The 72089-nt window shown below is 37.5% G+C and overlaps 3 protein-coding genes across 4 annotated transcripts; 1 reads left to right on the top strand and 2 right to left on the bottom strand.

Annotated features, from left to right (window-relative positions):
* Positions 1-13507: 13507 nt before the first annotated feature.
* Positions 13508-19495, top strand: LOC121988522 (ATP-dependent RNA helicase DEAH13-like). Of its 2 annotated transcripts, none has more exons than XM_042541981.1 (11): positions 13508-13822; positions 13918-13984; positions 14095-14160; positions 14238-14287; positions 14389-14449; positions 14532-14888; positions 15095-15340; positions 15769-15999; positions 16373-16486; positions 16567-17733; positions 17831-19495. In XM_042541981.1, the coding sequence occupies exons 1-11, from the start codon at positions 13737-13739 to the stop codon at positions 19271-19273; spliced, it is 3888 nt and encodes a 1295-aa protein (XP_042397915.1). In that variant the 5' UTR covers positions 13508-13736; the 3' UTR covers positions 19274-19495. The 2 variants fall into 2 exon arrangements, with proteins under 2 accessions (XP_042397915.1, XP_042397916.1); XM_042541982.1 differs by having other exon boundaries at positions 14098-14160.
* A 1854-nt stretch (positions 19496-21349) lies between these two features.
* Positions 21350-25603, bottom strand: LOC121988523 (mitochondrial fission 1 protein A-like). The gene is made up of 5 exons (XM_042541983.1): positions 25433-25603; positions 25143-25272; positions 24873-24994; positions 21689-21752; positions 21350-21616 (listed from the first exon to the last, which is right to left on the bottom strand). Exons 1-5 carry the CDS (start codon positions 25523-25525, stop codon positions 21534-21536), a joined length of 492 nt encoding a protein of 163 aa, XP_042397917.1. The 5' UTR covers positions 25526-25603; the 3' UTR covers positions 21350-21533.
* Positions 25604-26853: 1250 nt separating this feature from the next.
* Positions 26854-39178, bottom strand: LOC121988524 (PH, RCC1 and FYVE domains-containing protein 1-like). Its single transcript, XM_042541985.1, has 9 exons — positions 38838-39178; positions 36967-37053; positions 35387-35476; positions 33103-33183; positions 32761-32955; positions 30547-32682; positions 29712-29858; positions 27976-28337; positions 26854-27599 (listed from the first exon to the last, which is right to left on the bottom strand). Exons 1-9 carry the CDS (start codon positions 38892-38894, stop codon positions 27467-27469), a joined length of 3288 nt encoding a protein of 1095 aa, XP_042397919.1. The 5' UTR covers positions 38895-39178; the 3' UTR covers positions 26854-27466.
* Between the last annotated feature and the right edge of the window lie 32911 nt (positions 39179-72089).

Here is a 72089-nt window from a genome sequence, read left to right on the forward strand (position 1 = left end):
GCCTGATCGGTCCACGATTCGACCGTTGAGTCACAACGGGTCGCTCCGTCTTCTCCGCTGGCTTCTGTCTTCGCTGTGCAGGTTCACAGGTTATAAAAGGAGATCAAGACTTTGGTGCAATTTCTTCTTCTTCCTTCTTCCTGTTCTTGGAGCTGCTGCTGTGCTCTTGAGCTTTGTTGAGTTCCGAAGCTTCGTGTGAGCTTCTTCGACTGGGTTCCTACTGTTGTAGGCGTCTCGTGAAGTTGCTGCTTCAACCAGTCGACGAGAAGGCAAGCGTGTTTGTTTTTACATTCATATTGTCTTGTACTTCTTTGTATTTTGTGTACTTCTATCTTGCTGTTGCAAGAGTTATTGTGGCGAGGTTTCTCCACCCACAAGGAGTATATATTAGCCGGTTCTCCGGGGACTCATCCACCGACGGATTGATAGGCTTCGTCCACCTTACGGACACGCCGAGGAGTAGGAGTTTCATCTCCGAACCTCGTTACATCGCTGCGTCTAAGGTTTGATTTCTCCATTTACGTTTCTGTTGTTATTTTTCCGCTGCGCTAACCTGATTTGTAGAAAGAAACGAGCGATTTGGGGTGGCTATTCACACCCCCCCTCTCTAGCCGAGTACGTAGGATCCTAACAAGAATGACCGCATTCCTCTTCGCGCGACCCTCTCTTTCCTTCGATTTTCAAGCGGCGACGATTCTCCGGCGGCTCTCTCCAGCAATCTCGGCGCCCTCTCCTCCCGTTCACCCCGTTCCGACGATCTCTCAGGTATGCTCTTGCTCTTCTCCTCTCTCGTTTTGGTTTTCACACGGCTGACAGCCACGCCCTGCTCGCGGATCGCTGCCGGCGGACTGCTCGCGGCCGGCAGGATCGCTGTCGGCGGCCTACTCGCGACCGGCAGGGTGCTTGCGGCCGGCGGCTTGCTCGCGGTCGCCAACCTACTCGCGGCCGCTGGCCTTCTCGGGGCCGTCGGCCTGCTCGGGGGTTCCTGGTCTGCTCACGGTCGCCGGCCTGCTCGTTGCTCACGGCCGGTGGCTTGCTCGCGGCTCGCTGCTTGCGGCCAGCAGCCTGCTCGCAATTGTAGTTGTGCTTTGCTACTGTTCGTAGCTGAGCACAATCAAAATCCTAGAAAATCTAAGTGTCGTGACATATTTTGATCCATTTCGCTATTGTACTTGCATAAAATGTAGTGACCAACAGGTGTTTGATCGATGCTTCTCATATATGTATGATTATTTCATTTAATGATGCTATAAGGAACAACATGTTTATAATAGTTTCTTTTATTTGCTCTAGTGTAGAGGTGATTTTCGGTAATATGATATGATGATCGTGAGATGGAATTGTGCACATAATTCTTTATTTAAACTTATTTCAAGTGATACAACAAGTTTAATAATGTTTCAATTTATATTCTCTTTAGGTTATAACAATGTATATGAACAAAGCATTGATGTACAATCGATTAGACAATGGTTTTATCAGAGATGATTTTATTGCTGAAGTTGAATAGTTTGTGATTTTTGCTAAAAGTCATCCAGAATGTATGAATGATGCTGAGTTACAGTGTCCGTGCAATCATAAAAAATGTCAAAATAGAGCATTTCGTGATGAGGATACTGTAAAAATGCACATATGTATAAATGATTTTGTGCCAAATTACTACAATTGGTATTGTCACGGAGATCCTTATTTATATGAACCAATTGGGTCATTTGGTGGTTCATATTCTGGGACTACTGTTACAGCTCCTGAAGCATCAAATAATATTGATATTTCAATGCAATCAATGGTTCAAGATACGATGAATGTAGTTGATTATTTGAATATAGATGAAATATCAACCCCTGAATATCAGCAACTATATGAAATGTTAAAGGCTAGTGAAAGAGAAGTGTGGGAAGACATTCGTTCTGGTCATTCACAACTATCAGTTACAGCAAGGTTATTGAATATGAAAGCAGAACATCATTTCTCAGAAAAATGTTACGATGACATTTGTCAATTGATGTCAGAGTTGCTCCCTACTGATAACATAATGACTGATAGCTTCTATGAAACAAAGAAATTGATCAGATGTTTAGGTTTGCCTGTAGAGAAGATTGATTGTTGTATAAACAACTGCATGATATTTTGGAATGAAGACAGTGATTTGAATGAATGTAAAATCTGTACTCACCCTCGTTTTAAGCATCGTAATCGCATACCAGGGAAGAAGAGGAAAAATATTGCTTGGAAAGTGATGTATTATTTTCCGTTAACTGCTAGACTTCAACGCTTGTATGCATCTGCAGCTACAGCTAACCACATGTTGTGGCATCATGAGCATGAGCACGAGCACGAGCACGAAGGAGGTATAATGTGTCATCCTTGTGATTCTCCTGCATGGAAACATCTTGATACTGTGTTTCCCTCCTTTGCAATGGAACCACGAAATGTGAGATTGGGACTTTCTGCAGATGGATTTCAACCATTTGGTCAGTTTAGACAACAATATTCATCTTGGCCAGTTATCTTAACACCGTACAATTTACCACCATGGATGTGCATGAAAGATGAATTTATGTTCCTTACCGTGCTTATTCCTGGTCCAGCCAATCCAAAAGATAAGATAGATGTTTTCTTGCAACCTCTAATTGCCGAGCTTAATGAATTATAGAATGTAGGGTCGGTTACTTATGATATTGCAAGTAAAACTAATTTTACATTGCATGCGGCCTTATTATGGACGATCGGTGATTTTCCAGCATACTCAATGTTGTCGGGATGGAGCACGACTGGTAAATTAGCATGCCCACATTGCATGACAGAGTCCGATGCATTTTCATTGCCTTGCAGTGGGAAGGTATCTTGGTTTGATAATCATCGTAAATTTCTACCACTGGATCACCCTTTTAGGCGAAATAAGAAAATTTTTCTAAAGAATGTTGTAGTCAGAAAACCTCCCCCAGCAGTCCATGCTTCAGGTGAAGAAATCATTGAACAAATAGATAGTTATGGATTTCTCCCAGTATCTCAGTCTAATTCTGATGAGATAAATAAGTATCTTGTGAGGATGTGCAAGTGTGGTTGGAAGAAAAGGAGCATATTATGGGAGTTGCCTTATTGGAAGTATCTACTCATTCGACACAATATAGATGTGATGCATGTTGAGAAAAATTTCTTTGATAATATCTTCAACACTGTGATGAATGTACTTGGAAGAACTAAGGATACTACAAAATCACGTGAAGAATTAAAAGAACTAGTCAACAGACCAGAGTTGCATCAGAATGAAACAACCAATAAGTTTCCAAAAGCTTGTTATACATTGGACAAAGATGGAAAACAAGCTTTATGTAGTTGGTTAAAAGAAATCAAATTTCCAGATGGATATGCTTCGAATATGGCTCGATGCGTTGATATGAACAAATTAAAGCTGTTTGGAATGAAGAGTCATGACTGTCATGTGTTCATGCAAAGACTTATTCCAATAGTTTTTCATTATTTACTTCCCAATAATGTTTGGCAAGCACTTACAGAGTTGAGTCTTTTTTTCAGAGATTTGACAGCGAGGTGTATTATGACGGTTGATATGATTCAGCTAGAGACTGACATTCCTCTCATACTTTGTAAGTTGGAGCGCATATTTCCATCAAGTTTTTTTGATTCAATGGAACATCTACCGGTACATTTACCATATGAGGCACGAATAGCTGGTCCTGTGCAGTACAGATGGATGTACCCATTTGAAAGGTTTTTGAGAAAATTAAAAAATAATGTTCGTAATAAAGCAAGAGTTGAAGGGTCAATATGTAATACTTATCTGGTGGATGAAGCATCTTCTTTCTGCTCTTATTATTTTGCTGATAATGTTAAAACCAGACACCGTAAATGTCCTAGAAATTCCGATGATACTCAGAATATAGATCCATCGATGCTTTCTATTTTCAAATTTTCTAGTAAACCAATGGGTGCATCTGTTTATAGATGGTTAACTCAACAAGAATATCATGCTGCAAGAACATACATACTCTTAAACTGTGATAAGGTCAAACCCTACATAAAGTAAGTTAACTTCTCTAATCAAGCTTTTATTTCGTTGTAGTTAATTGCTTGATATCCTAATTTTCTTATAATTACCTTCTTTCAAAGTTTGTATGAGCAACAATTACATCTTCAAAATCCATCAATAACTGCAAGTGAGGTTGCTGAAAAGTTAGAGACCGAATTTGCATTATGGTTTCAAATATATGTGAGTCAGAGAAATTTTCATAATTCTTTATTAAAATAAATTCAGTCCTAATTTTTCTTATTACTATTTTGATAGGTGCAAGACTGAAGAATATCTAATGTACAAGATGATAGAAATTGAATCTTGCATCTGGACCCCTACGCCAAATAATGGTCTATTCGGGTTACTATGTTAATGGTCTCAAATTCCATGTGAGACAACGAGATTCGCAGAGATTAACTTTTAATTATGATGTCTGCGTTAAATGATCTATCGACACTAATAACACTGAGTTTGATTACTATGGTAGACTTGAGGAAATTATAGAGGTTGAGTATCCTGCATTACCGATAAAAAAGTGTGTGTTGTTCAAATGTTCATGGTATGATCCAACCCCAAGAATAGGTACCAGAATACATCCAAATTATAATTTAGTAGAAGTTAATGCAAACAGAAGGTTCAATAAGTTTGAACCTTTCATTTTTGCAATACAAGCGGGTCAGGTTGTTTATCTTGAATATCCTACGAAGAGAAGAAGAGCTAGTGAATGGTTGTATGTTTGTCGATTGAAATCTCGTTCTACCATAGAAATGCCGAACACTATTACTGCTCAAAACCATGATGCATTTCAGAATGACGAAGTAGAGAGACATTCGGTTGATTCACAACTCCAATCTACATCACAATTACTTGTAGATGGTAATGCCACTGACGAGGAGATAGATGATGGAGAGAAATCTAGTAGTGAGGATTTTGTTGAACTAACAGAGTCTAGCGACGACGACTTACAAACTGTTAATGTTGAGTATAAATGCTTCCAGAGTCTAACATTGATTAAATTTTAGCATTATTATTCATCTAGTAAGTTATGCTTTAATCATGTTTTGTTGCTTATTTGTCATGTTATTAAAGACTTATTATGATGTACTGTAATATGTTTTTGTAGATATAAGGTATCATGGCAGATCTTCCAGCACCACTCCGTGGATCCACCGTCCTTAGGGTTGTTGGAGAGTCGTAAGTATTTTTTTATATTATTAGTAATTCAAGTTCTTTATTTATAACATATATCTTATGTCTTAATATTGCTGATATGTATGTTTACTTCCGACGACCATCAAGTATCCACATATATCACACGGAAATTTAAGGAAAGAGTCTGCATATCTAGGACTACATGGAGACATGTAGATGCTGCAACTAAGGATTTCTATAATCAAGAATTTGTGGTAAGTAAATTGAATATGTACATTATATTTATCCTTTAATATACTAAAATTTTATTTTTAAATTGCAGAAAAAATATACATGGGAGGAGGGGCACGAGGTAGAATTTGCAAAAACTTGGAATATTTATTGTGCCAAGTTGTACAAATACCTATTATACTATGTGAGAAAGAATGACACACAACCTGCTTATGTATCTGACGAGATTTGGAGTGCATGGACAGCCACTTGATCTGCAGAAAGATGGCAGACAAAGGCTCTAAAAGCTCGAGCGAATAGGAATATAGAGCCAGGTGACCCGAGTATCGGATTTGCTCGGCATACATCAGGATCTCGATCCATTGTTGAGCACGCTATGGATCTGGTGATTTTAATTTAAAGTTATATAAATTAAATTTTTATTTATTAATGAACTTGTATAATTTTAGCCAAACTTATTTGTGCATGCAGGAACGTTCTTTAGAAAGATAACTCACTTGCTTGGAGATCTTTCTCAATACTCACAAGAGAAAAGATGACACATATGTTGATGATCGATCAAAGAACATTGGGGTTTGAATTATTAACTTGCAATTTATATTTAATCTTTAATAATGATTAATTAGCCTTAATAATTGTGTATAAGATATAAATTGTATATTTTTTCTACACAGGAGGAAATGACAAGCAGGGTTGCTCAGGCATCTCAGCCACCAGTAGAGGGAGGGGAGTCACAGGATCTATCCACCCAGGAAATAAATGAAATTTATTATGATGTTGTGGGTGGAAGGACAAAGAACTCCTCCCTCTACGGCCTTGGCTCCCAGGCCAAGGTGGTATTTGATCGTTTGAGGACTCCTAGGGGTCGTGCGAGTTCCTCTTCTTCTTCTTCTTCTGAGGTGGAGTCATTAAGAAAAGAAAACCAAGACTTGAAGACTCAGATGACTACCATGGATCAGAGGTGGGAGAAGAAGTGGGCTGCACAGGAGCAGACATTGCCCAAGATGCAAGCAATCATTGCACGATGGGACCCATCACAGCAGCCCCAGTCAGAGGAGACCCATCAGACCCAGACCCCGCTGATGATTAGATTTTTTGAGGTATGTTTAACTATAACTTGATCTTTTTTAGATTTTTTTAGAAATTCATTAAGTCAAATATATTTATTGTATTGGGATATTATTAGATGCTTATCTTAAAGTGTTTTATATTTTTCAGGAGTTCATACTGATACATTCACCATCATCACTATTATTAGTTATCCAAAATATAATCCAGGTATTTTTTTTTACAAGTAAAATTAGTTATATATAACAATGTTTGAGTTATATTACATTTGCATCGATTTATTCTAATCATAATCTATTGTATTTGACTTTTACAGGATTATATTCGGATATATGTATAGGTGATGTATCATGGTATGTATTTTGGATATTTTGTATTTGTTGTTCACTTATATACTTTTAGATACTTATAATTGTGAGAACTTGATACTTAGATTTTATTATATTTTGGAGATTTTCTATTTGTCGTTCAGTTATGTTTATGTATTTGTTGTATGTTGTATTTTGGAGATTGTGGATTGATTTATATTGTGATCTTGTTGTTGTATGTTGTTAATATATTGTGTGGATTGTGTTTGTGATGCCATTGCTTGTGATGACTTTTATTTGTATTAAAATTGTATATGGAAAACGAGCAAAACAGGGGCTGGATTTTAATTTTTTTTTTTCAGTTTTTTAACGACGGAATTATAGTTTTCGTCGGTAAAATATCGAAAGAACAGTTACCTTTTTGCGATATATCGCCGACGGAATCACTGATTCCGTCGACAATTCCCGACGGACTCACTGATTCCGTCGGGAATAGGCCGACGGAATCAGTGATTTCGTCGGTGAGGCCCGACGGAATTAGGGGTTCTGTCGGGAATTACTGATGGAATCAGTTATTCCATCGGCCTATTCCCGACGGAATCAGTGATTCCGTCGGTAATTCCCGACGGAACCCCTGATTCGTCGGGAATCTCCATTTGCCACCGTTTGATTTTTTACCGATGGGTAAAAAATACAGTCGGTAATATACCGACGGAATATATAATTCCGTAATTACCGATGGATATACTTTTCCGTCGGTAAAGTGAATGCCGACCAAAATACTTCCGATACCATGAATTTCGTCAGTATTCCGTCGGTAATTCCAAATACCGACGGAATACTGACGGAATATTCAGTCGGTAATAATAGTATTTTTTGTAGTGCTTGATTATATTCATGCTATCAACTATTAATTTGAATTAATATATCAAGGGCAATGATTTTTTGAGCACAAATTAAATTTTTTAATTATATTTATATTTAAAAAATCATTGCTCTTAATACATTGAATCAAATTAATATTTGAGAACGTGGATATAATCAGGATAGATAGACAAACACATAAGAACTAGTTTCATGTTAATCCAAGATGATTTGGTTTATCAACTGATTTTGGACAAAAGTGAGTGATAGACCAAACGACCTCAGATTGACATGAAAACTATATCCTATATGTGTTTGGCTAGTTCTCTTGATTATATATATACATGCCCCTCAACTATCAATTTCACCAAATATATTAAAAGTAATGATTTGTTGAATATAAATTGAATTTTTCAAACATAGTCGTGTTAAAAAAAAATCATTGTTCTCAATATATTTGATCAAATTGATATTTAAGGGTATAGATATAACCAGGAGAGATAAACGAACACATGAACATATATTAGCTAATTTCATATTAATCTGAAGTTGTTTGATTTATTAATCGATTTTAAACAAAATTATTTGATCTATCAACTAATTTTACCTAAAATAAATCTCGATAAAAAAAAATTAATAAGCCAACTGATTTAAAAAATTAATCAAACTTATTTGGTTAACACAGTTGAGGATGGATAAATTGGAAAATGGATACTTTATAATTTTTAAATTATCCGCGATTTAAATTTCAGAAATACATATCAACATCATATGTAAAAAATATTTTCCACTTTTATAGGTCTATCTTCATCATAAATAGGTTTTTATTTATATCTATCTAACATAATTCAATGCTAGCGCTAAAAAATTTAAAAATAAAAGACCTTAATCTTATGTACCTAAAAAAATAGTTTGAATATGTGATATAATTGGTTGAAAATTAAATAAAAAAAAATTAAAACTAATTAAACCAAATCATTTTTTATCATCAAAATTGATCGAATCCAAATTAATTGATAAGTTTATTGATGGCATCATTAATCTAATTCCATCATTAAAAAAATCATATTTATTTTTAAAAAAACTAAAATTTTAAATTAGCCTAACTTTTGAATTCCGTCAATTGATTAATTTAATTTAACAGCTTTTAATCAGTGATATTTAGCGAAAAAAAAGATTTGTGTGCAAAATTTAAATTTAGGTGCGACTTTAAGAAATTAATTCACTCAAAAAAATTATTATATGATAAAATTAGAGTAGTTTAAAAATATCTAGAAAGAAGTGAAATTTATGGAAAAATCTAATACAATTTAAAAGTTTAATAATATTTTTTATTTTATTAATTAACCCTAGAATCTAAACCGTGGATCTTCCTAGCTGCGCACTCAACGACGACTCTGTATCCCCGTTGTACCGCTGTTGCCATCATGAACTCTGCCTGCAATATAATGAGCTCTGTCTTCTGCGTTCCTCAGTGCCAACATCGCCTGTTGCCCGCCGCTCGCCGCCTACCACTCTGTCGCTTCTGAGAGCAACTACAGACGTCACCTCTGAGAATACCACGAACAAAGTTCTTTTTTTCATCCGACTCTCTACTCCTTTCCTTCTTATATTTGGAATTACATCATGGATTTTTTTTCAAATTCGTTTTATTTGTTTTCTTACAAAATAGTGTTTTCTTGCCTCTATTGTTTTTCCAACTTTCCTAGAAGATTAAAAATTTGTTGGCCCATATTAGTTTGGCCAATAAATTAATTTTTTTTCATCCGAATTGCTTTTGTTCTATGACAAACCATTAAAATTTTAAGTAAATACTGATTTTTTAAATTGGTTGAATTGATTGAAACAATAAAATTTTAAATAAATCAGTAGATATTGTTATAATTAGTGGACTGATTTTTTTTTTATTTTTTTTTTAATCAAAGTAAATTTAGGTAAAATGAGTTGATAAACCAAACAACTTCGGATTAACATGAAATTAATTTTTATGTGTTTGTTTATCCCTCTTGATTATATTTTTGACCTCAAACATTAATTTAAATCAATATATTAAAACTATTAATTTTTTAAATACGAATATATTTGAAAATTTAAATTTATATTAAAAAAGTTAGTCTTCCTAATATATTCCATCAAATTGATATTTGAAAACATAAATATAATTAGGGAAATTAAATGAACACATAAGAACTCATGTCAATCCAAGGTCATTCAGTCTATCAGTCGATTTTGGCATATACAAAACAACCTCGGATTAATATTAAATTTAGTTTTTTTTTGTGTTTGTGTACCTCTTCTAATTATATCCATCCTCTCAAACATCAATTTGATCAAGTATATTGGAAGCAATAATTTTTTTACCACGAATTAAATTTTTTAAACATATTTGTGCTCAAAAAATTATTGTCCTGGCTAATGGGCCAAACGACCTCAGATTGATATAAAACTAGTTATCGTCTACCTTTCTTGACTATATTCATGGTCTCAAATATTAATTTGAATTAATATAGCGAGAGCAATGATTTGTTGAACACGAATTGAAATTTTCAAATATATTTGTGTTTAAAAAATCATTGTTCTTAATATATTAAGTCAAATTAATGTTCGAGAACATGGATATAATCAGGATATATAAACAAACACATAGGAACTAGTTCCATGTTAATCCGAGATAATTAGGTCTACCCGATTTTGGACAAAAGCGGGTGATAGACTAAACGACCTCAAATTGACATGAAAATTATATCCTATATGTGTTTGACTAGTTCTCTTGATTATATTCATGCTCCTCAAATATCAATTTGACCAAATATATTAAGAACAATGATTTTAAATTGAATTTTTCAAATATATTCGCGTTAAAAAAATCATTGCACTCGATATATTTGATCAAATTGATGTTTAAGGACATAGATATAACCAGGAGAGGTAAACGAACATATATAAATACATATCAACTAGTTTCATGTCAATCTAATATTATTTGGTCTATCAATCGATTTCGGATAAAATTGTTTGGTCCATCAACTAATTTTATCTAAAATCAATATCGATAAAAAAAAAAGGTCGATTGATTTAAAAAATTAATCTAACTTATTTGCTTAACACAGTCGACAATAGGGATAAATTGGAAACGGATATTATTTGATAATTTTAAAATTATTCTATGCGATTTAAATTTCAGAAACTTATATACATGATTTTAGTAAAAAATTCGAAAGGAACAATATGTAAAAATTATTTTCCACTTTTATAAGTCCAATGTTCATAGCTTTTATTTATATCTATCAAACATAATTAAATGTTTCAAAAATTTAGAAATAAAAGAGCTTAATTTTACGTTGCCAAAAAGATATTTTGGATATGTGATATAATTGGTTTTAAATTAAATTAACCAAAAAAATTAAAACTAATTAAACCAAATTATTTTTTATCATCAAAATTGATCGAATCCAAATTAATCAATGAGTATATTGATGACATCATTAATCCAATTCCATCATTAAAAAAATCATATTTATTTTTAAAAATTGAAAATTTAAATTAACCTAACTTTAGAATTCCATCAATTGATTAATTTAATTTAACAGCTTTTGATCATATATTTAGCAACAAAAAAACATATATTTGTGTGCAAATTTTAAATTTAGGCGTGACTTAAATTACTTCACTAAAAAATATTATTATATGATTAAATTAAAGTAGTTTAAAAATGTCCAAAAAAAAAGTGAAATTTAAGGAAAATCTAATACAATTTAAAAGTTTGATGATATTTTTTATTTTATTAATTAGCTCTCAAATCTAAACCGTGAATATTTCAGTCGCGCACTCAGCGGTGACTCCGTATTCCCACCATGCCACTATTGTCATTACGAACTCTACCTGCCGTGAGCTCTGTCTTCTATGTTCCTGAGTGCCAATGCCACGCATTGTCCATCGCCCGCCGCCCTCCGCTCCACCGCTTCTGAGAGCAACTGCAATCATCACCTTTGAGACTTCGGAGGAAGAAGAATACCGGGAAGAAATGTCTTTCTCCACTCTCTACTTCTTTCCTTCTTATATTTGGAATTGCATCATGGATTTTCACATTCGTTTTATTTGTTTTCTTAAGAAATATTGTTTTCTTGGCTCTAGCTTTTTTTTTTTTTTTTTCAAATTCTCTAGAATATTAAAAATTTATTGCCCAATATTAGCTTGGCCAACTAATTGATTTTTTTTTCAACTGAATTTATTTTGTTATATGACAAAACATTGAAATTTTAAGTAAATCAGTCGATTGATTTTTTAAATCGGTCGAATCGATTTTAATCTACGTCAAAATGTTAAAATTTTAAACAAATCAATGGATATATTTTTTTAATCAGTGGATTGATTTATTTTTTTAAATTTTTTTTTAATCAAAGTCAATTTAAGTAAAATAAGTTAATGGACCAAACTTCAGAATAATATGGAATTAATTTTTATATGTTCATTCATCTCTTTTGATTATATTCGTGATTTCAAACATAAATTTAACTCAATATATTAAAAGTAATAATTTTTTAAATACAAATATATTTGAAAATTTTAATTCGCGTTCAAAAAGTTAGTGCTCATAATATATTTGGTCAAATTGATATTTGAAGACATAAATATAATTAGAAAAACTAGATGTACGCATAAGAATTAGTTTCATATCAATCAAAGGTCGTTAAGTCCATCAATCTATTTTGGCTGATATATCAAACAATCTCGGATTAATATGAAATTAGTTTTTTTGTGTTTATGTACCTCTTCTAATTATATCCATCATCTCAAATATCAATTTGACCAAATATATTGGGAGCAATAATTTTTTGACCATGAATTAAATTTTTCAAACATATTCATGTTCAAACAATTATTGTTCAAAATTGGCTAACGGACCAAACAACCTAAACTTGATATAAAAATAGTTCCTATATGCTCGTCTATCTTTCTTGATTATATTCATGTTCTAAAATATTAATTTGAATTAATATATTGAGAGCAATGATTTTTTGAACACGAATTAAAATTTTCAAATATATTTGTGTTTAAAAAAGCAACGTTCTTAATATATTGAGTCAAATTAATATTTGAAAACATGGATATAATCATGATAGATAGACAAACACATATGAACTAGTTTCATGTTAATCCGAGATGATTTGACATATCTATTGATTTTGGACAAAAACGGATGATGGACCAAACAACTTCAGATTGATATGAAAATTATATTTTATGTGTTTGACTAGTTCTCTTGCTTATATGCATACTCTTAAAATATCAATTTGACCAAATATATTAAGAGCAATGATTTTTCGAATATGAATTAAATTTTTCAAATATATTCATGTTCAAAAAATCATTGCTCTCAAAATAGTATGTAAAAAATATTTTACACTTTTATAAGTCTATCTTTATAGTAAATAGGCTTTTATTTATATCTATCTAACATAATTAAATGTGCTAAAAAATTTAGAAATAAAAGAGCTTAATCTTATAGTCGAAAAAAAAGATAGTTTGGATATGTGATATAATTGGTTTAAAATTAAATCAACCAAAAAAATTAAAATTAATTAAACTAAATTATTTTTTTCATCAAAATTGGTGGAATCCAAATTAATCGATGACATATTAATCTAATTTCATTATCATATTTAGCAACAATGAAAATAGTTTTGTCTGCAAATTTTAAATTTAGGTGTCACTTTAAGAAATTAATTTACTAAAAAAATATTATTTATTCTAAAATTAGAGTAGTTTAAAAATGTTAAGAAAAGTAAAATTTACGAAAAAATCTAATACAATTTAAAAAGTTTGATATATTTTTTATTTTATTAATTAGCCCTAAATCTAAACCCGCGCACTCAGCGGCGAATCCCGCTGTGCCGCCGCCCTCCGCGTTCCTGAGTGCCAACTCCGCCGCCGGCTGCCGCTCGCCGCCCGCTCGTCGCTCTGCCGCTTCTGAGAGAAACTGCAGTCGATTTCGGAGGAAGAAGAATACCAGGTCTGTTTCCACCGACGCTCGCCGCTCGTCAGTGAAGTTTTACTAGCTTGAGAAAGATCAAGGGAGAATGAGGTTCGATGCAAATAACCCTGGTCAACCTCGGAATGCAGCTGTTGAATTGGGCATACCACTAGAATTTCCTGAAAGTTGGAAGTATGTTCATTTTCCCCCTGACTTTCTGTTTTAATTTCATATGGTAGTCTTTGTAGGAATCAAATTATTAAGTTTGTGGGTTTCTTCGTCTTCAGTCAAGTGGGAGATGGAAGCAATGCGATCATTTTACCAGGGAAGAGAAAGGACAAGTCAAAGATTAAGGTACTAAACAATTGAATGTTAATCACACGTTTTTCCCAATTTTGCTGTTGCTACTCCTTTTCCTTCTCTAGTAGTGAAAATTTTGTTGCTTTTGTTTTATGCCTTGTAAGAAGCATACAAAGAAGGAACCTTCAACTTTGAGCAAATCAAAACAAAGGAAGCTAAAACAATTGGAGGTGAATTACATTATTTCCTTTATTTGTTGGTCTTTTATTATTTATGCATTCTGTGAATTTAAATTGCGTCATGCCAGGAGGAGAAACAACAAAAGATCTTGCAAGAAAAAAGTATTAAGATTCTCGAGTATGCTTTTCTCTGTCTTTTTCATCAGTTTTTTTTTTCCTATCTTGTTTGGCATATTACTATGACACTGAGCATTCAATTTACCTGAGTACTTGTTGCAGGAAGCATAAGATATCAGATAGTGCATATTCTCTTCTTCAATCTTCAGGAACTATTGGTCGAGTATGTAGTTATTCAGTAATGTTTTTTCTGAGGTTATTGTCAGATAATACATTTTTTTATTGACTAACAAATTATGATGTAGGCTGAGACTTTCAAGGAAAGACGCCTTCGTGCTGTGCAACTCATGAAAGTTGGTCTAGAGGTGCCTGAGGACGTTTTTGCATTGAATAGAAAGGGCAATCAAACTGACTCTCATAAGACTGAAACCTCTTTAGAAGATGGTTCTGTTCAGGATCTACTAGATCTTGCTTGTGTTGATAGCCTCATTCCTCCAACAAATTGTGGGGAAGAAATTGACAAGACTAGTAAAATGACTCTTGTTGTGGATTCACTCTCCACAGAAGTTGGTGAAAAGAATGCAAGTTCTTGCATGATAGTTGATCAGGATCATTCTTCTACAATCTCATGCAGCCGCGAGGGACATGACAAGATTACAGAGGTAAACATTTATGCATAAAGAAAACTGAACTTTGATCATTTTGTTCTCTTACCAGAAAAGATGTTCAATCTATTTGGTCCAAACAAGAATCTGATAATATTTAATCTGGTTAAATTTCCTCAGATAAGATCCGGTCAAACACTTTTCCTTGAAAAATTTCTTTCTCCACTTAAAATAACTTTCCTAACTTTTAAATCTTCTTTCAGGACAATATTACAGATGGTTCAGTAGAAAAGTGTCAAGAAATAAAAAGCATTACTGATTTAACTTGCCAGAAACATGCTAATCCTTCCACTGTGGTTCATGTATCAAGGCCAGAGGTAGTTGAAGAACAAAGGAAAGATCTCCCTATAATCATGATGGAACAAGAAATAATGGAAGCTATTAATGAAAACTTTGTCGTAATTTTATGTGGAGAAACAGGTTGTGGCAAAACTACACAGGTTCCCCAGGTAAGGATTCTTTATTCCAGAAGTTACATCTTCTCGTGCCAATAATATTTTGGGTAACAGATATCTACCCATTTGAAGTGGGGTATCCAGTGTACTTCCTCCAGTTTCAAAATCTACATCTTAGTCCATTGTTTAACTTCATAAAATAAATTACTATTGGAATTTATATCAACACAAAATTAATCTTCTAGTTTTGTATGCATGAAATTTATGAAAACTCTACATATGTCTTTTAATTTTTTTTTGGTTATTCGAATTGTATATTTAATTGTCATGGCTTTAAATTAATGGATAAAATGTTGACTTTGAAATAGGAAGGGGTACATGGAGTACAAGAGACTCCTTCAGCGATAGATATGATATAATCTAACCTTATATTTTCTTTTCATAGTATATTGCTGCTAATATCCAGCAATGGATTGTTGCAGTTCCTATATGAAGCTGGCTATGGTTCAAGTATTCGAAGCAATAGAAATGGACTAATTGGGGTGACTCAACCACGACGTGTTGCAGTTCTTGCTACTGCCAAGCGTGTTTCATTTGAATTAGGACTCTCGCTTGGAAAAGAGATTGGTTTTCAAGTTAGGCATGACAAGATGATCGGAAAAAGCTGCTCCATTAAATTCATGACGGATGGAATTCTTCTTCGAGAAATTCAGGTTCTTGCATGAATTTTCCTGAAATTTATCTATTAAATATATGTATTGCTAGATGCAGAAAAGAAATTTTTTGATACCAAGATGTCCCCTCTAATCATATAATAATTTGAAATATAACACACTTATTTGTAGATTATAATTTGTTCTTCTATATCATTGAATTATCAGTCATTTCAGTGTCCTAGAGGCAAAGCCTTTCCCCAACTGTTAAATGTTATAAATCATGTTTTAGTTGAAATTACCCTGATCACCCATGTATGATGTGGATCCATTGTATCCTTCGATTTTATTTACATTTTTAGTAACAAACAAACTATTTACGTTTTGTTATATTTTATTTATTTGCTTCTTCAATGCGCTCCATTGTTTGCAGAGTGATTTCTTGTTAAAGCGATACTCTGTAATCATCCTTGATGAGGCTCATGAGAGGAGCTTGAATACTGATATACTCATTGGCATGCTTTCTCGAATCATAAAGCTTCGCCAGGTTGGAAACATGTACAATGCATATTTTTTTCTAACAAACACTTTAGTTGTCTGTCATCAATTAATAAAAATAAATGGCAGAAATTATATGCTGATCAGCAAAATAAGATACTGTCTGGAGCAATAATTCGACCTGAAAACATGGTCACTGAGTTGAGGCTTGTGCTAATGAGTGCTACTTTACAAGTTGAGGACTTCATTTCAAACAGAAAATTGTTTGATCAGAGCCCACCTATTATACAGGTTCCTGTTAGACAATTTCCAGTAACGATTCACTTTTCCAAAAGAACTTCTGAAGATTACTTAGGACAAGCTTATAAGAAGGTTATTGCCATCCATAAGAAGCTTCCGCCAGGTGGAATACTTGTGTTTGTCACTGGACAGAGGGAAGTTGAGTTTGTGTGCAAGAAATTACGTAAAGCTTCACAACAACTTACTAGGAGTTCAAAACAGGTAGGCAACGAATCGGCCGAAAACTCAGAAGAAAATATGAAGGAAATTGATGAGGCATTTGAGGTTGAAAATGATTTGACTGAGCAAAATGATAGAGTTAGTTCTTATGAAGACGAAGCTGATTTTGTTTATTCTGAAGCAACTGACTCAGAGACCGAGAGTGATCTTGAATATGAAAGAGAAGATGAAGGCATTGCCAAGTTAGCAGAACCAAAGAACAGTGGGTCTGTGTTAGGTTTTCTAGAAAAAGTTGGGAATCTGTCTTCATTGAAATCTTCTTTTGATGCTTTACCAGGGAATTCATGTGAACCTAATTATGGTGCCGAATCTTGTCCACCTACTTTTGACTTGGGAAAACATGTAGAATCTGTTCCTCTCCCTGTCAGCCCATTGTATGTTCTGCCTCTCTATGCAATGCTCCCTGCTTCTTCACAGCTTCGAGTGTTTGAAGATGTGCCTCAGGGTGAAAGACTGGTAGTTGTAGCTACTAATGTGGCCGAGACTTCTTTAACCATCCCTGGCATAAAATATGTGATCGATACAGGGAAAGAAAAAATCAAGAATTACAATCACTCCAATGGGATGGCCACGTATGAAGTTAGTTGGATAAGCAAAGCATCAGCTGCTCAGCGTGCGGGAAGATCAGGGAGAACTGCACCAGGACATTGTTACCGCCTGTATTCATCTGCAGCTTTCAGTAAAGATGAGATTTTCCCTAAATTTTCATGCCCTGAGATTTCCAAAGTTCCAGTCGATGGAGTTACCCTTCTGATGAAGTCATTGGGTATTGATAAGGTGCTAACTTGCAGCAAGTTTCTGAATATATATAGCTTTGCTGCATTTCTTGATAGTTCTTTGTTTCATTTTAAGTTAATATAAAGTTTTGTTTTAGGTTGCAAATTTCCCATTTCCAACTTGCCCCGACCATGAAGCTTTGTTGGAAGCTGAACGCTGCTTAAGAGCTCTTGAAGCCCTTGATATGCAGGGTAGACTTACACCGATGGGTAGAGCAATGATACAATATCCCATTAGTCCTCGTCATTCTCGAATGCTTCTAATAGTTATCAAAATCTTGCGGAATCAGAGAGCATATGACAGGGCTAACCTTGTATTGGGATATGCCGTCGCTGCTGCTGCAGCATTAAGCTTTCCAAATCCCTTAGTCACACAATTCACCGAGAAGCAATCAACCAATGGGGATACTGATGCCGAGAAAGATAAAGAGGAGAAATTGAGGAAAAAGAAGTTCAAAAAAATGGCAAGAGAAGCACGCGCAAGACTTTCAAATCTCAGTAGTGATGCTTTAACTATTGCATATGCTTTGCAGTTATTCGAGATCTCTGAAAGCCCGGTTATATTCTGCAGAGATAATTTACTGCATATGAAAACAATGGAAGAGATGTCTAAATTAAGGAAACAGCTTCTAGAACTTCTATTTCACCAGAGCAAGTTTTGCGAGGAATTTTCGTGGAATCATGGTTCTCTTGAAGATGTAGAACGCTCTTGGAGGACGCACTCGCACAAGAACCCCTTGCAAATGATGGAAGAAGAGCTCATATCACAATCAATCTCCGCTGGTTGGGCTGATAGAGTTGCAAAGCGCATTCGTGCAATCAAACAATCTTCAGAGAGTGATACGATGATCCGTGCTATCAAATATCAATCTTGCAACATGAAGGATGTTGTATATTTGAACCGGTGGTCTTCTGTTGCTCCAGCTGCACCGGAATTTCTGGTTTATACTGAGCTTCTTCAGATGAAAAGACCATATCTATATGGAGTGACCACCGTCAAGTCAGATTGGCTTGTAAAATATGCCAGTTCTCTTTGCACTTTCTCAGCTCCTCTTACTGATCCAAAACCTTACTATGAACCTCTAAGTGACCAGGTCTTGTGCTGGGTGACTCCTACTTTTGGCGCACATAATTGGGAGCTTCCATTGCACAGCATACCCATTAAGAATATTACCCTTCGGCTGTCAGTATTTGCTTCGGCATTGCTGGAAGGGAATGTTCTGCCATGTCTAAGATCAGTTCAGAAGTACTTGGCCTCTCCAGCATCGAGCATGCTGAGGCCTGAAGCTCTCGGCCAAAGACGCGTCGGGGATCTTCTGAATCGACTCAAAATTGGTTCAAAAGTAATTGATACACGGGCCAAGTTGCAAGATGCCTGGAGTGAGAATCCTCATTTCTTGTACTCCGAGATTAAGCAGTGGTACCAAGAGGTGTTTCATGATCAGTTTGGCCGACTTTGGGAACGAATGCATATCGAGGTTAATCTCGAGGGATATGAACTGTTCCCTAAAAGAGCGAAGAAAGACAAGAAAAGGAAATAGTAACCACGAGAAAGTCACAAATGTTTTGCCATTCAGATCATGAAGGTGGAGTTTTTGGTTTTCACAAATTCTCTAAAAGGAGATCGGCTATTGGTTAACAGTTTGGTTTTATAATTATTTGATGTATTGGTCAATGAGGATATGGGCGAGATCAATGCATGAATTGGATTATGCCACTGATTACAAACAGTTGAAATAGAAGGGTCTGTTGTTGATGGTTTATAGGAAAAAAATATATACACAACAATAAAATTCTATAGGAAAAATCAGCATCAATCGAATCGAAAAGGTAACTTTTACTTGAGCAAACACAACTAAATAGGGGTGTAAATGAGCTCAGCTAAGTTGAGTTTAGCTTGTTTACTGAACTTGAATTTTCTGTCAAGCTCACAATATGTAGTTGTCCTAGTAAATTAGATTAAATATTGTTTAGTTAATATATGGAATTTATATTATTTTATTATTGGTTATATATTAGGAATAAATTAAGATAATAAATATTTATAAATCACTATATATTTTCTATATTTTTGAATAAAAGGGGAAAAAATACAATTGAATGAACTAGATTTGAGTTGTGATTTGTTTTTCCTTAAAAGTATTTTTCAGGAACTAGATTTCAAAAAAAAAAAAAAGAACAATTAAAAATACTTATCATAAACTTTTTGAAACCTTTAAATAACCAAACTTCATTTTTTTTTAAAAAAATTATAGCTTTTAAAAAAAATCCTACGAGTATAAAATTCCCATGATCGGACCTGCCCGGGGTCAACAGACGGGTTACCTATTGATCTGATCTGAGTTATGGCGCCTAAAGGTCGGTAGGGTCCATTTTTTTCAACTTTGTAATAAAAACTTAGAGAAAAAAAATAAAACTAATTTCGATCTTGATAAACGATTGAAATTATTTGCTCATATGTTTTTATAAATAATTATGGTTTAATATCTGTTATTCTCTAAATTTTATAAGTAATAAGTTCTTTTCATTATTTTAACATTATCTTTTCTACTCTTATCTCTCAATTTCAAAATCTATGTAGTTTTTGACATCAATTCTTTAATTATAATGAAAAAAGAAAGTTCATCTCAAAAAGGCAAAAAAATAATTAATCCAAATGAGAATCACAACATTCAATTTATTAATGATAAATCTAAGTAAGGTCAATACTCAACATGCTTCTAAAGTTTGAGATACTCTTTTAAAATCGTAAGAAGATATAGATAAGTTATATAGACAAGCTAAATAAGTACAAGTCCTTCTTTATAATTTTTTATATAAATTTATAGTTCTTAAATAATAATCTCAACGAACTCTGAATCGATAATTACAAAAGTTATTCAGATAATTTCAAAAGTTAGTTGACCTATCTAAGATCGTCGAACCAATGATTACAGACGCATCCATTCGTAGCCGTGGTCATGATATATTTTCAACCCAGACCTTGTATTTTTTTTATAAGTCCAGATGTTTAAATTTCACCGAATCGTTTTGAAAGTAAATATTTTCCTCATAATTTATCTATTAATTTTGAAAGTAGACTATTTTGCTTGTAATTTATCTATTGGATAAATTTAAAATATAATTTATACCTAAAGACTGACTTCTAAAATATTCATCCTACTCCAGCAGACCAAGCACAGAGAAACACATACTAAAAGGATTTTTTAAAATAAAAACAGATCTAGTAATCTAAGAGGTAGAATGCGACATTGGATATTTAAAAAATACCCACATTAACATAAAACTTTCAATTTCCAATTTATATAATTTATATTATTATTTTTTTTTAAAAAAAAAACATTGCAATCTTTAAAAGGAAAACGTTTACCATACAATTCTACTAATAAATTGTCCAACATACTGCTGCATGTTTATTCTATTTTTTTTTTTTTTCAAATTTCAAAATTTACTTCTTTAAAAAATCATTTCCAAACAAACAAAACTCCCATAATTCATCTGAAAAAAAAGTAAAAAATATAGACAGACAAATTGAAATTTAGGCTCGACTTCTGTAGATAATAGAACCAAATATAAATGTTTTTTTTTTATATTTGAAAATTGATATTTCTATGGCATAAAAGAAAGTTAGAACTTGAGAATTTTACCCTCACTCGCTCAACGAGTTAACAGAGTTTTAGCACTCACTTGGCACGAGAGCATTTTACTCATACAGCATCGAACGTAGTAAAGTTGGAACTATAAGCATTCAGAGAACAAGGGGAAAAAAAAGCAGGTTTTTTGTGACAATTAAGGAACCAACTACTTCCGAGTCGCAAGTGCGGCGATCCCAGCCACCAGAAGCCCCACCCCAGTTGCCGCAATTCCGATGCCAATCATACCATCTGTTGCAAGAACCAAAGATCAACTTACAAATTCCGGAAGTCAATAGAAACGATGTGGATGTCTTATTTTACCTTTGGCAATTCGATCTTCCACTACCTTCTTCAGAGTTTGGGCTTGTCCCCAGTCAGGTGCCATCTACAAATGAATAAAAAACAAAACAAAACAAAAACTGAGTTAAAAATTAGAATTTTAAATGATAAAAGCTTCATCCAAGAAAATTGGATATGAAATCTTAAAACGTGGTGGCCTTTATACAGATAGTGAGATAGACGACCCAATTCTTCATTTCTGAGCATGCCTTGGACCAAACAAAACATTTTGCCTTCGGTCAAAATGTGAAAATCAGATCCGTGTTTTACTAAAAAACATTATCTAGAGATTTTTTGGTTTTGCACATGGATTAGAGATCGTGCAAGGCTGACCATCAAAGATGAGATTTCCTCTCATACCGAGAAACAGAAAGGGCATCAGTGACATATGCACGATCTTACCAGAGTTTTGCACCATCTGCGATGTGACAGGAGATGCTGAGGCTTCATCCACATCAAGCAAAGCTTTCTCCAACACCAGTCACATATAAGTGTTCTTGCCTCTGGGTAAATTCTCACTCATATATCAGCACGGGTGAAACCACACATTTTGTTTTGTTCAGGCCAAGGACCAAAACCCCAGTTTGGAAGAAGGTTCAAACCCTTGTATTACTAATCAACGATTTGATAAAGTTAATCTCAAACCATTTAATTAACTAAAATAAGTAGGTTTTTGGACAATATTTGATATTTATTTCAGATTTTGTGCATAGAGATTCTAGTTTTGAGATAAAATGTCCTCTTGTTCTCTTTTGTCCACCTTAGTATTGTAACATTACCAGTTTTATGATTGCTTCAATCAGACTAAGGAATTGACAATTATATCCTTCATAAATAGTGGAACTTCAAATGAAGACATCTCAGGATGTTTTGCACAAACTTATAAATATTAGAACATATCTGGGAAATACATGGATACAGAAACCAATTAAATTGAACTTAATAGAATAACCTAAGTTATGTAAAGCAATTGGTTTGATGAGCACAACAAAAAATAATATGTTTAGAAACCAATTAGAGTGAATTTAATGGTGCATTCTTGTCATGAGAATAGATATTCTATTCTTCTATGAATTCACATGGAATTAACATTCATATATCTGATTGTAAAAAATGACCTAATACCAATTGCCATGGAATTATATTCCTAATTCATGAAAAATAATTATTCCTTATTAAGTTCCATGAATAACTATCTGTATTCAATTCTTCAAATAATGCATATTCTTAATCTATTCAACATTTTAAAAATATATACCATGAACATGAGCCAAATTGTTGGGACCCAACGAGATCAGTGATCGAGCATGCCAGTCGAGGTGGTCTACCAATTGAGCAGACTAGTTAGGCTGGGTGCACTAGGCAAGGTGGGGAAAAAATGGGCTGATCAAGGTGGCCAAACAAATTAGACAAAATAAGTCAAGCTAGTCAGGCAGGTCAACCAGTCAAGCACTTGGTGGGATCAACCAAGCAAACTGGCAGGTTACAGAAGGCTGAGCAAGTTTTATAAGTTGGTCAAGCCTAGGGCCTATGAAGCCGATAAGGCCAATCAGACCAGGAGAGCAAACCAATAGGTTGATTGGCTCAATCAAGCAAGATAGATTATTGGTCCATAACAACTAGGCAGATTGTGTAAGTTAGACAAAACAAATAAAATATTTTATATAAGAATACTTTATTATTGTGAAAACTATTCTTTGTATATTCCAAATAACACTTCTATAGACCAAATTAAGGAGAAAATCTGTTCCTATTCTATTCCTTGTACATTCCTAGACTATTCTTTTCCTATTTCATTATTTTAGAAATATTTATTTTATTCCTTATTCATTCTGTTAACCAAATGCACTACTGCAATAAAAAATCATGATGCATATTAAAATCACAATTCATTTTTTTTTTAAATATAGCTATGCTCTAGTCATGAGGATCCCCCAATAAGGCTATTGCAGCAGGAGATGTCATAATCCACACAATTTTACCATTGCAAACAGAGGTATGAACAATAGCAGCAGTCCTAGTTATTGAGAGAGCTAGGGAGCAATTTTACAATTAAAAAAAAAAATCAAAGGCAGTATTTCAGATGAGAAATTCCCATTTTGTTCAAAGAAAGTGAGTCATTCAACATTAGCCCATTCATTGACATGCTAAAATGGCTCCTCTCATTTCCATTTTCAAACATGTCAAACAAAGAGTACAAACGCTCTTGGCTCCTGCAAGTTCCATTCTCACTGCAAGTGCTATATAATATTTCCGTATGAAATGAAAAAAATATACTTGTTTACATTCAAATAGAGCATGTACCATCTTACTTCAGAAAAAGGTAAAAGGGTAAGCTCAAAAGGAAACAAAAAAATAAAGGAAAGGAAAACCGCATTGGCAGACTCAAGGGCATGGCAGCAAATGTGCGCAACCCAAGCATTGAGATCTCAAGTCGTTACCAGGATCTTGGTAGCATTCAATGGTTTCTTCAAATTTTGGCAAAAAACATAGTATGCTTAACTAGTCTCAGGAACATAACTAATTTTTTTCAGCAAAATGAATAATAACATAGTGAACATGTTAACTTGTTTCATTATTGGTTAAAGAGTAATGAATATTTAAAATGCCCTAGAATACACTTGTTAGAATGGTCTATTCAATTTCTTTTATTTGTTTCGCATAGCATGTCTTATACTATGAGAAAAGAAAATTGATTATATTTTTGGTAGATATTGAATTCATTCCTATCACCAAAATCTTTCTACCCTTGATTGTTTTGTAGGTTTTATAGTTGCATGCTTGTATTCAAAATATTTTAACAAAATTGATGTTTAATGATGTCTAGTTTGAATAGGAAAAGAGGTGATCATTTGAACTATGATGTTCTCATTGGGGAAAAAAACATATATTGTGTATTTTTTAGCTAGTTCTACCATTAAATGATTACTCGAGTTATTTTAATTAGATTGGTAATTGATTATGTTGAGTCATGATTTGATTATGGTGTGTAGAGTGAGCGACTACATAGCATATGCAATTTCATTTTTTCCTAAACCAGCAAAAAGTATTTGAACTATGGCATTCCCGTGTCTCCATTTTATAAAAATTAAACAGCTAGGTAGAACAAAATATGTTGATTAAAATAATGCTTTGGCAATAAGCGTGTATCACAATAACAACATACCTGTAAACATTGTTCCAGGATCTGGCGGCTTCTCAAGTAGTCTCCATTTCTGTAAAACCCGACAGCCAACAAATACAGTTTCTCCCTAGTTTGCAGTGGACTTGCCGAACTATCCAAAGAAGCTGCAACCAGGTAATTTATCAACGTAACAAGATTGCAATTCGCTAAGAACAACAAGATTTCTAACCATATGACCAACAGAAATGCACAGGGGATTTATTTTATTGTATTTTATTGCGAATTCTCATAGGCGACAGGTGATATAGGTACCTTCAAGCATAGCAATTCCACGATTCACATCTTCCGGGTGCCTGGAATGAACGAGCGCCCAAGATAATCTCATGAGGCATTCGTTCTTGGCCTCTGAACTGTCACTCTCCGCGACCTCTCTCTCACACCCCTGGGAAAGGCGAAGCATAGTGATCAGGAAAAGTAAACAAATAAAGGAGGTAATCTGATCTAAGAAATAGCATAGCGTTGTGAGGAAACCCTAATTGTCCGGATCAACAACCAATACCATGACGAGAAAGCCAGAGGGGAGCATTGGCCGGAAGACTTACGGCGATGATGTCGCGGTCGCACCATGGAATATTATCGCCTCCGGTGAAGAAAGAGCCGACGGAGTCGAAGAATTCGCGGATCTTCACGTCCATGGCGATGCAGCAGAGGGATTTGGAGACGGATCGGGAGATGCAGAGGAAAGAGACTCTCTTGGGGGCCAAGAAAAAGAGGAGAGCAAGCTAGAAATGTAAAATCTTCATTTTGCCCTCAAAATTTTTATTATTTTGACAACGCTGTCTAAAGTTTGAAAGTTATCATAGTTTGCATATTTTTTCTAAAATTATCCTTGAACTTTTAAAATTAAAAATGCCGCTAATTCACATTCCTTAATTATTTAATTTATGAATCAGACTAATCTCAGTTAGCTTCGTTGACTATTCTTGAGAGAGATCGATTCAACCCTATGGAAATTTCTCATTTATCATCAAGATAAATAAAAAAATGCACACAAGGACCAGTCCAGAATCTCAGTATCTTTTAATTGCGCCTCTTATTTGAAAAAAAAATTCCTACAATTACGTCATAACTGGAGTTCAAACTGCAGACCACCTCGATGTCATACCGTGGTACCATAACCCTGGGGACTTAACAAGACTAATAAAGTGGCATAATATCGTGCATATCACATCAATTTTTTTTTAATAATAGTATTTTTTGTGATAATCCACATCCGCTTTTATGATCCCAATGGTTGAACTATTTTCTATCGATCATTAAGATAAATCGAAAAGTATAAATAAATCTTGACAGATAATTCAATGTCAGCATCATAAGTAATTTGAATTCCTCATATATAATGTGTTTTGGGTTGCTATCTACAAAACTCGTCCCACCACTTACCATCACACCAAAGCCCTAGGGACTAAACAATAATGTTGATAATTAGAGTGAAAAGTGACCATAACTCAATTAGGAAGACAAAGATTACTTGTTGTCTAAAATTGATAGTTGTCGAGGGAAAATAACGTAACCGCCTTACTTAAGCTCAAGATATATACCAACAATGCTCCCAGGCTATGGTCTGATAGTAAGCTGTGAGACAAACTCCCTAGATAATTAGGATTCAAATCTCATTCAAGTCCCATTACACTATAGAAGTTCGAATTACTTATGACACAGCCAGTACGACCCATTTATATTTCTCAATTTATCTGAATGACCGATAAAAAATTTCTATAAGACTGTCCTGATTACTTCCAAACTTAGGCGGGTCATAATAACTGAATATTTAGATTATTAAACACACCAACAGTGGACAGTTTAAAACTGGCTTAATGTTGGTGCCAAGATGTAAAGAGTTAAAACAATTCACAGGCATTGTGTTCACCTTCCAGGCTAAGATTAAGATTGTATGAAGGCAATACACCACCCGGTATTGAAACTTTGACTCACATAATCCCAGAAAGAATGGAACATTGGCGAAGCTTAATTGTCATGAGAGATTGATTGCAAAGGTTCGAAAGTAAATGTTGTTATGAAGTCATCACACAGTATGCCAACTCATTAAAGGACAACCAAAAAAAAAATACATGCAAGCTCCATGGAAATTCAATATGTCATATTAACAGTACGAGATGGTAAAGTTTTCATGGTATTGAAAAATCCATCAAGAAAATGTAGGAGGAATTGTTAGTTTTTTCTTCTGTTCCAATTCATTGTATCAGAGGCACAATTTCAACTCTTAGCAGTGCTCCTAACCATAATTCTGAGCAAGCACTGTGGGATTCTCCATCAGGTCATGTGATCCTACTGCTCAATTGTTGTTAGATCGTGCTGCACATCATACAATGCACAATCCAAGCAAACTGACCAATAGAGGATTTACATTCCCAAAATACTCGATTTTTTTTTCCTTTGTTTTTTTAAAAAATGGTGACTAACAACCACTTCTCTTTATAACCAGGCCCTCCAATCTTTGCTGGGGGTGTAAAAAAAAACTGGCATCATTTACAAGGACTAATTTGATTACGTTAGAACTTTCTCATCCCCATTTTGGCTTGACTCCAAACTAGAAGATGTTATCCAAGTCAATTTCAATGGGATGTTTCATTAGTTGCAGCATTTGTGGAGGACCTGTCAACCATCCGCACGTTATACTGCTCATAAACCCTTGCACGGTTTTCAGCCCACCATTGTTCTGCTTGCTTCTCGCTGAACCGTTTGCGACTGCACCAAACAAAGTAAATGGTATATATGACAGCAAATAATTTCTTAAAAAGCGACTCGAATCATAGTTTATACAGTGGAGCATTGACATATCAGTTGCTTGCTATATTTGTTGTTGATGATCACCTATCTTCAAACATCATAAACAGGCCTTTAACTATACAACTTAAAACCACCAATTAATTCAAATAGATGCGAGGGAAAAATAGAAGATGAAACATTACTTGAAAAACTCTATACTCAATTACTCACTATGACTAATCCCATTCTTCTAATGTTATTATAATTGTAGATTGCCATATTAAAAACAGTGCACGAGCCTCTTCAGTTTAGTCTTGCTTGGAAATATATTGACGGAAAGATAAGTTGGACAAACCTGAAGCGAACCCGTTTTAGGTCTCTCACACCTCCGGCAGAAGTGAGAGTAATATACACTCCTGGTTCATCTTGCTCAACCCATTCAGTCTCATGATTGGGATCCGGATCACTTACTTTGGCTCCGTTTCTTTCTGCGGAACTATCTACATTATTCCGACCAGTGGAACTTGGTCCATTGGGAATTAGCACACCACTGGCACCGTTTGCATCTGTTTCATAAGAACTTAACGAGCTGCTTAATCGTTCTACAGCTGCAGCTGAGATACCACTTGAGGTGGGGCTAGAATTGAAGGATGCCCAAGGAGGGAGTTTATAAGTTGCAACTGCTTCTGCTGGCAATCTTTCAGCCATGTCCTTCAACTACCAAAACAAGATAAAAATGTTAGCAAGCATGCTTAAACACTAGTAGCATGTTACTGAATATGTTGGTGAGTTGACCACTCAAAATGTTCAAGCACTTAGTCATGCAAATCAAATGTTATTCTTGATATGTTTTTACAAAACCTGGAATTGTTCCTATTAGCTTCTGGAATTTGTAGCAATCTCTTCGCTTCTTGATTCTATAGATTTGGGTTTGATTCTTCCACAAATTGTATGCTGAGGAACAGTCTAGGATGTTTATCCAGAGTACAGATAAAAGGACATGGAAGTTTTAGCTTATAACGAATCTCTGACATAAAGGATATGGAAGTTTTAGCTTATAACAAATCTCTGACATAAAATGTCAAAAACAACAATCTAAATCGAACTTAAACATCTAAGATACATATGCACAGATATGAGACTATGCATGGTTAAGATCATGGATTCAAATATTGTGCTGTGTCGGTCAGCATGGGCAGAATTTTCTATTCCGCATGGTATCATGGATGAAGCCACAACCTCACGGCATCCTCCGCGAGGTCGCAACTACTTCCATTTTTTATAAATTTATCTATTATCATTTCTATTTTTAAATTTATTTATTAATTTTCACTTCTAACCATCAATTTAAATTCCTTCCCTTATTTTTTTCCTTTTAATTGTTTATCCTTGATCTGTTAATTTTTTTCCCTCTTTGGTTAATTTTTTTGCTCTCTCATCTGTCTACGAGAGTAAATAGAGAAGAAGAAAAAAATCTCCTCTTTCGGGTCATAAATTGAAATTTCAGCACAACTCAAAATTTTAAATCTTGGTTAAGATGCAGAAGTTTTTCACCTATACTATGCATGCACTTAAGAATGATAGTTTACAATCACTAAGAAGCTTATGCATACGCTGCTGAAATACTCGTGGCCGCTGAAGAGATGTTGATGCCAACACCTGAACTCTATTAGACAATTTGAATAAAATGTATAATATAGATAGAATACATGAAGATCTGAGAATTAGAAATTTGCAAACTAGAATCAGATGGTCAAAGGAAAATGGTGCATATTTTCCAGATTTATAATCTGAAGCTTTTCTGCTGTTACAGGAACATATAGGATAATAGGACAGGCTTGAAAGAAGCTGTATAAAACTTTAAATAGTTCATGAAGTATTACTTAGCACGGAGTAATCACTTTGTTTTTTTTTTTTAATGTTTTGCTCTTGCATTTTACAAGCTAAGAAGCAAAAAATCCCAAATATTGGAAGATAGGGCTCTCATGGAATGTGACATTTATTATTTGAAATTCCATTTATGCACAATACTTCAGAAGAGTGATTGCTATAAAAAAGTGAAAGTACAATCTAATATTAAATGATTCTTACCTGAGCAGCAAGTGACTTGATTACTTCTTTGGCTGCTTTACACTTTGCAGCTTCTTCAGCCGCAATTGAAATAGCCTCCTTCAACTGGTTAGTTGTTCTTTCCAACTCAACTTCTTGAAGATGGGCCTTCCGAGAAAGGTTCATCACCTATCAATTTGAGATAAAGATGCAAATGTTACATCTATCATGACAATAAATATATAAATTGCAGCATTTGAGAAACTAATGTACGTTGTTATATTTAATAAAAGCACTATATAAGTATCATGTTACCCAATAATTTTCTTGCAATGGTCAACAGACCAACATGGGTTCACGTATTATGTGGTTTCTTGGCCATAATCTAGCTAACAATAATATCTTTCTTTCAGGTCTACTCACCATGATTACAGTAAATACTACTGAACCAAATTGAATTGATAGGATAATCATGATAGACAGAAATAAACAGCTTCAGTTCATGTTCCTAGCATGAAATTATCAGCTACTTACCAACTCTAACACTATCATTTCTTAACAGCCATTGCAGCATCTATAACTAAGGTCAGTGCCTTATAACTAATGACATCCCCCACCCACCCACCCACCCAAGAAGAGTTGAGTGATATACACTTTTCAGACATTCTTCTGGACATATTACCAATATTAGAAAGGTCAGCACCACCCAACTTAAAAGGTTTTTAAATCAACAAACTCGAAAGAGGTTATACTTACCTCTAGATTAATTACAATGAACAAGTACTTAGTTTTATAGATACGTGCTACCGAATAATGGACCAGATCTCTCAAAGCAACATGAATATATCCACATAGAAGATTTACTATGCATATATACCTGAGCTCTTAACCTCATAACCTCTTGGCTGAGTGTATCTGTTCCACTTTTTGAGTTGTCAGGAAGGATTCTTGGAGAAGTAAGTCCACCGAGTGTAGGTGTTGGAGTGGTGGAACGAGGGGGGCTAAGCCTCCTTGAAACAGGTGATGTTGCTCTAGAAACAATTCTTGACCCGGGAACAGATGCAGAGAAAAACTTTTTCGAAGGTCCTGATATTGGATTGAAAGATTTTGAAATATTAAGGCCACCCCAACGCAGAGTTCCATTTGGAATTGGTGATACACGACTGCTAATAAATTCAAACTTCTTGCTCTTCTTAGATGATCTATTTTCTATTTGTTTAAAAGACTCCAGTGAAGAAAACATAGGGAATCGCACAGTTGATTTTGAGTCCAACTTATCATCTTCAACCATTTCAGTCAATCCCTGAATTATGCTTCCTCTCCTGTTAGCTGCAGAATGAGATGATGAATCAGATTCCAAGGACTTGTTTAACTTCATAAAGCAGTTGTCACATACACGATATGCTTTATGTGGATTTGGTGCCATAGAAGCCCTAAGGGATTTCTTACTGCTACAAGAATGGCAAAAAACAAGTGCACAATTGTAACAATTATGTCGCTTCCTCTTAAAATTGAATGGAAGGCGACAGCCTGAGCAAATAGACTGATCAACTCCAGAGACCCACTTGTGAATACAAATTGCTGCAGTAAAATTAGTGCCGCAAACTACACTCCTGACCCGTTTATCCTTTAAAGCTTCAACTAATGTTGGGGAATTTCGGTCATCAGTATCACCATGTCCCAATCGACCATTTGCTCCTTTACCCCATGTGTACACTTCAGTTCTTGAAGTTAAGACAGCAACATGATAGGCACCGCAGGAGATCTCCTCGACAAAATTTTTAAGGAGCTTCCCTTCAACACGCACAGGGTATTTACCATCGGCTTCTGGATTTCCAAGTTGACCATAAACTGCACTTCCCATGGTGTAAACATGGCCTGAGGTTGTAAGTGCAACAGTTAAGCTGTGTCCGCATGCAACTTGACAGAAGCTTGGCTCAAACAGAGCAGCAACACAAGTAGGCACTAGTCTATTCTCTTTATCACCATGTCCAAGTCGTCCTTTATCACCATCACCCCATGTAAACAGCTTCCCTGAAGAACAGTTGTTAGAACTTGAATTTCCAGATATTACTTCTACAACTGCAGCTGTATGCCAAACACCACAAGCAGCACGAACTGTACGTAATCCCCTCAGAGATTCTACTTCCCTAGGTATTGATACACTTTTGCAATCTCCGTGACCTAGCACACCGAAAGTTCCATCCCCAAAAGTAAACAATTGCCCAGCTGAAGTTACAACAGCTGTATGCCAAGGTCCACAAGAAACTGATGAAACATGGATTCCCTCCAAGGGTCCATTGATCCTTTTTGGTATCCAGTGACTCACCTCATTTCCGTGACCAAGAAGCCCAAAAACAGAGGCACCATCCCCCCAAGTGTAAAAATCACCAGAAAGTGTAACAGCACAAGTATGACGCTCCCCACAGGCAACAAGTTCAATATTTGTGGCTGCAAGAGCATCAATTAGTTTTGGTTGAGATACATCAACGTCTACTCCATGCCCAAGCCTACCTCCAGACTCTTTACCCCAAGAGTAAATCTCTCCTTGCTTGGTTACAAGAGCTGCATGTCTTCCACCACAAGAAACATTCTGAACATCTAATATTACAGCAGATTCTAAAGGTTTCGGCACAAGAGAATCCACTTTAACACCTGAATGATTATCAAATCTAAGACTTCCACCACCTAGAATTGCTTCTCCAGTTCCTTCACCCCAAATAAATAGATCCCCTAAAGCATCTCCATCATCATGACCAGAGCCTTGGCTGGATGAGCTGACTGCACTTGAGAGACTTACCCTAAATGCATCCGTAGAAATGCCCCGAGTACGCACATTTATACTATCTGAATACCCAGAAGATAAAGAGTGGACTGACCCAGTAGCAAAATCAGAAGAAAAAAAATTCTTTGCAGGTACAGCATATGCAATGACATCAGAAAATGACTTGTCTAGTCCATTCTTTGTTGGGCTTTCATATGGACTTCGAAATCGATGAGTTTCACTGCCATCCTGGAAAATGTACTAGTTGGAATTTTCCTTGCATAGAAACATGTAAAAGTACAAAATGTTTGCCAAAAGGCACAGCACCTTAGCCATGCTATCGTTGCTACCAAAAGGGGAATTCAAAGGGGAATTTCTGCGTGTGTATGTCCTTGGACTTGTTGTAGCAGATGATATTCCATCACTTCTAGATTCTGTTTTCCGTCTTTGCTGATGACTACGAGATATCAATGTTTTTAATCCAGCAAACCAGGCATCAGCTTCATCTTTATCCTTGCAAATCTTCAATAGAAAATGAAGATTTTTAGTGAAACAATATGCAACCAAAGAACAAGAAAACACAAAAGAAGAAGATATAAAAGGCATGATATTTTTTGTAAATATGCAAGGGCATGTTAAGAAATGATCTGGAAGATTTGACAAACTTACGAGATCCAGTGATCTGTCACTGTATAGAAGAGAAAATGATTGGCATTCCTTCTCAGGCTGGGGATATCTTTGAAAAATTGCCTGGAAGTCAACAATACAGGAGTCATTACATGATCCAAATGCTTTTACAGAAAAGTAATGCTTCAATCATTGTTGTTGCTAAATTATTCAAAATGGTTGCTGCAGCCATAAAATTTTAGCAGAACTCATGTTTTTCTAATTACTTTGAATTCCCTGTAACTTTGGCATATGATCTGGTTACTCTAGTTTGTCATTCATCGTTGGTGTTTGGTATGGGTTGATCCTCCAAGGACAGAGTTACTCTTTGTAAGTTAAAGGACTAGCCATTTGATTATGATTTTAAAATCCAAGGAATGACTATCCTTTCTGATAGTGGTTTAAAAGGTGATCTTGCATTTTGAGAGAATTCTTTTAGTGCCAAAAACAGATCAATCAGTAATCTTTCCTCATTAATCTATGAAACCTTAAAAGAAACTAGAGAAGGTCACCCTGATCATTTGTCTTCATTTCTCACCAGAAGCTTCCTGAAAAGAAACCTTCATCAGTTAGGGGGAAATGATCAGGATGATGATCGTGCCTTCACATTCCATTAGTCGTACTCAAAGCAAATCCTTTAATATTTATTATTCACCAAGTGGTAGACCCCATGAAAACCATCTTTCATTGGATTGTTTATATCAATTAATTTTGTAAAAGTTAAAACCAATCAATGTATTTGTTCTAGGTTTCATTTTTTTTTTTGGTAATTTAGGTATTCCGTTCTTATGATCTGACTAATCTTAGATGTAATCGGCCCTGCCCTACAGAAGTTTTACACCGCCACTAGGGTAAATCAGGAAGTGCAGATGGATTTTGGCAGACGGTCCAACGTCACGAGTAATTTGAACTCCTCAGGTGTAATGTACCTGGGTGAGATTCAAACCCTCATTGCCTAGGGAGCCCATCCCACCACTTACCATCGCACCATAGCCCCGAGGGCAGTTTCATCTTTTTGTAGCTAAATATGATTGCTTCAAATGATTTTAATCAATTGTCATGTTATGAGCTACATTGTGACCAATCCAGACGATCCCCTGCATGTGTTGTTTAAAATTTTGATCATGGTGAATTCAATATATTCCTTGAATAGTCTGGCAGGTAGATATATAATTCTCCTGACTTCAAATATTTCAGCCTCATTTGTGCCTGCACATAAGTAGCCATATTTGTTGGTCACAATAAGCACTCGTATGACTCATGACTCATGACTCATAAACTAGAAAAACTAGACTATTAGCAAGTGAATGCTTTTGAAATTTACAAACCTAAACCTGTTTCATTTTTGTTGATGGGAAAAAGTGATCTAAGATGAGTGTTAATCTTCTTTCTATGAACCAAACTGACATGGAAAAAACCTTTCCCTTATGACATTCATGAAAATGAATGAGGGGAGAATGGTGGACGGTCACACTCTATCATCATATCATGCTTCTTTTAGTCCTGTCATCAGTGAGCTATATTGTCTTCCCAGGCTACACCATTTTGCCCTAACAATCACCCTTCCAATAATCTTGCCTTCTTCATATGATTAATACTTCTCGGGTGTTTTCCCATACTATCTGACAACACTGTTAGGCAGGATCAGGAAGTATATTCACTTATTCTTTTGGTTCATTATATTTCAATACCAGAGATTTGATTGAAACTTAGCAGTACAAAAGTATAAGTTTCCTAGTTCTTAATAGTTTCCTCAGCGATTTGCATAACAAAGATTAAAATTCCCTAAGAAAAAAGATAGCAATTAGAAAAGTAAGATCTTAAAACAGTTCTTAGATTTTATCACCAAATTAAAGAAGAAAATGTCTGCCACTAAAATACTTCTGGAATTGCTACATATATTAGTTAAGTTGTAGCGCATGCTAGTAATGGTTTAAAACACTTATTATCTTTTGATGTTATATAGTTTCACTATGTTGAGTATTCTCAGATTGGAATAATACAGTAAAAAATCTTCCACTTGTTATTAGTTTAACAAGGAGAAATAGAAGTTTTTTGGTGTTGTTTCTCAGTATTTGACCTACGGTTATACATAGGAAATCAAGTGAGGACTTATGGTCACTTTAAATACTATTATACTACATTTACCATGTCATTTGATTCCCCATTTTCTCTCAACATATTATAGTATTTGTCAAAAGAAACAATAAGTCCATAGGTGTTAGACTGTTAGTTACAATAGGCTTTATGTTGGTTGATGCTTTTTTATGTCAGAAATGAAGCTTACAGTGCGTTGTCCAGGCATGATTCTAGCCACATGGCTTAGTTTGAGATGCTTCTCCTCTTTTCCAGAAAACCATATCAGCATGGACTCATCCTGCAAATCTCAGATTGGCACAATGAATCAGTAGTAATGAACAATACATGGAAAGTATGGTTAACAACATAAAGGTAATTAACAATACATGTTAAATGATATCAAAGATGCTATTACTATGATTATTGTCATGAGGAATAAAGGAATGAACCTCCCATCAGGGTCTCCTTCAAACTGAGGGAAAAATGCCAGCCAAGGAAAAAGGGGAGAGAGAGAGACAAATAAATCCTCAGAGATTCTAGGCTGATTTTAAATAACTTCAGTACTGTGACAGCTGAAATTTCAATGCAGCTGCGTATTTGTCACTGGTTGAGTGTCCCAAAGGCTAGGATAGATCATGGGGTGCATTTGAAAGTTGTGGGAGACCAACAAACTTGTAGAAAAGAGTATTTTACTCTTGAAGAGAGCTTTGAGTGCTAGAAGTAACATTTTTCACTTTTTCTCCTATTGATGTTGAGAAAGGAGTATAGGGAAGATTCAGAGGTCTGATATTTGACGTTTGAATATGGACTTGCAAAATTGAATTTATAAACGTGTAGTTGTAGGTGGCAAAACCAACCAACAATGCTAGAGCTATCTCCAACCTCTTCCAATGGTGTCAGGGATATTAGAAGTGTGGCTGTTAAGTGTTGGAAGTGTTTGCCTAGGGCTTCATAGTGGGTAGAGTAAATGAGTAATTGACACAGAACAAGCAGATTATGTGAGCATGGCACGAAATTTAATGAGCATCAAAGAATTCTCTATCTAAAGATTTGATGGGAGATCTCCATTCTCTTTGTGACAATTGAGAATATCAAATATATTGATACACAAAGTCAGTTGGACTGTTTGGTAAAGAGAGAAAAATCATCAGATACAAGAAAGAAGAGTGATTGGAAGAGGATGGAGGAGAGAACAATTAGTGTTATCATATTATTTTTTTTATGAGTAACATCATTAGGTAATTGTTACTAACGTTTGACTATTATACAAAGAATAGAAAAATGTATATGGCAGACCGTGCTATTAACCAAATTTATCTCATGGGATGGCATAGTTTATAAGTATAGACTATACATGACACATGACGCAACCTTGATAGAGCATTTAAATATGACTTTGAAGATGAACTAAGGTTGAGGAAAAGATCCAAAGTCACTTGAACAATGACTTAGTGTAGATATTCATTAGTTCTATGCTTAATTCCTTTGATCTTTTATGAAAATTATGATATTTCAAGTATAATTTCTTGCATAAAAGTATAATTACAATTATTATACAATATGAAACCTTTTGTTTGTCTAGATTTTGAATACAAAATTAATTGTGTATTGATTGATCATTTGTAATCTATGCAGCTAAACATAACATCAAAGAAATTGTTGGATGATTATTTTTGTCCTAGTAGCACAGAAAGAGAAAAGTATAGCTTAACATGAAACTACACAATAAGTCAACATCATGGAAATGTCAAAAGCTAACTTTTACTCATAGGTAGGTATAGAGCTTACATTGGATAATCGGAATGGGCAAAATTTTGGTTTTCCTCTGCGCCCGTACTTTAGTAAGTATGCTCCCTTCTTCAATGCAGTTAAAGCCTGTTAGAGATGGGGGAAAAGATCCTATTGTTTAAGTGCAAGACAAATTTATTAAGCCTGAAAGCATAGCTAGAAAAGGCACGGTTCAGGAAGATATATGTATATTCCTATGAAACATTAAAAAAAATAACATAAGTTATCTAGCACAATTCAGTCATCACGAATTCATAAACTAGAAAAATGTTGCTGATGTGTACTTGCAAAAAGCCTAGTCAAAGGAGTGGTAATAAATAATGGTGAAGTGACAGACATGTTTAGGATCCTTGAGCAACTTCCTGAGCAGGTTAGCCTGTTAAAGTCCAAACCAGAGAAGGCAAATGATATAATTGAGGCCAATCACTGCCTATCCTGAATAAGTCAACTAAATCTAAAGACCACTTAGGATTGAAAAGAGAAACAAAAGAAGTTTAGACACATTTTAGATGTGTGCAGGAATCACACGTGTATCACAGTTGTTTTATATAATATATACTTTCTCGATAACTGTGAAATTTATATTCTATTCTTTCCACAATAAAACAATTTGATCATTCCAAAATTGGGGAGACCATAGTGCACAAAAATCCAGACAAAAATATTAAAATTAGATGGAATAGTCAATAACAAAGAATATGAAACGCCAGAGGAAATGTGTCATTAACAACGTCCAAGCGCCAGAATAAACAAAATAAAGTACTTTGATAATGTTTCAGAGTTGTACAGTCAGTAGTAATTCATCTCCTAACTTTTTTTGATTTGTTATTTTTTCGACAATATAACTTCAGAAGATCCTAATTCGACAGCATAAGTATTAACAGGGAGCTAACCTTTTGGTTCAGAATTTAAAGTACTCTTTTGAGCTTTGAGCCTTTGAATTTTTATCCCCTTCTAGTAAGCATTAATTTTATTCTTGCCTAGACCATGTTGTCTAATTAGTTAACCAGCAAATCTGATAATGACAAAGTTTTGGAAGCCTAATAGCTATTATGATTCACAAGAACAAAGATTTTGGTTGCTAGCAACACTTAATTTCGTGATTACACTATAATCACCTCAACAAATTTCACCACTGGCATACAAAATCCTGTTTTCTACCATTATTTAATCCTCCTATTTCAATCTTACCCCTTCAAAACTTTTTGAAAAATAATTGTTGACCTCCTGGACAATGATCATCATTAACAACATATGCTATCTAACTCAAACTAGTGATCTGATGAGGTTTGCAGCTTGTCTATTCTTCCTACTGAAACTTTTACTTCAAAGCATGCCATCATACAAGAGAAAACCCATTTAATGATTTACAGAACTTCCTCGGGCATATGATTTCGTTTCCGTTAAATGCTTGAACATGTTGGTTTAGTTTGTAAACTGAACTACTTTAAACAGCAAAGATAACTAATTCAGAGCAATTTTTTCCTTGTGTATTTGGAAGAGTTGCTACAAACACAAAAACAAGGCAGCAATCACAATAAGTCTCAAGGGAGAGAATATAACAGCAACATGAAACACTTATGCCTCAGGAACTGGGATTTTATAACATGAACTGAGCACTTAAATACGAGCATTTAGCTTGAAATCAGATTCTAATAAATCTCAATATAACTGTGAGAAAGATTTTTACTACAACAGGCTTAAGCTACTAATTTACAGAGAAAGAAAACTGCAGCGTTGACAAGAAAATTACAGTGCGTAATACACTAATCAGCCTCACATCTACAGACTTGAAACGCCAAATTCTTTCTCTTCCACAAAACAAACTAAAAGAGTAGTATTGTTATACGCAGAATACCCTAAACCCTTACCTGCTCGATGTCCCTCTCGACGTTGCCTGCCCTCCCATGATCTGCCGCTGCCGCCATGCCTTCAGCCGCAACGAATACAATCACTCAACCCTCCCGCTCCATCGAACACAAATCAAACGCCCATCACATAATCGACAGGGCTTCAAAATCGCTCGCCTGATCAAAGTCACTGACGGGAGCAACACAGTGACGCGGAATGCACCAACCGCTCCAACGAATTATCGAGTAAACCTCCTCGATTCCGAGACCCTGAGCGAAGATCCCAGCGCCCTGATAACTATTGGGATCGAACAAGGAAGAGGAGAAAGAGGAGCGAGTTGCGTTCTGCTGTGCTTCGCTTAGCTTCCTTTTCATATGCCAATTTGCTCGACAAGGTATTATGCGATTAAGTCCTCGTAAAAATCTGAAGAATATTTGTGAATTTACATTCAGAACACAGTACATATTTATTATTCCAAAATACATTACAAAGTGAAGTATTGAAAAGATCATTTCTACATTACTGAAATTAAGAGTGGTAGAATGAATAATTTGGAGAAGCAAAGTGAAAATGGTTCCCATAAATTTATGGGGTGACCTGAAGTCAGAGAGCGAAGCTTCGGTCGCACTTGCAAAAAGGTTCGTGGAAGTTTATATAATGTAAAAGGAACCCTTCGGCCCCATTAGGTATGGTGCGGTCCTCCGCGGCCTCGTTTTGGCCGAAAGGGAAAGCAGGGTCAAATCACCGATGGTAAGCAGGTGAGTGCAACGGCGGGATCGTATATAATAATAATGATGATGGGGGTTGCTCTTTTTAAGCGTGAGTTGGCAAGGGACCTGAGCGACGAGCCCTGATCATTGGGACTATTTCAAGTGTGAATCGATTAGCAACGGCCTAGGTATGGTCCGGTTCTAATCGAGCAGTGATCGATCTGGCTCGATCCTGATCTGATCGTACTATTATTAACTATGACAGTATATAACAATTTTAAAATATTATTTCTTCTTTCAACATTATTACAATCACGATTAGTTATTACAACTAATATAATATTATTATAGTATTATATTTATAGCAATTATTAAATACTTTTTACAATTATATGTAGCTACTTAATAGCTCATTTGTAACATTTAGTTAAGTATTTATTCTAATTATTTAAAATAATTTTGATGAAATCTAAATAATTTTGATGAAGTTAATAAAGAGTATTTTTAATATAATAATATTTATGATTTAAAATTTTAAATTTTAAGATTTAGAATTTAGAGATTAACTTAGCAGCTATTTAAAATAGTTTTTAGATATAGCAACTGCTTCTATAATTATTTTAAAATAATTTAAATTTATTTAATTGATTTTGATCAAATTAATTTGAATATAATAATATTATATAATTTTTTAACTAAAATAAAAGAGTCATTTTTTATATTGTAATAGCTAGGTCATAAGTCTTAACAACTCATAACTACTCCAATAACTTTGAAATAAGAGATGTTTCGGATATAAAAAATTTCATGAGTTTTTGTAATTTATACAATTTGGAGCGCGCATTTAATTTTGGGCAAAAGTACAAAATAAAAATAGCCCTTCGCCTTTTTACTAAATCATTAAATTAAAGTCCTATATTAATTTTTTTATCAAAAGATCTTCTATCCTTATAAAATAAGAGTAAATTAGAGAAAAATCTCGAATCATAATTTTAACTTTGTATGCAGTCCATATTTCTAAAAAACTTTATTTTCACTCTTTACATGTAAAATTTCATTTGCTTCAACTCCCTCATACAAATATTATTATCTAATTGCCCTTCAGAATTTTTAAGTAAAGACGTCCAAAAATGTATATAATTTCTCTTAAATTCAGCACTTTAAATTAGAATCCAGTATATTTCTATCAAAATTTAGCACTTTAAATTAGAATCTAATATATTTCTATCAAAATTGACCTCTCATATTTTTTAGGTATAAAAAATTTAAAAATAAGTATAATTTCTTTTAAATTCGACACTTTAAATTAGATTTCAGTATATTTTCTATCAAATTGAACATGACTTTTTTTCCTACTTAATATAATTTTTTCTAAATTCAGCACAATTCAAAGAAAATCAAGTATATTTTCTATTCAATTGAGTACCACTTAAAAAAAATCTAGTATATTTTTCATCTAATTGAAGTGGAAAAAGAGTCGTGCTCAATTTGATAGAAAATATACTGAATTCTAGTTTAATGTGCTGAATTTAAGAAAAATTATACTCATTTTTGGAGTTTTTATACCTGAAAATATCAGGAACAATTAGGTAAATTAATGTCTATTATATTTGACTAGAAAGTGGAAACAAAGATTTTGGTCAATGGGAACTGCATGTAAATTTGAGTTTATGATTGGGGGCTGCATGTAAATTTACCCATAAAATAACACAACTATACTCCAATACTATTCTCATTGTTATCATATCTATATCTCATATTTAAATCAGACTTATTATATCAGCTACAAAATCATAGTAGTTATATAGTTATAGTAACTACGAAATTATAATTGCTATAACATAAACATTTTTTAAGATTAAAATTGTTATGAGCCTCTAAAAAAAATTTTAAACTATATTTTTTTAATATAAAATTGAGTCATTACAAGTTTCACCTAGTAATTAATTGTAGATATCTGAACGACTTTCAATTTGATATATTGTGCGTCTCATAATTCAATGTGAATAAAAAATTATTGTCTCTCAATGTTTAGAGTTCAACATTCACGTTGTAGACTTTGATAACATTTTATTCAAGTTAAACTATGAGATGCATAATATATTTGATCCAGTGGTAAGGATCGGGGGCCCACATAGAAAGGGGTCAACGACATGGGAGAGTCAAAGTCACGGCTGAGCGGGGTGGGGAAGTCGCCTGGCCGACCGGCCGAAGTAAATCCCGGGCCGGCGCATGACAGCTCGACCTGGGGTCGAGCTTCCGACGTTCACAAGCTCCCTTATAGATGAACCGTAGTGCCGAGCGACCGATCCGCTCGGCCAAACCGCAGATTAACCAGATCGTACTCCCGTCCGAGTATTTGACAGAGCGGCCTTCTCGCCCGGTCTGATGCGCATACGCACCCAAGCGCCCTAGAGGCCGCGCGTTCATCCCGTCCGGCCCAGTAAGAGACAAAAAACTTAGAAGAGGACAAAAAGGGCAGCTAGTGATATCCTTCTCGAGACACCTGCCACCGACAAACAGCATGGTCAGCGATCGGGCCGTACCGAGGATCGTACGGTGGAGGTTTCCACTATCGTGGCAGAGATATACTCGGATAGTTGCGGTATGGCGTCAGACACGTTTTTCTGACACAACCATTCCGAGGTATGCTTTGAGGAACGTGCACATCCAGGGAAGTATGCACGCACCTCTCCGGGGTCCTATATAAAGACCTCCGGACTTCGACGGAGGTATGCTTTTCTCATCTACTGTAGCCACAGTCTCGTTATTTTGCCTCTGCTTCATCTCGCCGTTGCCTGACTTGAGCGTCGGAGGGTCGTCGCCGGGAACCCCTTCCCGGCCCGGCTTTGTTACAGGTTCACCGGAGGTCCATGTCAGCGCGGAGATCACCCGAAGGCAGTAGAGAGCGCCACGTCCCCAGTTTTCGTCGACTCAACGCTCGGACAGGATCAAATTGGCGCCGTCTGTGGGAACGCACCTGAATCCGAGCAGAGAAGATGGAATAAGCTGGACGCCAACTCATGGTGACACTCTCTCCCGAGGAGCTTGACACACTCATCCAAGCGCGAGCTGCGAAGATGGTCGAGCAACAACAGAAGGCCCAAGCCGAGCAGATAGTGCAGCAGGCCGCCTCGGTTTCTAGCGGTCGAGCGGCGATGGAGGACCGACCGGAACAATACTCTACCTGAGCACAGAACAAGGGGCAGACTGGCACACCAGGAGACGCGCCGCCCGCCCCTATTCCGTTCCATCGGGCACTGTTCTAGACTCCGTCGGAGCTGGCCCTAGCCAACCAGGGATCGTCAGATGAGGCGCCCGTGCGGGACGCCAGGAAGGGGAAGGCGCCGCTGCTGAGTCATCCCCCGAGCGGGTCAATCGCCAGTTCTCCGAGGCGATCTTACAAGACCCTCTCCCAAAGCATTACGCTCCCATATCGATCGAAGAGTATAGCGGTACAACCGATCCGGACGACCATCTCGGTAAGTTCGATAATGCTGCTACTCTTCATCAGTACATCGACAGAGTCAAATGTAGAGTCTTCCTCACTACATTGTCTGGTTCGGCATAACGCTGGTTCTGGAGGTTGTCGGACGGATGAATTAAGAGCTTCAAAGACTTCCGAACGGCATTCCTTCATCACTTTGCCAGCAGTCGACGCTACCAGAAGACCAGCGTCAGCCTCTTTTCCATAAAGCAAGGGCCAAGAGAAACTGTCCGAGTCTACATCCAACGCTTCAGCCAAGCAGCTATGGACATCCCCGCGGTCTCGTCTGAGACAATGATGCATGCTTTTACACAAGGCTTAGTCGACGGGGACTTCTTTCGCTCGCTCATCAGGAAGCCGCCTCGCGACTACGACCACATGCTGAAAAAAGCAAGTGAGTATATTAACTTGGAGGAAGCGCAGGTAGCCCGAAAGAAGGAAGCTCCAGGCGAACCCTTGGCCCAGACCGAACGGAGAACACACACCAACCAGCAACCGCCGAGAGGACCACGTGCCGAGGGGATGATGTCACATCAAGATTCCAGGTCGCCCGCCGTTCAGCACATTGCGGCCGAGCGGCCGAGACAAAAAGGCAAGGTATGGACGCCCATGTTTTGCAGAATCCATCAATCATCCACTCACAACACTCGAGACTGTCGGAGTCTCCCCCCGGTCAGCCAACCTGAGCCAAAGAACTATCGCCGCCAATCACCTTCACTGGACAGGCGAGCCCATCATCAGAATACCGAACGGCGAATGGCCAGGCGTTCACCCGAGCCGCATCACCAGCCAAGGGCCAACCCCCGAGCCTCACAGGAGCGAGCAAGACCATCCGCTCGAGAGGAGGAAAATAGGAGCAATGCAGCTCGGGGCGAGATCAACATCATCGCCGATGGACCGACGGGCGGTGACTCGAATCGGGCCAGGAAGACACATGCTCGGCAGCTGAGGATCCACACCGTCGGATGCAACCAAGAACGGGCAGTCGAACCCGAGATCAGCTTCGGTCCCGGGGACCTAGATGGAGTGGAAGTACCCCATGATGACGCCCTCATCATCCTAGCGGTAATAGCTAACTATACTATTCACCGCATATTTATTGATACAGGTAGCTCGGTCAACATTATCTTCAAGAAGACGTTTAACCAGCTTCAAATTGACCGAGCCGAGCTATTGACAATGATGACCCCGTTATATGGGTTCACTGGCAATGAAGTCCTTCCGATTGGGCAGACCAAGTTGGCTATCTCGCTAGGAGAAGAGTCGCTGCGGAGGAAATGTAATATTAGGACGATCGTCCCTCAATGAGTTCCGGGTGGTCATCTCAACCTTTTGCCAAAAAATCAAATTCCCCGCGGAAGATCATATGGGAGAAGTCCGGGGAGATCAGCTGGCAGCCCGGCGATGCTACGTGGAGATGGTCTGAGCCAAAGCAAACTCCGCTCGGAAAGCACCGTGCCTTGAGGTAAACGCTATAACCGAAAAGCTGCCTACTTTTGTTTATGAAGAAAAGGAGGAGGTACAGATCCACCCGACCCGATCGGAAGCCACGACGTTCATAGTCTCCGACCTGGAGGCAAGCCAGAAGGAGGAGCTGACTAGATGTCTCCAACAAAATCGCAACGTCTTCGCTTGGTCGACTCATGAGCTGCCGGGAGTCTCGCCGAGCGTGGCGCAGCACGAGCTTCATGTCCGCCCGGACGATCGGCCGGTGAAGCAGAGGAAGAGGGACTTCAGTGCCGAACAGAATGTCATCATCCGAGCTGAAGTCGAGAAGCTCCTGGAGGCCGACCAAATACGGGAGGTGCAATTCCCGAACTGGCTTGCAAATGTGGTGCTAGTCTCCAAGCCTGGCAACAAATGGAGAGTCTGCATTGACTTCCGTGACCCGAACAAGGCGTGTCCGAAGGATTTTTACCCGCTGCCCCGGATTAACCAAATGGTGGACTAAACCGCCGGGTGCGAACTGATATGCATGCTGGATGCTTATCAGGGTTATCACCAAGTGCCGCTCACCCGGGAAGACCAAGAGAAAGTCAGCTTCATTACGACGGACGGTACCTACTGCTACAACGTGATGCCATTCGGACTAAAGAATGCCGGAGCTACGTACCAGCGGCTCATGAACAAGGTGTTCTGAAAGCAGATCGGGCGGAACTTGGAGGTATACGTAGATGACATACTCATTAAATCACTTCGAGCGGTCGATCTGTGTGCAGATATAGAAGAAACCTTCCGGACGCTGAGAACGTACGGAGTCAAGCTGAACCCCCAGAAGTGTCTGTTCGGAGCCAAAAGCGGACGCTTCCTGGGATAAATCGTCACTGAGCGTGGCATTGAAGCAAACCCTAGTAAGGTGAAGGCATTGCAGGATATGCCGCCACCCAGAAATCTTAAGGAAGTTCAGCGTCTCACCGGTCGGATAACAGCATTATCGCGATTCATCTCCCGGACAGCCGACCGAGCCTTGCCCTTCTTCAAGATTCTGCGCCGAGCTACTAAATTCCAGTGGGATGAAGAATGTGACTGGGCGTTCGAAGCTTTGAAGGTTTATTTGAACTCTCTGCTTGTATTAGCCAAGCCAATTATCGGCGAGTCTCTCCGCGTCTATTTATCATCGACCGAGCATGCTGTTGGCTCGGTATTGGTACGGTCGGACGGCGAAGAATAGCCAGTGTATTTTCTAAGTCACATTCTAAAGGATGCCGAATCCCGCTACACTGGCCTCGAGAAGCTTGCTTTCGCGTTAGTCCTCGCTGCTCGGAGGCTCCGACATTATTTCTTGGCACACACGATAATCGTTATGACGAACAGTCCTCTAGGGAGAGTCCTCCTCAACCCAGACGCGTCCGGATGGCTTATCAAATGGACAACCGAGCTCAGTGAATTTGACATCCAGTACCAGCCTCGAACGATAATTAAGGTGCAGTCCTTGGTAGATTTCATAACTGAAGTACAGAACCCCGAGCCCGCAGCTTTATGGAAAATATTTGTGGATGGATCATCCACTCGGCTCGGAAGTGGAATCGGTATCTTACTACTTTCTCCTCAAGGAGATTGGATGCATCTGTCTGTCCGGCTGGATTACCGAGCAACAAATAATGAAGCTGAATATGAGACCCTTATAGCTCGCCGCCCAGCAGCTTTCAGGAGCTTTCGAAATAAACAACGCACGGCTCAGGCTCTATGTGGACGCCTTTGAGAAGCTCAAAACAAACTTTAAGGAGGTTGTCATACAGAAGATTCCCCGAACAGAGAACCAGGCGGCAGACGAATTAGCTAAACTTGCGAGTTCAATATCGTCGGTCGTCATCCAGCAACCGATCGAGTATGTATCTTTGGTGGCACACATCGACAGAATGGAAGGCCTTACGTTCCCGAGCGATTGGAGAACGTGCATAATGGAATTTTTACGCTCCAAAACTACACCGTCCGATCGGGAGGAAGCCCAGCTACTGAGAAGAAGGGTCGGTCGGGTTCACCCTTATAGGGGACCAGCTCTACAAGAAGGCCTTCTCCCGACCGTTGCTAAAGTGTGTCGGCTCAGAGGATGAGGAATATATATTGAAGGAAGTGCATCAGGGATCTTGCGGAGGACATCCGGGTGGTCGCTCGCTGGCAAGGAAGATCCTATTAGCAGGATACTTTTGACCGGCCGTTCAAGAAGATGTCGCCCGAACCGTCGCCAACTGCCTTTCCTGCCAGAAACACCACTGCTTCTCCCATCGGCCAACAGAGGAGATGAAGGCGTCTACGGTATCCTGACCGTTCGACCAGTGGGGTATGGATATTGTAGGGTCTTTTCTCATAACGACCGGACAGTGGAAGTTCTTATTGGTAGCGGTAGATTATTTATCAAAATGGGTCGAGGCCGAGCCGCTTGCGAGAATAACCGAGCAGATGGTCAAGAAGTTCATCTGACAAAACATAATATGCCGGTTTGGCATTCCTCGACGGCTCGTGTCTGACAATGGGCGGCAGTTCGCCGGTCAAGAGCTCCAAGCATGGTGCAAAGAGTACGGCATCCAAAAACACTTCACTTCCGTAGCATAACCCCAAAGCAATGGGCAGGCCGAGGTCACCAATCGGGAGATCCTTCGGATTCTTCGCGTTCGGCTCGACCATATAGGAGGAAGTTGGGTGGATGAATTGTCGGGCGTGCTATGGGCCCTCCGCACGACCCCAAAGGAGGGAACGGGCGTTACTCCGTTTCACTTGGTATATGGAGGAGAGGCGGTCGTCCCAGTCGAAGTCGGTGTAGAGTCTGAGCGGATATTGGGCTATGATAAGGACAACGCCGAACAGAGACAGCTGGAGCTGGATTTGATTGACGAGGAGCGAGCCAAAGCAGCCGTCCGACTAATGACATACTGGTAAAGGATGGAGCAGAATTATAACAAGCGAGTAATCCCCAGAGCGTTTCAGGTCGGCGACCTGGTATGGAAGAAGGTAAAGCCGGTCGGCGATGTGAGTAAGCTGGAGGCCCCATGGGCCGGCCCCTTTAAGGTCATTGAAAAGCTCAGATTGGGTGCCTACTAACTCGAAGATCAAGACGGGCGCAGGTTGGAACGACCATGGAGCGCGAACCATATTCAGCCATACCGAGCTAGGTGAAAGGTGCGCCAATGTAATCATTTAAGCATGTTTTCGTTCTCCTGTACCCTTGGGCCGCAGGAATAGAATCACAAAACACAAGGGTATACCGATTTCCACCAAACGACCATCTCCATCAAACCGTCGAGCGGCGGCATTAAATCTCAGAGTCGGACCGGCGACTATAAACCCCCTGGCCCGAAGACCGTCGAGCGGCGACGTTAAATCCCAGAGTCGGACCAGTGACTATAAACCCCCCGACCCGAAGACTGTCGAACGGCGACGTTAAATCCCAGAGTCGAACCGGCGACTATAAACCCCCCCGACCCGAAGACCGTGGAGCGGCGACGTTAAATCCCAGAGTTGGACCGGCGATTATAAACCCCACGGTCCGAAGACCGCCGAATGCCACTCGGAAAGAATGCGTCTGAAGAAGTAAACAAGAATGGAATTGAAAGGTTATATTAACTCGTCGCATGGCTAGTACATAGACAAAAGTCGGATAAAAGTAGGATAAAAGTCAGATAAATTCGGATAATATTATCTCGCTGAACGGCGAGCATACAAATGATAGGATAAAAGTCAGATAAATGTGGATAATATTAACTCGCTGAACGACGAGTATACAGATGAAACTTCAAAATTTAAAGGCGCTCCTCTCTCCAGAACATCAAAGATGGACTCGGGGATGATTTCCAACAGTCCGGCCAGGTCTCTGGGGGGGATAGATGTCGTCTCAGGAAGATGGCCCTTGGTCTTCAGATAAGCAGTTGTAGCCTGGATGGCTTCCTCAAAGGTCAGGACTAGCCGATCACTGAATTTCTCATCGAACTCGTCCGAGCGGAAATAATTCTGCCTCATCACCACGAAACGGCCTGATTCGCCGTCTTGGTACTCCTTGAAGGTAGCTTGGGCAGCTTCGAGGGCGTCCTGGAGATCCTTCTTGTCTCCTTGAAATTTAGCTTCATCAGCCGAGCTGCTTTTTCGCTCGGTGGACAGCAGTGTTGGTTGCTACTCGAAAAACCTAGAGGTTCCACTGTACAAAATTTTGTACAAAGGTCTGAACCTTTTCCTAGCTACCATGTGTTCTTTTAAATTAAATTTTGGATCGCCTGCGAAACTTAACACGTTTGATCCAAAACTTAATCTATTTATTCTTTTAAGTTTTGACTTGGATCTCCTGCGGAACTTAACACGTTCGACCCAAGTCACCTTAAGTTATTAATTCCATTAAATATTAATTTCCATAATTGGTTCCCAGTACTGACGTGGCGAGACACATGACCTTCTTGGATATGGGAGCAACCACCACCGACTAGACAAAACCTTTTATAGAAAGCTAATATTTAATTTCCTAAAATAACTTTAGGTTAACCGAAAAGAACAATCAAATCACAAGGGAAAGAAAAAATAAAAGTACACAACATCGAAAAACATATTCGAAATTCTAGAATCGTAAGCCTCTTGTATTTGGTATTATTTCCAAAAATAACTAGTATGATGCGGAAAGAAATATTACTAGTTATACCTTGTAGAAAAACCTCTTGATCTTCTACCGTATTCCTCTTCTAACCTCGGACGTTGTGTGGGCAACGATCTTCCGAGATGAGAAACCACCAAGCACCTTCTTCTCCTCCTAACTAGGTTCGGCCAAAACAAGAAAGCTTCACCAAGGAAGAAGAAAAACACCAACCAAGCTCCAAGAGATGCAAGCTTTCTCTCCTTCTTCTTCTTCTTCTTCTCCAAGTAGTATCCGGCCTCCACAAGAGCTCCAAGCAATAGAGAGTTTCGGCCACCACAAAGAGGAAGAGGAGAAGAGATGATGGCCGGCCACAACACCAAGGAAAAGAGGGAGAGAAATAATAGAGGTTATATCTCATGAAGGCACCCTCACCCCTTCTTTTATATTCCTTGGCCTAGGCAAATTAGGAAATTTAATTACAATAAAATTTCCTTAATTTCCTTGACATGATTTAATTGAGAAAAATAAAATAAAATTTCCCAATTTAATCTATATTGGTCGGCCACATCAAGGGGAAACAATTTAGACAAGTTTTAATCAACAAATTAAAACTTCATAATTTGTTTCCGGAAATTTTAAAAAATAAAATTTCTCTTCAAAAATCTCTTCATGGTTGATAAAAGGAAATTTCTATAATTTTAATTTTACAACATGTGAATAATTTTTAAAGAGAAAATAAAATATCTCACCAATCTACAAATAAGGAAAGAGATCTAATCTCTTTCTTTAATCTTTTGTAGATCTTTTATAAGAGAGATATTTTAATTTTAATTCTCTTTAATAAATTATTTCTTCCACATAATAAAAATTAAAATTAAAATTCTTTTTTAATTTAATTTGGCCGGCCCCCACTAGCTTGGGTTCAAGCTAGGGCCGGCCACCCCAATTTATACCTAGGCCGGCCCTAGCTTGGTTACCAAGCTAGCTTGGCCGGTTCCCTTTGGGTGGGTATAGAAGGTGGGTATAGGTGGGTATAGTACTCTATAAATAAGAGGCTACGATAGGGACCGAGAGGAGGAATTAGTTTTGGTCTCCCGAAAAAATTAAGCATCCCGTGTTCGCCCCGAACACACAACTTAATTTTATCAATAATAATTCATTCCACTAGAGAACTATTATTGAACTACCGCACCAATCCCAAATTACATTTTTGGGCTCCTTCTTATTATGAGTGTGTTAGTCTCCCTATGTTTAAGATATCGAATGTCCACTAATTAAGTGAGTTACTGACAACTCATTTAATTAATATCTAAATCCAAGAGTAGTACCGCTCAACCTTATTGTCATGTCGGACTAGGTCCACCTGCAAGGTTTAACATGACAATCCTTATGAGCTCCTCTTGAGGACATTATCAACCTAGTATCTCTAGGACACAGTTTCCTTCTATAATCAACAACACACACTATAAGTGATACTATTTCCCAACTTATCGGGCTTATTGATTCATCGAACTAAATCTCACCCATTGATAAATTAAAGAAATAAATATCAAATATATATGCTTGTTATTATATTAGGATTAAGAGCACACACTTCCATAATAACCGAGGTCTTTGTTCCTTTATAAAGTCAGTATAAAAGAAACGACCTCAAATGGTCCTACTCAATACACTCTGAGTGTACTAGTGTAATTATATAGTCAAGATAAACTAATACCTAATTACACTACGACCTTCTAATGGTTTGTTCCTTTCCATTTTGGTCGTGAGCTACTGTTTATAATTTATAAGGTACTGATAACATCATCTTCTGCATGTGACACCACATACTATGTTATCTACAATATAAATTAAATGAACAACTACAAACAAATGTAGACAATTTGACCAAATGTGATTCTTTATACATAATGAATGTTTACAAAGCTTAGACTTTCAGTATATACTCCAACAATCTCCCACTTATACTAATGACTAAGCTGCCATATCTTCTACCATACATCTGATTCTCATTCCCTCCACATGCCGATCAAAAGCTTTCGCCGGAAGGGCCTTAGTGAAAGGATCTGCCAGGTTATCAGCTGATGCAATCTTGGCGATGACAACTTCTCCTCGCTTCACGATATCTCGTATCAGGTGGTACTTGCGCTCTATATGTTTACTTGCCTTATGAGCTCGTGGTTCCTTCGAGTTTGCAACTGCACCGCTATTATCACAATAAATTGTGATGATTTTGGGCAAACCAGGAATCACATCTAAGTCCATTAGAAAGTTCCTGAGCCATACTGTTTCTTTAGCTGCCTCAGAGGCTGCTACATACTCTGCTTCCATGGTTGAGTCCGAAACGCATTTCTGCTTAACACTCCTTCATGAAATGGCTCCACCTCCTAAAGTAAACACATAGCCTGATGTAGACTTACTGTTGTCCATATCTGATTGGAAATCTAAATCCGTGTAACCCATAGGGAGTAGATCGTCTGCTTGGTAAACTAGCATATAATCTCTAGTCCTTCTCAAGTACTTTAATATATGCTTTACCGCAGTCCAATGTCCTTGTCCAGGGTTACTCTGATATCTGCTGATCATGCTCACGACAAAACAAATATCAGGTCTCGTACATAGCATTGCATACATAAGGCTTCCTACAGCCGAGGCATAAGGAACTGCTTTCATGTCTTCTATCTCCTTTAAAGTCTTAGGAGACATCTCTTTAGATAGAGCTATTCCATGCCTGAAAGGTAAGAAACCTTTCTTGGAATCTTGCATGCTAAAACGAGCAAAGATTGTATCTATATATGAAGCTTGGGACAGACACAACATTCTTTTCTTGCGATCCCTTATTACTTTGATCCCAAGTATGTGTGCACACTCTCCTAAGTCCTTAATATCAAATTGTTTGGACAACCATACCCTTACGTCTGACAATACCTTGACATTGTTGCCAATTAACAAAATATCATCTACGTATAGTACAAGAAATACCACCACGTTTCCGTTATACTTCTTATATACACAAGACTCATCCGGACTTTGAATAAATCCATATGACTGGATTACTTCATTAAACCGGATGTTCCAAGATCTTGAAGCTTGCTTCAGTCCATAAATGGACCGATTGAGCTTACACACTAGATGTTCTTTGCCTTTTTCAATGAACCCTTCTGGTTGCTTCATATGGATGTTCTCTTCAAGACTTCCATTAAGGAAAGCTGTCTTGACATCCATTTGCCAAATCTCATAATCCATATGAGCAGCAATGGATAAGAGTATCCGGATGGACTTAAGCATGGCTACCGGTGAAAAGGTTTCCTCATAATCGATTCCCTCTTTCTGAGTGTACCCTTTTGCAACAAGCCTAGCTTTGAAGGTTTCTACCTTCCCGTCTGTCCCTCTTTTCCTTTTGTAGATCCACTTGCATCCAACGGCTTTTACACCATCAGGTGGTTCTATAAGCTCCCAGACCTTATTAGAGTACATAGACTCTATTTCAGAATTCATCGCCTTTTGCCAAGATGCTGCATCTATATCTTGGAGTGCTTCGTCATATGTCCGGGGATCAGGTTTATGTTTATCCGGGATCAAGTCCGAAGACTCTCCCAAAAACATGAATCTCTCAGGCTGCCTTACAACCCTCCCACTACGACGAGGCACTGTCTGTGGTTGTGTATCATGTGTGACACGTGTTGCAGTTTCTTGTGGTACTTCATCTTGTACTGTTGGTACTAAAGTAGACGTGTCCTCTTTTAGTTCTTCTAAAACAACTTTATTACTGGGCTTGTGATCCATTATATAGTCTTCTTCTAAAAACTGGGCATTGGTGCTAACAATGACCTTCTGGTCTTTAGGACTATAAAATAAACCTCCTTTCGTTCCTTTGGGATATCCCACAAACACTCGAACTTCTGTACGAGATTCTAACTTATCAGCATCTGGTTTCAGCACATGTGCTGGACTACCCCAAATCCGAATATGTCTTAGACTGAGTTTTCGCCCATTCCACAATTCTATGGGAGTAGAAGAAACTGATTTAGAAGGTACTAAGTTCAGAACATACACTGTTGTTTCCAGAGCATATCCCAAAAACGAATTTGGTAATTCTGAATAACTCATCATCGATCTAACCATTTCCATAAGAGTCCTATTCCTTCGTTCTGCCACACCATTCTGTTGAGGTGTACCAGGTGCGGACAGTTGGGATTGAATCCCAGCCTCTGATAAGTAATTCCTAAACTCTCCTAAGAGGTATTCGTCACCACGATCTGACCGTAATGTCTTGATACTTTTACCTAGTCATTTCTCCACATCAGCCTTGTACTCTTTGAACTTATCAAAGCACTCGGACTTGCGGCGCATTAGGTAAATGTATCCATATCTTGAATAATCGTCTATGAAAGAGACAAAATATTCAAAACCTCCTCTTGCCTGGACAGACATAGGACCACACAAATCAGAGTGAACCAACTCTAACACTTCTTTGGCTCTATACCCCTTGGCCTTGAACGACCTCTTGGTCATTTTACCTTCCAAGCAGGATTCACAAGTTGGAAAATTTTCCAACTCTAATGAACCCAAAAGTCCATCGGCTATAAGCCTCTGAATCCTACTTAAGTTAATATGACCAAGCCTTAGATGCCAAAGATATGCTTGGTTCATTTCCAAAGGTTCTTTTCTCTTATTAGAATTAGAAGATGAGTTATAAATTTCCATGTTTTGCTTTGTGGAAGAAATTGGATTTAAAGTATACAAATTGCCAACCAATGCACCAGTACAGATAATCACATTATTTCTTTTAATAACTACATCGTTACTGAAAGAAACAGAATATCCATCTAAAAACAGTTTAGAAACTGAAATTAAATTCTTTCTAAAACTGGGTACATAAAGACAATTTCTTAAAACCAAATTTATATTTCTACTAAAAGATAAGTAGACGTCTCCCACTGCAACAGCTACCACCTTAGTAGCATTGCCCATGTAGACGGTAATTTCTCCTTCAGATAGTCGTCGGGTTTCCTGGAACCCCTGCAAGGAATTGCAGACATGATCAGTGGCTCCCGTATCTACACACCAGGTGCTGGTAGATAACACCGCTAAACATATTTCAACAACTAGAACATGAGATATACCTTTGTTTTGGTTCCTACGAGGACAGTCCGCCTTCCAATGTCCTGCCTGCTTGCAGATGAAGCACTTGCCCTTCGGCTTCTTCACTCCAGCTTTAAATCCCGTACTCTGAGATTTATTCACTTTCTTTGCTGAACCAGCTTGTTTCTTCTTCTTCTTTCCTCTCGGTTTAGAAGTAGAACCATTTTCAGCATAGTGAATTTGAGCATTGTGACGAAATAATCCTTCTGCTGCTTGAAGTTCTGTCAGTAGTTCCGCTAATGAATAAATCCTCTTATTCATATTATAGTTCAGGCGGAACTGCTCAAAACTTCTAGGTAGCGTTTGGAGGATCATATCGATCTGGGTTTCCCCATCAATTTCTCCTCCAAGGATCTGTATCTCGTTCAGATAAGCCATCATCTTTAGGATATGATCCCTCACAGGAGTACCCTCTTGCATGGTGGCTGTCATTATCTTTCTCATGGCTTCTTGCCTAGAAGCCCTATCCTGATGACCAAAGAGTTCCTTGAGATTGTTCATAATATCATGATCTTGATGCTGATGTTGCAATACATTTGACATTGAAGCCAAAATGTAACACCGCGCCATCTCATCTGCTTTTACCCATTTCCTATGATATTCAATCTCCTCTTGGGTAGATTCACCAGTAGGTGCTTCAGGGCACTGCTCAGTTAGTACAAATTTATAGCTTTCAGCAGTAAGGACAATGTCCAGGTTCCTTTTCCAATCTATGTAATTAGGTCCAGTAAGTCTATTCTGTTGAAGTATGATGGATAGTGGGTTGAAAGTCATCCTAAGAATCACAAATAACTTTTGGTCAGAACTCTAAATTTAGAATAATATTGATTCCTCAAACAATACTATTTTAAATTAACCAACACCTCAATACACCGTGAATTTTGTATGCCACGTTAGTGTGGACGTATACGAATTCAACATTTGTAAAAGGAGGGTTTTAACCCATTAATTTTATTATCTTGTCAACCTAACTTTTTGACAAATAAAATTAATAATTGTTATCATTTGGTCACACAAATAATAGCAGTGACTCCGATGGGGAGGATACTATTAGATGTGTCTAAGTGTATACCACTACTTGACACTAAGTCCATTAATAAGATTATGCCCCTTCCGTTGGGGAAGATCACACGCTCTTAATTAACTTCCTATAGTCATCCAAAAATGGAAGTATGTTCTAGTGATTCGCAAACAAGCTCATCCGTTATGGAGGAAGGCACTCAGAGCCAACGCGCAAGCTTGTTTGCATCACCTACAAACCAGTAATGAAGACCATGAGATTTACTTAAAAATCCCTCTCCCACTTAGTTATTTATAAATGAGGAATTTTAACTATGCTAGCCTACTAAACTTGTAAACTAACATGCACACACAGCACAATATAAAAGCAATAAATAGAAAATCTAATTTTCAACTATTATGGCTTTTGTCTCTAGTTGTCCTCCGTGTGTTGTCATCCCAAGCTGCTGCCATATTTGGCCACCGCCACCGGGTCTAGCTGTCGCATCCATCTTGCTCCCTCTGGTCCTCAGAAGGTTCACGCGTTGCAAGATTCGATCCGCGACATAAATAGAATTTTACATTTTGATCCTATATTCCATAAAAGGAATGTACATGTATCTAGATCAAAAATAAAATCCTAATAAAACTAAATAGAGCTCTTGCTGTATTTAAATACAATCATGCACACACATATAAATGTCCTTGACATGTCCAAGGGTCCAATCACACACATAATAACTAAAAGTCATAATAGTTGGATCCTGCATCCACAAAGTTAGCACATCCTACTATTAACCTGCCTAAATTATGTATGACATGTGCATAATTAACCTAATACCAAATACACAGAGGCAAAACCCTAGCTCTGATACCAATTGTTGGTTGCTACTCGGAAAACCTAGAGGTTCCACTGTACAAAATTTTATACAAAGGTCTGAACCTTTTCCTAGCTACCATGTGTTCTTTTAAATTAAATTTTGGATCGCCTGCGGAACTTAACACGTTTGATCCAAAACTTAATCTATTTATTCTTTTAGGTTTTGACTTGGATCTCCTGCGGAACTTAACACGTTCGACCCAAGTCACCTTAAGTTATTAATTCCATTAAATATTAATTTCCATAATTGGTTCCCAGTACTGACGTGGCGAGGCACATGTCCTTCTTGGATATGGGAGCAACCACCACCGACTAGATAAAACCTTTTATAGAAAGCTAATATTTAATTTCCTAAGATAACTTTAGGTTAACCGAAAAGAACAATCAAATCACAAGGGAAAGAAAAAACAAAAGAATACAACATCGAAAAACATATTCGAAATTCTAGAATCGTAAGCCTCTTGTATTTGGTATTATTTCCAAAAATAACTAGTATGATGCTGAAAGAAATATTACTAGTTATACCTTGTAGAAAAACCTCTTGATCTTCTACCGTATTCCTCTTCTAACCTCGGACGTTGTGTGGGCAACGATCTTCCGAGATGAGAAACCACCAAACACCTTCTTCTCCTCCTAACTAGGTTCGGCCAAAACAAGAAAGCTTCACCAAGGAAGAAGAAAAACACCAACCAAGCTCCAAGAGATGCAAGCTTTCTCTCCTCCTTCTTCTGCTTCTCCAAGTAGTATCCGGCCTCCACAAGAGCTCCAAGCAATAGAGAGTTTCGGCCACCACAAAGAGGAAGAGGAGAAGAGATGATGGTCGGCCACAACACCAAGGAAAAGAGGGAGAGAAATAATAGAGGTTATATCTCATGAAGGCACCCTCACCCCTTCTTTTATATTCCTTGGCCTAGGCAAATTAGGAAATTTAATTACAATAAAATTTTCTTAATTTCCTTGACATGATTTAATTGAGAAAAATAAAATAAAACTTCCCAATTTAATCTATATTGGTCGGCCACATCAAGGGGAAACAATTTAGACAAGTTTTAATCAACAAATTAAAACTTCCTAATTTGTTTCCGGAAATTTTAAAAAATAAAATTTATCTTCAAAAATCTCTTCATGGTTGATAAAAGGAAATTTCTATAATTTTAATTTTACAACATGTGAATAATTTTTAAAGAGAAAATAAAATATCTCACCAATCTACAAATAAGGAAAGAGATCTAATCTCTTTCTTTAATCTTTTGTAGATTTTTTATAAGAGAGATATTTTAATTTTAATTCTCTTTAATAAATTATTTCTTCCACATAATAAAAATTAAAATTAAAATTCTTTTTTAATTTAATTTGGCCGGCCCCCACTAGCTTGGGTTCAAGTTAGGGCCGACCACCCCAATTTATACCTAGGCCGGCCCTAGCTTGGTTACCAAGCTAGCTTGGCCGGCTCCCTTTGGGTGGGTATAGAAGATGGGTATAGGTGGGTATAGTACTCTATAAATAAGAGGCTACGATAGGGACCGAGAGGAGGAATTGGTTTTGGTCTCCCGATAAAATTAAGCATCCCGTGTTCGCCCCGAACACACAACTTAATTTTATCAATAATAATTCATTCCACTAGAGAACTATTATTGAACTACCGCACCAATCCCAAATTATATTTTTGGGCTCCTTCTTATTATGAGTGTGTTAGTCTCCCTATGTTTAAGATATCGAATGTCCACTAATTAAGTGAGTTACTGACAACTCATTTAATTAATATCTAAATCCAAGAGTAGTACCACTCAACCTTATTGTCATGTCGGACTAGGTCCACCTGCAAGGTTTAACATGACAATCCTTATGAGCTCCTCTTGAGGACATTATCAACCTAGTACCTCTAGGACACAGTTTCCTTCTATAATCAACAACACACACTATAAGTGATACTATTTCCCAACTTATCGGACTTATTGATTCATCGAACTAAATTTCACCCATTGATAAATTAAAGAAATAAATATCAAATATATATGCTTGTTATTATATTAGGATTAAGAGCACACACTTCCATAATAACCGAGGTCTTTGTTCCTTTATAAAGTCAGTATAAAAGAAACGACCTCAAATGGTCCTACTCAATACACTCTGAGTGTACTAGTGTAATTATATAGTCAAGATAAACTAATACCTAATTACACTACGACCTTCTAATGGTTTGTTCCTTTCCATTTTGGTCGTGAGCTACTGTTTATAATTTATAAGGTACTGATAACATCATCTTCTGCATGTGACACCACATACTATGTTATCTACAATATAAATTAAATGAACAACTACAAACAAATGTAGACAATTTGACCAAATGTGATTCTTTATACATAATGAATGTTTACAAAGCTTAGGCTTTCAGTATACACTCCAACAAGCAGGCCGGTCAATTCTTGGACGCGTTGCTCCAGCGCTCGGGCCTGCACATTCTTCGCCTTTAAATCAGAAATTACCCTATTCTTCCTGTTAGTTGCCAGCTTAATCTCCTGGTCGTGAGTCTTAACCTGGGCTTCAAGCCCAGCTACCCTGGTCTCCAGGCCAGAAGACTTGTGTCGCTCGGCCGCCAGTAGTTTCTCCGTTTTGTTCAGCTCGGTCCGAAGCGTGGCGTACGAGGGCCCCTGAGCCGGCGCCCCTCCAGAAATCTGAAGTTTCTTCAACTCTTCCTCTAGCGCCGCTAGGCGGTTGCTGACCGCGATGTTCTCCACCCAGTTCTGTGCTCAGATAAAATAATATAAAGAACCAAGCAAAATAATCATATAGGAGTTTGAGGGGCATACCCCGGTAGCCTGCTGCAAATGACTGTCACCGAGCTGACCGGGAGTCATTAAGGCAACATGGGCCCTCGCATCCTCCCATACTTTGGCAAGTGGCCCGTGGATGGTGATATGATGTTCGGGGGCAGTCGGCCGATCAGCCGCCAGAAGGAATTCTTCCGTTGGGAGATGAAGTATAGCCTTAGTCACTCAACGACCGCTCGGATCAGACTGGGCTGAAGTTGAGCGACCTGACGACTCGCCAAGCGGAGTGGAGATTATGCCCGAGCGCCTAAGCCGATGAGGGGCTCGGGGCAGAGAACTGATGGGCTGCATTTCGAGGGAGGCCGCTGACAGATCGAGTTGTGAGGGAGTTCGATCCAAGGAAATTGCCTCGACCGAAATGGGGGCTGGGTCGATTGCTACAGACTGCTCTGACGTCGGTTCCACAGATGTAGCCGAATGGGTAGGAGGGTCCGTTCGACGCCGCTTGCGTGTCATCAGCGGAGCGTCGTCGGTTGAGGGCCCACCGTCCTCCGGCATAGGATGTCCAGCAGACGAAGTAGCATCGCCGACCGCCTCGGCTGCAAGTTCCTGAACGGCCGACTCTCCGACGGCGGGTGGATCTTCTTCACTCTCACCCTCGTGTGAGTCGACCGGCTCAATGCCCCGGTCGGCCATCTCCTTAGCTGTCGCCGCCTCTATCTCGGCAACCCTCAACTTCATTCGATCAGCGGCCTTGGCGCGCCACATGATGTTGGCTGCATAAAAGAAGAATAAATCAGTTAGATTAAAAAGAAAGGGGGGGGGGGGGGGGGGGGGAAAACGCTTACCCATGCTGCTCGGAAGCTTCGTCCGGATCGGACTTAATCCGAATATGTACAGCACGCCCTCACAAAGCAGCTTATGAATGTTGAATTTCTGCCCGGCCAGTTGGTTGACTGCATGGAGGTAGGCCGGCTGGCTCTTGTATTTACCGAGGTCCGACGGGGCTGGCACGACGGTCTGCCATTTGGTTCGGAAAGCTGGCAGCTCGGGAAGACGAAGGTAAAAGTAATACTCCTTCCAATGTTTATTTGAGGTCGACATTTTGTCGAAGAAAACAAGGCCGACCTGCGACTGGAAGAGGAAGGTGCCCCACTCAGATTGTTTGGGATAGTAGAAATAATGAAAAATCTTAGGGACTAAGGGAATGTCGTGCAGCCTAAAGAGGACGACCACTCCACACAACAGCTTGAATGAGTTCAGGACGAGTTGACCGAGCGGGAGGCGGAAATAATTACAAACTTCAAGGATAAATGGGTGTAGAGGAAAACACAGACCGACTATAAACTGGTCTCGGAAGAAACAAGTAATGCCGAGCAGCGGGTCGTGTGGCCGATCGGAAGAGGGTAGCTAATATCAATCTATAGGCAGAGGGAAGTTCGAAGTCGCGGACGAAGTTCGTCGCGTCACCCTCATTGAACCGGCTTTCCATGGTCGTATACAGAGGTCGGGAGAGGGATTAGACGGTTGCGAGGTGCTTGCCATCGCCAGAACAGTTGAGAAAGCAAAAACTAGAGAACAATGGGATGGATGAAAGAGAAGGTCGGAACAGTGCAGAACTAACACATATGTCGCTAAGAATACTAAAGAAAGCACAAAGAAGAAGATAAAGGGTAGGGATTCCTTACAGGAAAGGATGGCAGAGGCAAGGGATTGCCGGAACGTTGAAAAGCGAGTTCACCGGAGCACTGATCAAGATGGAACAGAAGCCTTCGGATGTGCGCACGCGATAACGCGAAGCAGCTGGGGGAAGAAGAGATGTCCTTATAAACGTTGGGCTCAATCGACCGGAGCCGTACGATCCAAGTCACAGGATTCGAGGTGCAGATCTGACCGTGGAATTCAAAAGACCAAAGGTCACATCAACCCTGACAGCTCGAGCAAGCGGTGACGGTTGCGCGACCACGTGGCGCTAGTTCACGGGTCGCATTTAATGAGCACCATTATGATGGTTAGTCCTAGGAAAACGTACCGGTTCCACTGTACAAAAATTTTTGTACAAGTGTCGAACCTTTCCTTAAATAAGCTATTGTGTTCTTTAGAAGTTAAATTAGGAATCGTAGACGGAACTTAACATCATTGATTCCAAATTTAACTTATCTGTTCTTAATGGTTTAGATTTGAATCGCAAGCGAAACTTAACACTATTGATTCAAATCTACCTAAGTTATTAATTCCATAAATATTAATTTCCAAAATTGGCTTCCAGGACTGCATGGCGAGGCACATGACCTTCTTCGATATGGGAGCAACCACCATCGTCTAGGCAAAGCCTTTTAAGGAAAGCTAATATTTAATTTCCTTAAATAACTCTAGGTTAACCAAAAAGAACAATCGAATCACAAATTCGAAAAAGAAGAAAACACAAACTCGAAAAATAAATTCGAAAAACTAGATCTAATTGCCTCTTGTATTTAGAATTCTCACAAAAAAAAATAACTAGTATGATGCGGAAGAAAACTACTAGTTATACCTTCTCTTTGTAAGCTAATGACCTCAAGATCTTCTGCCATATTCCTCGCCTCGCCTTGGACGTCGTGTGGGCGACGATCCTTTAAGATGAACACCACCCAAAAGCTTCTTCCTCTTCTTCTAAAATCCGGCCACCACCACCACCAAGGAGAAGAGAGCAAAAGAGAAAAGAGAAAGGAGAGGGTCGACCACACCAAGAGGGTCTCTAAGCAAAAGAATAAGAATTGTATCTCATGAAGCCCCCTCACCCTTTCTTTTATATTACTTGCTCAAGGCAAATAAGGGAAAACTTTTTACAAAAAATAAAATCATCGTAGAGTTTTTCCTTTTTCCTTTTTATTTTTCCTTTTCTTTCCACTTGATTGAATCAATCACCAATTTTGATTTTGTGATGATTTTATTTTATTTTATTTTATGATGGTCGGCCATTTGCTTGGGCACCAAGCAAGGTGGCCGGCCACCTCATCAAGAGGAATAAGGAAATATATTTTTTAAAAATTTTATAAGAAGTAATACTCTTATAAAATTTACAAGCTCTCTTTCCTAAAGTAGGAGTTAAAAAAGGAAAGTTCTAAAAAATTAAAACCATGTTTTAAAATTTAAAACTTCTCTTATAAAATTTTCTTTTTTAACATGATGATAGAAAATTTTAATTTTAAAACTTATCTTTTTTTTTTTCTTAAACCATGAGGATGGTTAAAAAAGGAAAATTTTAAAACTTTTAAAACTCTCTATTAAAACATGTGACCTAATTCAAATAAAGAAAGTTTTAAAAATTAAAATCTCTCTTTTAAAACTTATAGTTTTCTACAAAGAGAAGATTTTAAAAATTCAAAACAACCCTTCCTTTTTTATTTATTGTGGCCGACCCCTTTATGCTTGGTCACCAAGCAAAGGGCCGACCCCTATAGGAGAGGATGTGGCCGGCCCTTGCTTGGTCACCAAGCATTGGACCGGCCCACTTCTTGGATACCAAGAAGAGCCTTATATTTGGATGGACTTGAGGCTATAATGAGGCTACGACAGGGACCTAGATCCTTATGAGCTCCTCTTGGGGACATTCTCAACCTAGATAACTAGGACACAAATTCCTTCTATAATCAACAACACACACTATAAGTAATATCATTTCCCAACTTATCGGGCATATTGATTTATCGAGCTAAACCTCACCCTTTGATAAGTCAAAGAAATAAACATTAAATATATGTGCTTGTTATTATATTAGGATTAAGAGCACACACTTCCATAATAACTAAGGTCTAGTTCTTTTATAAAGTCAGTACAAAAAGAACTTACCTAAAATAGTCCTACTCAATATACTTGGAGTGTATCAGTGTAATTTATTAGTAAAGATAAACTAATCATTAATTACAATACGACTACTTCAACGGTTTGTTCCTTTCCATCTTAGTCGTGAGCAACTATTTATAATTTATAAAGAACCAACAATATGATCTTCTGTGTGTGACACCACACACCATGTTGTCTACTATATAAATTAATTGAACAAATTACATTTAACAAATAAATGTAGATATTTACCACTGTGATTCTTTATTTCTAAATAAATGTTTATACAAAAGCTAGACTTTTAGTATACACTTTAACAATCTTCCACTTATACTAAAAGACTATGCTGCCATAAATGCTGCCATACATCTGATTCTCAACCCTTCAACATGCCTATCAAAAGCTCTTGCCTTAAGGACCTTAGTGAAAGGATCTACAGGTTATCACCTGATGCAATCTAGGCGGCAACAATTTCTCCTCGTTTATACGATTTCTCGTATTGGGTGGTACTTGCGCTCTTTTGTGTTTACTTGCCTTATGGACTTATGGTTTCTTTGAGTTTGCTACTGCACCACTATTATTACAATAAATTGTAATAATTTTTTGGCAAACCAGAAAACATGTCTAAGTCCATCATGAAGTATCTGAGCCATACAACTTCTATGACTGCCTCAGAGGCTGCCACTTACTTAGCTTCTATGGTGGAGTCCGAAAAAGCACCTTTGCTTATCACTCTTCCATAGTTATGACTTCATCTCCTAAAGTAAACACAAAACCCCGAGGTCGACTTACTATTGTCCCTATCCGATTGGAAATCAAAATCCGTGCAATCCACAGGGACCAAATTATCTGCCTTGTAAGCTAGCATATAATCTCAAGTACCTCTAAGGTGCTTCAATATATGTTTTACTGCAGTCCAATATCCTTGTCCAGGGTTACTTTGATATCTACTAACTATGCCCTTCGGCAAAATAGATTTCTGATCTCGTGCATAGCATACATTAGACTTCCGACATCCAAAGCATAAGGAACTGCCTTCATTTCCTCTATCTCCTTTGATGTCTTCGGAGACATCTCTTTAGATAAAACTACTCCATGCTGAAAAGGTAAGAAACCTTTCTTGGAGTTTTGCATGCTTAAAACGAGCAAGGATTGTTTCGATATATGAAGCTTGGGATAAGTAAAATATTCTTTTCTTGTGATCCCTTATTACTTTGATCCCAAGAATATATGCATTCTCCCAAGTCCTTCATATCGAATTGTTTGGACAACCATACCCTTACTTCTGACAACACTTTGATATTGTTTCCAACTACCAAAAATATTATCTGTGTATAGTACAAGAAATACCACCACGTTTCCATCACACTTCTTGTATACACAAGACTCAGTCGGTTATTAAATAAATCCATAGGTCTGGATTACTTTATTAAACCGGATATTCCAAGACCTTGAAGTTTTACTTTAGTCCATAAACTGATTGAGCTTACACACAAGATGCTCTTTGCTCTTTGCAATGAACTCTTCTGGTTGCTATATATGGATGTTTTATTCAAGACTTCCATTAAGGAAAGCTGTCTTGACATCCACTTGCCAAATCTCATAGTCCATATGAGAAGTAATAGATAAAAGAATCTGGATAGACTTAAGCATGACTACCAGTGAAAAAGTTTCCTTTTTCAACAAGCCTTGCTTTGAAAGTTTCTACTTTCTTGTCTATCCCTCTTTTTCTATTCTAGACTTATTTTCACCCAATGGCTTTTACACCATTTGGTGATTTTATAAGCTCCCAGACTCTATTAGAATACATATATTCTAATTCTGTATTTATTACTCTTTGCAAAGATGTTGCATTTTTATCTTGGAGTGCTTCGTCATATGTCCGGGGATCAGGTTCATGTCCACCATGGATCAAGTCCAAAGACTCTTCCAAAACATAAATTTTTTAGGTTGTCTAACAACCCTCCCACTATGACGAGACACTTTCTGCAATTGTGTATCATTTGTGATACGTGTTGCAGTTTCTTGTGATATTTGATCTTGTACAGTTGGTACTAGATTAGACATGTCCTTTAATTTCCTTAAGAACAATTTTTACTTATGGGCTTGTGGTTCATAGTATAGTCCTTTTCTAAATTCGGGCATTGGTGCCAACAATGACCTTCCGATTTTAAGGACTATAAACCTCTTTTCGTTTTTGTAGGATAACTCACAAACAAGTGAACTCATGTCCAACTTATCAGTGTCTCTCATGTGCTAGACCACCCAAATCCGAATATGCTTCAGACTAGGCTTACGCCCATTCTGCAATTCAATGGGAGTAGAGAGTTCTGACTTAGAAGGTACTATGTTCACTTCCGTTTCCAGTGTATATCCTTAAAACGAATTTGGTAATTTTCTGAATAACTCATCATCGATCTAATTATTCCATAAGAGCCTTATACCTTCTTTCTACTACACCATTCTGTTGGGGTGTACCAGGTGCAGTTAGTTGGAATTAAATCCCGACTTCTGATAAGTGACTCCTAAACTCTCCTAAGAGGTACTCGTTACTACGATTTCACCGTAGTGTCTTGATACTTTTACTTTAACGTTACTCCACATCAGCCTAGTACTGTTTGAACTAATCAAAGCACTTAGACTTGCGGCGCGTCAAGTAAATGTATCCTTATCTTGAATAGTTGTTTATACTAAATATTCGAAACAACCTCTTGCCTGGATAGTCAAACGTCTACACAAATCAGAATGAACCAATTCCAACATATCTTTGGCTCCATACCCCTTAGACTTAAAAGCTTCTTGGTTATTTTTCCTTCCAAATAAGACTCGCAGGTTGGAAAGATTTCCACTACCAATGAACCCAAGAGTTCATTGGTTATTATCCTTTGAATCCTACTCAAGTTAATATAACCTAGCCTTAGATGCCAAAAATATGATTGGTTCATTTCCGAAGGTTACTTTTTCTTATTAAAGTTAGAAAATGTGTTATTAATTTCCATTTATTGCATCGTGGGAGTTATTGGATTATTAATTGTCAACCAACGTACCAGAATAGATAACTTTCCTATTTTTCTTGATAACAAGTTTGTTATCAAAATAGACAGAATATCTATTCTTTAATAGTTTAGAAACCGAAATCAGGTTCTTTCTAAACTTAGTACGTAAAGACAATTTCTGAAAATCCATATTTTATTCCTATTAGAGAATAAACTTCTCCCACTGTAACAACTGCTATTTTTGCAGCAGTGCCCATGTAGTTGGTGATTTTCCCTTCATATAGTTATCGGATTTCCTGGAACCCTTGCAATGAACTGTAGACATGATCAGTGGTTCCTGTATCTACACACCAGGTACCGGTAGATAACACCACTAAATATGTAACTACTAATGAATAAAAAACACCTTTATTGTTCTCAGTTTTGAGAAGACAGTCTACCTTAATGTCCAAGTCCTATTTCCAATTAATACAATTGGGGCAACTAAGTCTATTCTATATTATAACAACTAGGGGATTGACAAATATTTTAAATCACAAAATATTTGGTCAAGACCAAAACTTTAAAATCCCCGTGAATTTTGTATGCCACGATAGTGTGGTCGTAAATAAATTCAAAAAAGAAATTAATTTTATTATCTCGTCATCCTAATTTCATGATAAATAAAATTAATAGTTGGTCTATCTTTGATCAAATATTTTGGTCAAAACTTTGAATTTAAAATAATATTGATTCCTCAAACAATATTCTTTAAATTTACCAACACCTCAAACACCGGGAATTTTACATGCCACGATAGTGTGGACGTATACAAATTCCAACATTTGTAAGAGGAGGGTTTTGCCCATTTATCATCTTGTCAATAAATCTTTATGACAAATAAAATTATCTCAAACACCGTAAATTTTGTATGCCACGATAGTGTGGTCGTATACAAAACCAAACATTTGTAAGAGGAGTTTTTCCCATTAATTTTATTTTCTTGTCATCCTGACAAATAAAATTACCTCATACACCGTGAATTTTGTATGCCACGATAGTGTGAACGTATACAAAAACTCAACATTTGTAAGAGGGGGTTTTAATTTTATTATCTTGTCAACTTATATTTTTGACAAATTAATAGTTGGTTTTCCTTTGGTCACATAAATAATAGCAGTGACTCTGATGGGGAGGATGCTATTAGACATGCCTAAGTGTATACCATTACTTGACACTAAGTCCATTAATAAGATTGTGCCCCTTCCGATGGAGAAGATCACACGCTCTTAATTAATTTCCTATATTCATCCTAAATGGAAGTTTGATCTAGTGAACCACAAACAAACTCATCCGATATGGAGGAAGGCACTCAGAGCCAACGCACAAGCTTGTTTGCATCACTTACAAACCAATAATGAAGACTGTGGAATTTATTAAAATAAATCTCTCTCCCACTTAGTTATTTAAAGTGAGGAATTTTAAATTATCCTAGCATACATCACATGCATACACACACATCACAGTAAATAAAAGTAATAAATATGAAAATTATTTTCCAACTATTATGACATTTTTTCTGTTACTGTCCTCCATGTGCTCTAACCCTAGCTGCTGCCATCTTTAGCCACCGCCATCGGGTCGAGTTGTCGCATCCATCTTTCTTCTTATTCCGCTGTGCCTCTGGTGCTTCAAAAGTACCACGTCTCGCAAGAATCTGATCCGCGACAAAAATAGAATTTTACATATATCGATCCTATATCCACGAGGGAATGTACATGTAATCTAGATCGAAAATAAAATTCTAAAATCCTAGGGCTAATACAGCTCCTGCTGTATTAGTTACATACAATCATGCACACACAAAATATTGCCCTTGACATGTCCAAGGGTCCAATCACACACAACATCTATAAGCCATAATAGTTGGAGCCTGCAACCAAAGAGTTAGCACATCCTACTATTATCCTGCCTAAATTATGTATGGCATGTGCATAACCTATTTGAATTCTAAACACACAGAGGCAAACCCTAGCTCCGATACAAATTGTTGGTTAGTCCTAGGAAAATGTACCGGTTCCATTGTACAAAATTTTTTGTACAAATGTCGAACCTTTCCTTAAATAACCTATTGTGTTCTTTAGAAGTTAAATTAGGAATCGCAGATGGAACTTAACATCATTGATTCCAAATTTAACTTATCTGTTCTTAATGGTTTAGATTTGAATCGCAAGCGAAACTTAACACTATTGATTCAAATCTACCTAAGTTATTAATTTCATAAATATTAATTTCCAAAATTGACTTCCAGGACTGCTTGGCGAGGCACATGATCTTCTTCGATATGGGAGCAATCACCACCGCCTAGGCAAAGCCTTTTAAGGAAAGCTAATATTTAATTTCCTTAAATAACTCTAGGTTAACCAAAAAGAACAATCGAATCACAAATTCGAAAAAGAAGAAAACATAAACTCGAAAAATAAATTCGAAAAACTAGATCTAATTGCCTCTTGTATTTAGAATTCTCACAAAGAAAATAACTAGTATGATGCGGAAGAAAACTACTAGTTATACCTTCTCTTTGTAAGCTAATGACCTCAAGATCTTCTGCCATATTCCTCGCATCGCCTTGGATGTCGTGTGGACGACGATTCTCCAAGATGAACACCACCCAAAAGCTTCTTCCTCTTATTCTAAAATCCGGCCACCACTACCACCAAGGAGAAGAGAGCAAAAGGGAAAAGAGAAGGGAGAGGGTCGGCCACACCAAGAGGGTCTCCAAGCAAGAGAATAAGAATTGTATCTCATGAAGTCTCCTCACCCCTTATTTTATATTACTTGCCCAAGGCAAATAAGGAAAAACTTTTTACAAAAAATAAAATCATCGTAGAGTTTTTCCTTTTCCCTTTTTATTTTTCATTTTCTTTCCTCTTGATTGAATCAATCACCAATTTTGATTTTGTGATGATTTTATTTTATTTTATGATGGCCGACCACTTGCTTGGGCACCAAGCAAGGTGGCTGACCGCCTCATCAAGAGGAATAAGGAAATATATTTTTTAAAAATTTTACAAGAAGTAATTCTTTTATAAAATTTACAAGCTCTCTTTCTTAAAGCAGGAGTTAAAAAAAGAAAGTTCTAAAAAATTAAAACCATGTTTTTAAATTTAAAACTTCTCTTATAAAATTTCCTTTTCTAACATGATGATAGAAAATTTTGATTTTAAAACTTATCTTCCTTTTTTTTTCTTAAACCATGAGGATGGTTAAAAAAGGAAAATTTTAAAACTTTTAAAATTCTCTATTAAAACATGTGGCCTAATTCAAATAAGGAAAGTTTTAAAAATTAAAATCTCTCTTTTAAAACTTATAGTTTTCCACAAATAGAAGATTTTAAAAATTCAAAACAACCCTTCTTTTTTGATTTATTGTGGCCGGCCCCTTCATGCTTGGTCACCAAGCAAAGGGCAGGCCCCTATAGGAGAGGATGTGGCCGGCCCTTGCTTGGTCACCAAGCATTGGACCGACCCACTTCTTGGACACCAAGAAGAGCTTTATATTTGGATGGACTTGAGGCTATAATGAGGCTATGACAGGGACCTAGAGGAGAAATTTGTTTTGGCCTTCCAATGAGCTTGAGTATCCCGTGTTCGCCCCGAACACACAACTCAAGTTCATCGATAATAACTCATTCCACTAGAGAGTTATTACCGCACTACCGCACCAATCCCAAATTACATTGTGGGCTCCTTCTTATCATGAGTGTGTTAGTCTCCCTGTGTTTAAGATTATGAATGTCCACTAATTAAGTAAGTTACTGACAACTCACTTAATTAATATCTAGCTCCAAGAGTAGTACCACTCAACTTTATCGTTATGTTGGACTAGGTCCACCTGCAGGGTTTAACATGACAATCCTTATGAGCTCCTGTTGGGGACATTCTCAACCTAGATAACTAGGACACAGATTCCTTCTATAATCAACAACACACACTATAAGTAATATCATTTCTCAACTTATCGGGCATATTGATTTATCGAGCTAAACCTCACCCTTTGATAAGTCAAAGAAATAAACATTAAATATATGTGCTTGTTATTATATTAGGATTAAGAGCACACACTTCCATAATAACTAAGGTATAGTTCTTTTATAAAGTCAGTACAAAAAGAACTTACCTAAAATGGTCCTACTCAATACACTTGGAGTGCATCAGTGTAATTTATTAGTTAAGATAAACTAATACTTAATTACAATACGACTACTTCAACGGTTTGTTCCTTTCCATCTTAGTCATGAGCAACTGTTTATAATTTATATATAAAGAACCGACAGCATGATCTTCTGTGTGTGACACCACACACCATGTTGTCTACTATATAAATTAATTGAACAAATTACATTTAACAAATAAATGTAGATATTGACCATTGTGATTCTTTATTTTTAAATAAATGTTTATACAAAAGCTAGACTTTTAGTATGCACTCTAACACATTACGCAGGCGTGGTCGCGTGCTCAGCCTTAATGGTGAGGATTTGCACGAATTCCGAGGAGATTCCAAGGACAAATCAGCATTGACCAATGTCGGAGCGGTGGGACAATCGCTGGCAAACAAAATTGTCAAGTGCCAGCAGGGGTCGTGCCGAGCGGCATCGCCCACTTCCGCAGTTCCCGATCGGATAGACACCAACATCGGTAGCCGAGCGGTAGACATATCACCAAGCCAATAGTCCAGTCAGTCGGACTTGGAGCCTCCTTCGATTAGACTTGAAGGGAAGACACGTGATCCGGTGGTAAGGATTGGAGGCCCACATAGGAAGGGGTTAACGACACGGGAGAGTCAAAGTCCCGGCTGAGTAGGGTGGGGAAGTTGCCTGGCCGATCGACCGGAGTAAATCCCGGGCCGGCGCGTGACAGCTCGACCTGGGGTCGAACTTCCGACATTCACAAGCTCCCTTATAGAGGAACTGCCGTGCCGAGCGGCCGATTCGCTCGACCAAACCGCAGATCAACCAGATCGTACTCCCGTCCGAGTATTTAATCGAGCGGCCTTCTCGCCCGGTCCGATGCGCATACGCACCCAAGCACCATGGAGGTCGCGTGTGCATCCAGTCCGACCTAGTAAGAGACAAAAGACTTAGAAGAGGACAAAAGGGCAGCTAGTGATATCCTTCTCGAGACACCTGCCGCCGACAAACAGCATGGTCGGCGGCCGGGCCGTACCGAGAGTCGTACGGTGGAAGTTTCCACTGTCGTGGCACAGATATGCTCGGATAGTTGCGGTATGACATCAGACACGCTTTTCTGACACAACCATTCTGAGGTATGCTTTGAGGAACGTGCACGCCTCAGGAAGCGTGCACGCGCCTCTCCAGGGTCCTATATAAAGACCTCCGGACTTCGACGGAGGTATGGTTTTCTCATCTACTATAGCCACAGTCTCGTTATTTTGCCTCTGCTTCATCTCGCCGTTGCCTGACTTGAGCGTCGGAGGGTCGTCGCCGGGAACCCCTTCTCGGCCCGGCTTTGTTGCAGGTTCACCGGAGGTCCACGTCAGCGTGGAGATCACCCGAAGGCAGTAGAGAGCGCCACGTCTCCAATTTTCATCGACTCAACATTCGGACATGATCAATATTAAATTGAAGATCATTCATAGATATACAATTAGTTACTAGATAGGATTCATAACGATCCTATTTCAAACTCAAAAAAATTAGCATTTAAATTTTTTTTGAGGCTCTAATTAATTTTTTTTTTTTATATTATAATAATTATATAACCATAACTACTATAATCACGTGAGAGTTTATAATAACTATAAAATAATAGCTACTGCAATTTTATTTCATGCTACCATAATGCTCTCATCTAAACGGGAGACGGGATAATAATAAAAGCAATTACATTTTTTTATAAAAAAAATAAATATAGAATTCCCTTTACGATTTGGTTAAAAAAAACAAAGGACGAAACAGAGGGCTTTTACTTGTTCTTTAATTTTTGGTAGCGTATTCTCAAAGCTCTTCACGGCTTTCACAGATTAATTTTAAAAATGTATATATAAATATCAGACTGTATATGATGAAAAATATTTGAGGTGCTGTTTTATAATTTTTTTTAAAAAAATACACGTCATTTTGTTTTTTTTTTCCTATATAAAATATTAAAATAAAAGCTTTTTTATGTGTTTTTCTTAAATATATTTATTACTTTTATATTTAGGTAGAATCAATCTCAGTCGTTGATTATTGATGGCATGATAGATAGTTAATTTAAGTGTTGCCGATACATGTTTACTAGTTGACAAATAAAAAAAAAAATCAAATTACACTTATATGGAGTCTGTGAGTATCTAATTTTTTTTATATATCTTTCTAATTTATTAAAAATATAAAAAAATATAGCCATTAGTAACTAATT

Source organism: Zingiber officinale, chromosome 6B (genome assembly GCF_018446385.1).
Source record: "Zingiber officinale cultivar Zhangliang chromosome 6B, Zo_v1.1, whole genome shotgun sequence".
NCBI classification, from domain to species: domain Eukaryota; kingdom Viridiplantae; phylum Streptophyta; class Magnoliopsida; order Zingiberales; family Zingiberaceae; genus Zingiber; species Zingiber officinale.

Bases quoted from the DNA above. Each gene is read 5' to 3' on its own strand.
- LOC121988522 (XM_042541981.1), top strand. From the start codon at position 13,737: ATGAGGTTCGATGCAAATAACCCTGGTCAACCTCGGAATGCAGCTGTT. The intron at 14,161-14,237 runs GTGAATTACATT...GCGTCATGCCAG, and splicing joins GGAAGCTAAAACAATTGGAG to GAGGAGAAACAACAAAAGAT. The intron at 17,734-17,830 runs GTGCTAACTTGC...GTTTTGTTTTAG, and splicing joins AGTCATTGGGTATTGATAAG to GTTGCAAATTTCCCATTTCC.
- LOC121988524 (XM_042541985.1), bottom strand. From the start codon at position 38,894: ATGGCGGCAGCGGCAGATCATGGGAGGGCAGGCAACGTCGAGAGGGAC. The intron at 28,338-29,711 runs GTAAGAATCATT...TTGTTTTGGTAG, and splicing joins TCAAGTCACTTGCTGCTCAG to TTGAAGGACATGGCTGAAAG. The intron at 27,600-27,975 runs GTTTGTCCAACT...TGTTTGGTGCAG, and splicing joins CTAAAACGGGTTCGCTTCAG to TCGCAAACGGTTCAGCGAGA.
- LOC121988523 (XM_042541983.1), bottom strand. From the start codon at position 25,525: ATGGACGTGAAGATCCGCGAATTCTTCGACTCCGTCGGCTCTTTCTTC. The intron at 25,273-25,432 runs GTAAGTCTTCCG...CGCCTTTCCCAG, and splicing joins GCGACCGCGACATCATCGCC to GGGTGTGAGAGAGAGGTCGC. The intron at 21,753-24,872 runs GTATGTTGTTAT...ATTCATTTGTAG, and splicing joins TCCTGGAACAATGTTTACAG to ATGGCACCTGACTGGGGACA.